The sequence below is a fragment of the Chiloscyllium punctatum genome, chromosome 34 (assembly GCF_047496795.1).
Source record: "Chiloscyllium punctatum isolate Juve2018m chromosome 34, sChiPun1.3, whole genome shotgun sequence".
In the NCBI taxonomy this organism is placed as follows: Eukaryota; Metazoa; Chordata; class Chondrichthyes; order Orectolobiformes; family Hemiscylliidae; genus Chiloscyllium; species Chiloscyllium punctatum.
This window is the reverse complement of record NC_092772.1, coordinates 14,781,942-14,854,030: the sequence shown is the minus strand read 5'-3', so window position 1 is coordinate 14,854,030 and position 72,089 is coordinate 14,781,942. Positions and strand designations below refer to the sequence as shown.

The 72,089-nt window shown below is 43.4% G+C and overlaps 1 long non-coding RNA gene across 4 annotated transcripts; it reads left to right on the top strand.

Annotated features, from left to right (window-relative positions):
- Nucleotides 1-29,895: 29,895 nt before the first annotated feature.
- On the top strand, nucleotides 29,896-59,999 carry LOC140458770 (uncharacterized). Of its 4 annotated transcripts, XR_011953675.1 has the most exons (7): nucleotides 29,896-30,003; nucleotides 36,348-36,436; nucleotides 38,864-38,971; nucleotides 39,238-39,417; nucleotides 54,379-54,504; nucleotides 55,246-55,363; nucleotides 59,340-59,999. It is a non-coding gene; the product is annotated as an uncharacterized lncRNA (long non-coding RNA). The 4 variants fall into 4 exon arrangements; XR_011953676.1 differs by lacking the exon at nucleotides 39,238-39,417; XR_011953674.1 differs by lacking the exon at nucleotides 54,379-54,504.
- Nucleotides 60,000-72,089: the final 12,090 nt, after the last annotated feature.

Here is a 72,089-nt window from a genome sequence, read left to right as displayed (position 1 = left end):
TATTTGATGTCCTTGCCTAAAGCAGCTAAGTTAACCATATGAGTTCTTCCAACTGATCAGCAATACTTTTATGGTGGCCTCACCAATGTCTTGTACAGATACAACATGACATCCCAACTCTTACTCTCAATGCTCTGCCCAATGAAGGTAAGCATCCCAAACACCAGCCTGTTTGCTTGTGACGCAACTTTCAAAGAACTGTGTACCTGCGTCCCCACGTCACTAATTGACAACACTACCAAGGGCCTGAACATTAACTGTATAAGTCCCACCCTGGTTTGTTTCACCAAAATGGAACACCTCACCTTTATCTAATTAAACTCCATCTACTATTCTTCAGCCCACTGTCCCAGCAGTACGGTTCATCCTGTTGTATCATAGATAACTTTCATCACTGTCCACTTTACCACCAATTTCAGTGTCACCCAAGAAGCTTACTTACCAGGAAACCAATATTCCCATCCAAACCATTTATCCAAATGACCAACAACAGGGGACCCACTCCACCGCTGGTCACATACCTCTTGTCAGAAAAACAACATGTCTCCCATCACCCTCTGTCTCCGACCATCAAGCCCAATTTTGTATCCAGTTGACTAGCTCCTCCTGAATGCTATATCCTTTTACATTGATCATAGCTTATTACCCACGTTACCATACGGAACGTAGAACACAGAATAGTACAGCACAGGACCCTTCGGCCATGAGGCCATGCCAACCTTTTTTCCAACTGTAAGATCAAACTAATCGACATAACAGTCATTTTACTATCATTCATGTGCCGACCCAAGAGTCTATTAAATTTTACTACCACCGTTGTCAATGCATTCCAACGACATACCATTCTTTCCTTTCTCTATCCTACCATTCTCTATCCTTTTATCCATCCTCCATTGACCTTAAAATTATACCCTCTTGTAATAGCCATTTATGCAACAGGAGAACAAGTCTCTCACTATTCACTTTCTGTGCCTCTCATCATCTTGTTCACCTCTACTAAGTCGCCCCCGCACCCGTCTTCACTCCAAAGAGCAATGCCTCACAAACCTTCCCTCAACCTTTCTTCATAAGAAATGCCCTCCATTCCAGACAGCATCCTGGTAAATCTCCTGTGTACGCTCTCTAAAACTTGCACAACCTTCCTGTAAAGTGGGGACCAGAACTGAACACAATAGTCCAAGTGTGGTCTCACCAGGCTGCTATAATGATGCAGTAAAACCTCACGGCTCTTAAAATCAATCCACTTGCTCAGGAAAGCCAACACAACATATGCCTTTTTAACAACTCTATCAATGTGCGTGGCAACTTTGAGGGATCTATGCACGTGGACCCCATGATCTCTCTGTTCTTCCACACTACCAAGTATTCTGCCTTTCACCTTGTATTCTGCATTCAAATGCAACCTTCCAGAATGAATCACTTCACACTTTTCCAGATTGAACGCCATGTGCCACTTCCAGCCCAGCTCTTCCTTCTGTCAATATTCCATTGCAACCTACAACAGCCCTCTACATTACCCACCACTTCACCAGCCTTCATTGACAAACTTACTAACCCACTCTCAAACATCCACATGCACGTCATTTATGAAAATCACAAAGAGCAGGGTCCCAGAGCCGATTGTTACAGAACACCACTGGTCACTGAACTTCAGGATCAATACTGTCCATCTGCTGCCATACTCTGTCTTCTCTGGGCCATCCAATCCTGTATCCAGACAGATAGATTTCCCTGTTTCCCATGCCTCCTCATTTTCTGAATGAGCCATCAACATATTCTGCCATATCCTCAAAGGATTCATTTTGAGGCATGACCTGCCCCTCACAAATCCATGCTGACTGTCTCTAATTTTTAACTATGGTTTTCCAAGTAGTCATATATCCTGTCTTTAGAGTCCTCTCCAATAATCTGCACATTACAAACACTGGACCAAATCTGTAATTCCCAGGATTCTACCTCCTTAACATGGCCAGGACTCCAAAAGTCTTCCCTCCTCTGCCATGCTCCCCAGAGATAGGGAGGAATATCAGAACAGGAGGATTTTGCAGACATTAGGAGGTTTGCAGGTTCAAAAGGAGGCTTCAGTAATTATGAGTTTTCATGATGATGAAGGCATTTGAGGATAGAGGGAGGGAGGATTGTAGGGAATTAAGAGGTTTCAGAGTTTAGGTGTTTTGTTAGGGCTGCAAGTGGTTACTGAGTTGGGGAGGGTGTAAGCACTGGTAGATATTACATAAACATGTGGTTTTGGTTGCAATGGCAGGAAGAGGATGCAGGAAGCGGGAGAGTATGGGGTCTGAACGAGGTTACACAAATGGGAAGAGTTTTCAGGAGTGGAGGTGTTTACAGAGATATCAATGGTCTGATCTGGAGCAGAGGACCCAGACTGGGCGGGATGTGGGTAGGGGAGGTAGTTTCACAGGGTGGGAGGACCTTTGAACCACAGGAGGTTACAGAAATGTGGAGGGCTACAGGGATGACAGGGGTTCATGAAGTTTGGAAATTTGGGAGGGATGGAGACGTTTACAGGGATAAGGATGTTTGTAGGACAGGGCTGGATCACAGACAGGGAGTGTTTTATGGAGCTGAGCCGATTACAGAGATAAAGATATTTGTATCGACTGGACGAACAAACAGAGATGTGCAGGGTATCGTGACTGAAGATGGTTATAGATATAGGAAGGCTTAGGTTCTGCAGGTTGTTTAGACATGGAGGATGTGGAATCTGGAATATTTTTCAGAGATTAGTGCAGGAAGTTTGGTTGGAGACAGTTTCACAGATAAGGGAGCACAGCACTAACAGGAGGAGGTTGTAGAGGAGGGTGATGTTTACACAGATGGGGGTATAAGAGTTGGACAAGGTTATGGAGATGGGTAGATGGTGGAGACAGTGGAGGAGCTAATATTGACGGGGGATGATAGTGACAGGAAAGTGTTAAATAGATACTGGATTTTGTAGAAACTTGATTGGGAGAGTCACAGGCATGGAGTGAGTTCGACAGATCAGGATTACTGCAGAGACTGGAGAGGATTACACTGATAGGGATACTGGTCGGGTCTCCCCAGACTGTTGGTGTTTAGGGACTGGAAGAGATTTGGTAGATAGGGAGGGATGTAAGAGCTGCAGGAGCTTATGGAGAGTTGAAGAGTTGGAGCAGTTCACAGAGGGAGGTTTCTCAGATAGGAGTAGGTCACAGATAGTGAGGGTTGTGTGGTCTGAGAAAGTGAAAGAGAGGGAGAGTTTTCAGGTCTGGAAGAGATTACACTGACAGGAACCGTTGAAGAGAGTGAAGCAAAAATGCATGGAGAAGGTTACACAGATAGGGAGGTGAGGAGGGACTGAAGGTGAATACACAGACATGGAGGGTTATATTGTTAGACAGAGCTGAGAGGGATAGGGACTGGTGTAGTGATTTACACAGATAGGGAAGGTTGTGTTTTGGTGAAGGTTACACTGATAAAGACAGTGTTAGGGAGTGTTTCATGGACTACAGAGGAGCTCAGAGAGAATGTATTATGGGGAGTGGAGGAGATTGCAGACACAGAGATGACTGTCCAGTTGAAAGGAGCTTCTACAGACCCTCAGTGTTGTAAGGCTGGAGGGAGGTTACAATAATGAGAGAGACCAAGACTTAATTACTTCACTGATATCGAGCAAGTCTCAGCACATAACTGTCAAAGGGAAGTTGAGACAATTCAAATGAGTTTCAGAGATCTGAATGTTCATGGGAGTTTCAGGAGGGAACAGTGATTGGGAGTGGTGTAACAAATGGCAATAGTTATAGGTAGGGTTCTAAGAACAGGAAGAGGTGACAGATATATCGATCTTTGTAAGGACTGGAGAAGCTTACATTGGAAAGGAGTGTCTTAGAGACTGGAGGAGGTTACAGTGTTAAGAAGAATACTGGGGATGAGGCAAGGTTCAAGAGACAGGGATGGTTGGCAGGACTGGACAAAAATCTGAACAGAATCTCCACAACCTGGAACCAGGCCATTCGGCCCAACCAGTCCATTCCAAACCCCTGAAGAGCATCTGACCCAGACCCACCCCGCTACCTATCCATTAAACCCTGCATTTCTCATGGTTAACTCATCTAAACCACACTTTACGATCATCAATCCGCCGATCGTGCAACGTTTGGATTGTGGGATGAAACCAGAGCGCCCAGGAAAACCCACACAGTCGGAGGGAGAACATGCAAAGTCCACACAGACAGTCGCCCAAGGCTGGAATCGAAGCCAGGTCCCAGGCGCAGTGAGGCTGCAGTGTTAACCACTGAGCCATCCCTGTGTCTGATTATACAGAGCACTGCAGACAGTAGACCAGGTTCCAAAGTTCACAAGGGTTTATTGGAAAAGGAGGAATATATAGTCAGGAATAGGACAAGGTTACATAGATGGTGTCCATGAGAGGGACTGGAGGAGGTTAACGCAATAGGGAGGGCTGTGGAATCTCCAGGCAATAAGAGGTAGGGACGGTTGGGGAGACTGAATGAAGTTAGTACTACTCAGAGATGTACACACTGGGTGAGGTTCCAGAGTTAGCAAAGATTCTATGGACTGGCTGAGGTTATAGACAGAGGCAGTTGTGTGAATGAAAGTTGTTACAACAATTGAGAGGAGGTTTCAGACACATGAATGGTTTTAGTGGCTGCAGGATGTTCGAGAGCTAGAAAGGCTAGTACTGACTGGAGGTGGTCAGAGGTAAGGAACATTGTAGAGAAGGGAGTTTGTTACAGAGACAGAGAGGTATGGAAAGAGAGGGCAAGGTTACAGATATTGGGACAGTTCAAGTGGCTTCAGAACGTTACACAAAGGGAGGGTTGGCAGGAAACGCTACAGAACTGAAGGAGTCTGTACATAAAGGGAGGTGAAATGGATGGTGGAAGGTTAGAAGTAATGGGATGCTGTAGGACAGGATAGAGGAGTGCTGTGGGGACTGGAGAAGGTTAGAGTGACATCATGTGCTGGAGAGGCTGGAGGAAGGTACACAGATGGGGAGGTCAGTAAGGGCTGGATGTTACAGACAGATTGGGCTGTAGGTGCTGGACAAGATGGCAAACATAAGGATTTTTGTAATGTTTTGGCGATGCTGGTCATAGCACTAGGTTTCAAAGTCATTTTGGAAAAAGAATAGTGCCAAAGTGAAGAGGCCAAATTTGGGGAAGCCCCGTAATCGTTCTAATCTGACTGTCACTGGGCATTCTCACTATCAGGAGACAGGGTCTGGCAAACACAGACACGGAGGAACTATTTGCAGTTACGTTCACATTCGGAAAGAGGAAGTATGTTAAAGTGATACAGTGAGAATTCAGGGCCGGTGTGATCCCTGAACAGCAAATACTGGTCAAGCAATACTGTCAGCTGGATAAAGGAGGTATGGAACGATGGAAACAGGCGAAGCTCTTCAGAAGTATCAAGTGTGCAAGGGGCTCCTTAAAAATGAGTAGCAAAGAATGGCCATGAAATATCCTCAGTAAAATACTGTTAAGGAAAGGTCACAAGGTATTTTATGAGTGTAGTTTGAGGAAGAGGATTCCCAGCTAAAGAGTGGGGCCTGTTAGAAACCAAAGGGACAAACTGTGCATGGAGCCAGAGGAAGTAGTTGAGGTCTTCAATGAATACTTCCCATCTGTATTCACACAGGAGAAAGACATTGTAGCCACGGACTTCATTTTGGATGGTGAGGTTCTATAACATGGTACGATCAATAACGAGGAGATATTAAATGTTTTCTTTGGCGTAAAGTTGGAGATAATTCCCAGTGCCCAATGAAATGTATCCAAGGCTGCTATGGGAGGTAAGGGAGGAGATTGCTGGGTCCCTAGTGGATATATTTAATACTTTGCTGGCCACAGGTGAAGTGCCGAATGACTGGAGGATCGCTAATGTGGTTCCTTTATTCAGGAAGGAGGAGAAAGTGAGGACTGCAGATTCTGGAAGAAGGGCTGATTCCCGAAACGTCGATTCTCCTGCTCCTTTGATGCTGCCTGACCCGCTGCGCTTTTCCAGCAACGCATTTTCATCTTTATTCAGGAAGGGCAACAGGGGTAGGCCAGGGAATGACAGAACAGGGAGTCTGACAGCAGGGGGAGGGACATTATTGGAATCAATTCTGAGGATGAATCAACACTTGAAAAGGCAGTGATCAACTCAGCTTAGTCATCACGGATTGAGTAGAGGAAGATACTGTCAGTGGAATTCAGATTTTGAAGTGGTGTCTAAGAATATTGATGAGGGCAGTGCAGATCATGTTGTTTACATGGACTTGAATAAGGCCTTTGACAAGGTCCGTCATGGAAGGCTGATCCAAAGGTAAAGAGCCATTGGGATCCAAGGCAGGTTGGCAAATTGGATGTAAAATTAGCGGATAGACGTCTTTGTGTTTGAAATTCTTTCACCAGCGGGTGTACCACAGGGATCTGTGCAGGAACCTCTGTTGTTTATGATGTACATTAATGACTTGGATGTGAAAGCGGAAGGTGTCATTAGTTGGTTTCCAGATGCCATGAAAGGGGAGGGTGTTGTCCACAGTGAGGGAGATGGTCTCAGGCTGCAGTCCGATGTCAATCAGATGATAATCTGAGCAGAGCTTATTTCTGATCAATGTGAGGTAATAACTTGTGGGAGGTATGATAAGCAACGGACAGACACAATGAATGGTCAGTCCTTGCGGCGTACTGAGGAACACAGGGACCTTGGTGGATAAGTCCATTGATCTCTGAAGGGGTCAGCACAGGTAGACAGGGTGGGCAAGACACCTGAACTGGGAGCGGGAGGGAGACCCATATCTTGATGGGGTAAATCACTAGAGCTGCTTGAGAGGATATAAACTAGTCTGGCAGGGTATTGGACCTTAAACAGTTGTAAGGTTAGATCGAAGATTGAGGCTGGCACACAAGTTAAAGAGAGTGATTTCAATAGACAAGGCAGGCAAGAACATAGCAGGGAATGGGGGGAAACTGATGATTAAACTGCATTTATTTCATTGCAAGGAGCCTGACAGCTAAGGAAGATGAACTCAGGACATGTATTGGAACATGGGACTGGGATATTATAGTTATTACAGAAACAAAGCTGAGGGAGGGGCAGAACTGGCAGCTCATTGTTTCAAGGTAGAGATGCTATAGGAAGCATCGAAGGGGAGGCAAGAGAGGACACGTGGTAGTGGGTTTTGATTGCATGAATCATCACAGCAGTACTTAGAGAGGATATTCCTGAAGCATCGCCCAATGAAACTATGTGGAACTCAGAATTAAGAACGTGTCATCACTTTGATACAATTGTCCTACTAACCCCGAATAACCAGTGGCAAATTGAGGAACAAGTATGTCGAGAGATCTCAAATATCAATCAGAATAATAGGTCTGTAATTTTAGGGATTTTTTTACACTTTCCAAACTTAGATTGGGACTGCCAGTGTTCAGCGTTTGCAAGGGATGAATTTGTTAATTGCGTTTCAAAAAACTCCCAGTCAATATATGAACGGCCTAAAAAGAGAAAGGGACAAATCCTGACCACTCCTTGGGAAACAAGATCAGGAAAGGGACAGAGGTGTCAGTGGGAAGGCATTTTGCGAAAGTGACCACAGTTCTACTAGTTTGCAAATAGCTCTGGAAAAGGACAGGCCTGATCCAGAAGTTCAGTTTATAAAACGGGGCCACCCCAATCTTGATAGTATTAGCGAGGTACTTTCAAAAGGTGACAGGGGAGTGTATTTGCAGGGAAAGGGAACTCTGGCAAGTGAGAATATTTTAAAAATGAGATAATTTGAGCGTTCAGCGCCAACATGTTCCTGTTTTTTGTGTAGGTCAATGCTGACAGCATTTGGAAATGCTGGCTGTCTATTGAGGGTCTGGTCACGGAAAAGGGGGCAAATGTCAGGTATAGCCAGCTGGATCAAGGGGATCCTTGAGAATCATAGGGACTGTAGGAATACACTTTGGGTAGAAATCAGTAATGCAGAAAAGATATATGAAAAAGCCTCGGCAGAGAAGGATAAGGAGAATCCAAAAGTGATTGTATAAAATATTAAAAGTAAACGAGTACCTCAGGCCAAAATTGGGGCCCTTAAATATCAATGAGGCAATTCATGTGTGGAACTGCAGGATATTTCCTAAGACCCTAAACACATTTTTCACTCCAGAACTTACTGTGGACAAAGACTGGGGAACTCAGGGAACAAGAGTAATAGGTTAGACCACAATTGGATTTCTCTGCAATTCCAGTCTCCCTGCTATAGGAATGATGTTGTGAAACTAAAAAGAGCTCATAAAAGATTTACAAAATGTTGCCCGGGTTTCTGCTGAATAAGCTGGGGTTATTTTCAGTGGAGCATCGGAGACTGAGGGGTGACCGGACAGAGGTTTATATAAACATGACGGACATGGATTGGGTAAACAGTCAAGGTCTTTTCCCAGGGGTTGGGGAGTCCAAAACTAGAGGGCATAGGTTTAAGGTTAGAGGGGAAAGGTTTAAAAGGGACTGAAGGGATAGCTTTTTCATGCACATGGTGATGTGTGTATGGAATGAGCTGAGAGAGAAAGTAACAGAGACTGATATTATGACAACATTTATAAGGTATCTGGATGGGAACATGAATAACAAGGGTTTTGAGGTACATGGGCCAAATGCTGATAAATGGGAGGGATGTGCTAGATCTTCTGGTCAGCATAGATACGTTGGACCGAAGGCTCTGCTTCCATGGTATCCATCTCTATGACTTGAAAAGAGTGTATGTTTTAGAAGAGGTGGTGCTGGAGGTTTTAAAACACAAAGGTATGGAAAGCCCTCGGACCTCATTAAGTGTATCACAGGACATTGTGGGATGCTAGGGAAGAAATGGTGGAGCCCCTAGCAAAGGTATTTGTACCATGGACAACCAAGTGTGAGGTGCTGGAAGGCTGGAGGGTGGCATAGTGGACAGTGAAGGAGGTTTACTCAGATTACAAATGGACCTTGATAATATGGGTGAATGGGCTGAAAAACCGTAGATGGTATTCAGTCTGAATAAATGCAACGAATACATTTCGTACAACAAACAAGGGGAGAACTTATACAATTAATGTTCGGGGCCTCAGTTCGTGTTTTAATGCAGAGGGACCTCCAGGTTCAGGGAAATAATTCTTGAAGTTTGTATCACAGGATGGATAAGACAGTGCTTGGTATGTTTGACTATTGCTGAGTCTATTGATTGGAGGTTTTGGGACGTCATGTTGAGATTGTATGGACATTGGTGAGGCCTCTTCTGCAATACTCCATGCAAGTTGTGGCCGCCCAGTTATAGGGAGGATATTATTAAGCTGCACGGGTTCAGACGAGATTAACCAGGATGTTGCTGGGTATGGAAGGCTCGAGATTGAAAAATGGCTGGATAGGCTGAGTCCTTTTTATGAAAAAAATTAGATATATAGACCAATTTAATGGTAGGTGCCTTTTCCTCAGGGTGTGGGATTCTCAAGAGGAGAGACCACATTTTTAAAGTTAGAAGAGAGAGATTTAAAAAAAAAAGGCATGGGGGCAAATTGTCACACAGAGGGTGGTTTGAGTGTAGAATGAACTTCCAGAGGAAGGGGTGCATGTGGGTAAAATTACAACGTTTAAAAGACATTTGCATGAGTATGTGAGCAGGAATGGTTTGGAGGGATTTGGGCCAGCAAGAGGCAGCTGGGATAAGTTTAGTTTGAGATTATGGTGGGTATCAAGTGAAGGGTCAGCTTCCATTCTTTATGGCTCTATGACAAGGATATGGGTTAATTCCATTATTTAAGAAAAGCTGCAATAGAAAACCAGGGAACTAAAGACCAATTAGCCTAATGGTGGGTAAGTTGTAGATGTGATCCTGCCAGACAGGAGTCACATTCATTTGGAAAAGGCAAGGATTGATGAAAGATAGTCAGCACGGCTTTGTGCAGACAAAGTCAGGTCTCATTAACTTGATACTTTTGTTGAAGTGGTGACCATACATTGTCTACACTAAAGTCAGCAGGGTCTTTGACAGGATTTAGCAAGATATACTGGTTCATAAGATTAGTTCACATGGGATCAGGGGGAACTAGCCAACTGGATGCAAAATTGGCTTGACAATAGGAGACAGAGGGCGGTGAGAAAGGGTTGCTGTTCAGACTGGAGTCCTGTGACCAGCGGTGTGCCAGAAGGTTCAGGGCTGGGTCCACTGATATGCATCACCTACACAAACGATTTGATTGAGAATATAGGAGTCATTGTTAATAAGTTTGTAGATGATCAAATTAATGGTGTAGTGGGCAGTGAGTACAGTTATCGAATACAGTGAATACACTGACCAACTGGGCAAGTGGACCAGGGAATGAAAGATGGAGTTTAATTCAGGTTTTGGATTTTGTTAAGACAAACCAGGGATGAATGACACAGTTAATGGGAGGGCCCCGGCCAGTGTTGTCGAACAGTGAGAGACCAAGGGGTACAGTTACAGATGGACAGGATGGCGAAAGTGGCATTTAGGACACTTGCCGTCATTGTCCAGCGCTTTGTTAGATACGTTGGAGATATTTGTAACATTGTCCTAAATAGTTCTCTTGGGCAGAGGAGGCTACGGAGTGACGTTATAAAGTTTTACAAAACCATACAGCTCCTAAGAATGGTGAATAGCCAAGGGGAAGTGAATCTAAAATTAGAGGCTATAAACGGGAGGTGAGAGAGCAAAGATTTAAAGAGGGAGCTGAGGGGCAACGTTATCCACAGAGGATGGTGCATAGACGGAATGGACTGCCTGAGGTACATGGGAGAAACAAGAATAATTACAACATGGAAAAGACATTTGGGCAGGAACATGGAGAGGTACATGGAGAGGAGAAGGTCAGAAGAGAAAAGAGCCAAATGCAGGCAAATGAGACTCGTTCGGTATAGGAAACCTGGGCAGCATTGAGGAGTTGGACCACAGATTCTGTTTCCGTGCTGTATGACTCTGTATGCAGTTAAAGAGGATTAGAGTACCGAAATAAAGCATGTTGTAGACACTGAAGCACTTTACAGCAATAGGGATGGTGATCTAGAATGCAGTACCTTTCAAATATGCAGGGGGAGTACAGGGAAGGGAGGAGGTTACAGGGACAGGAACTGTTCTAGGAGTTACAAATTATTGAAGACACTGGTGCACAAGCCATGCCACAGATACAGTGTTACAGGTACTGAGTCTTAGTGCAGTGTTGGAGGGAGAACACAGAAGAGAAAGATCCCATGCAGCATTCCAAACGTCTTGTGGGAGGCCTGCTTTAACCTCTGTTGTACTGATGCTCACTAAGACAGCAGAGGCCTGGATTGATAGCTCTGAACTCCCGATACTGTCTCACAACGTAAGTTAAAGTAGATGTGGTGATTGAGCCTGGGGTGTGTCTGTACAATGCTCCCCCTCCAGCACTGCATCTGTGTCATGTCTTGTTTGCCGGTGTTTGGAGCCCACTCATTGCTCCCTGCTCTGTGCACTGTGAGTGATCTCACCTCACTGCAGGATTTATTGAAGGCTCCAGATCTCTCTTCCCTTTGTCTCTTTGGCTGACCAAACATCTTCAATGTGGTGACAGACGAGACACCAAGCAGTTGGGAAGTCTATTGAGCCAGGAACTTCCCGAGTACCTACAGGAGACAGGGAAATAGACAGAATGGGACATTAGACAGAATGGGACATTAGACTGATGCAGTCAGGGTTACACAAGGAGAATGGTACTGAGTCCCACAGAGATCTGGAAAATCCCAAACTCCATCCCTGCTCTGTGTTGCTGTGTCTTTCTGGAGGTAGAAATCTGTTGACCCAGGATCTAGACTAACTGCAAGAGCAGGAAGCACTGACAGAGACTGCAATTAGACCCACACCGTGAGAGATACGACATAGAGAGATACCGAGTGATATCACTAGAGTGCTGGAAGGTATTGGGATCACAGAATCATGGGTTTAGCTTCATGATGCACTGGTTTCAGGGATGAGCAACCAGTGAGCAGGTGAAGTGATGCCCTAGTGGTATTATTGCTAGAGCATGTATCCCAAACCACAGCTAATGTTCAGGGGAGACAGATTTGAATCCCACCACAGAAATAGGGAATTTCAAATGAATAATTTCAAAAATAGTAAGTAAGAATCCATAAGTAAGTATGAAACCATTGCTGATGTACAAAAAACCCAAACACTTGTCCTTTAGATAAGGACATCTGCCCATCCTCACGTGGTCGGCACGACATACCCACAGCAAAGTGCTTGCCTCTCAATTACCCTCTGAAATGGCCGAGCAAGTTACTCAGCTCAAGAGCAGCTCGGGCTGGGCAAGAAAGGCTGGTCAGCCAGAGACACCCACATCCCATAACTGATTTAATAAATTGTCCATTAGGATGGTCCCACTGGAACTGGGTTGGGAGCAGTGTCCTGGCCAATCATGTCGGTAGGTTTATGGACAGGGCTTTAAACTGACAGAGAGGATGCAGGGTCAGGGTTCAGGTGAAAGGAGCTTTCCAAATCCAAAAAGAAAAGGTGAAGCACCGGAACAGCATGGGAATGTGGCTAAAGACAAGCAGAAAGGAACAGGATGGGACAAAGTTTAACTAAAACTGTACATCAGGGAATCGGTTTGTGACAGGAAATTGTGGGAAAGAGTAAAATATGACTTTTTTTTGGAATTGACGAATTCTCATCAATAAGGTAGATGGATTTGTGATGCAGTGATAAGAAGAGATTTCGTCACCAGGGAGACGTGGTTACAGGGCGAACAAAAGGTGAAACATAAATATTCAATGGTTCACAATCTTGTGGAAACTCAGGCAAAATCAGTAACGCTAACAATAATGGATAACAAAGGCATTACAGAGAAAGCATTTGGCCGCAGATCATGAAGTAGAGTCAGTCTGAATGTAAATTCTGGCTACTACTTGCCAAGGACACAAGCAGCAGAACAGTTTTTAGCCACCGAACAGTATTTCATTGCTCATCACTGCATTGAACAGGAACTCAATGGAATTTTTAACTAAGGCATTGTGATAATTTTGGGAAACTTCAATTTTCGCATAACCTGGGACAGTCAGATGGACAACTGTGATATTGGAAGAGGAGTTCCAAGAATTTTTTTTCAGTGTTGTTTTGAATAACACATTGGGCAACTGGCTAGGAATGTAACGATCTCAGATTGACCGTTGTGCGATGAAACTTAGTGAATGAGTCATATCACCTTAAGAGATCCTCTAGGAAATTGTGCTAAGTGCAGTTTTAAGAAATATAATGTAAAGAGACTCACAGAAAGGACAAGTTACAACTAGAAATGAAAATAGCCAATTACTTGTGTTTGAGCAGACAAGTGACCAAGGTAAACAGGCTAAACAGACTGAAATATGTGTCTGTAAATGAACAGTGGAAAACATTTGAAGGAACAGTGTAAAACACTCAACAAAAGGACATTCCATTGAAACAGACAAAACCTCAGCAAGAAATTCCCACTGGTCCCTCACTCAGGACAGAATGCATCATATTAGATTATCAGGCTGAGAGGATCACCAAATTCTGCAATAAGGGAGTGTTTAGGTGTAATTTTTAAAGGAATTACAAAGGGTCGTCTAGCAGGAGGAAGTCAGATGGAAGGGGTACAATTGTCAGGGCTTATTGTCACAAAAGGAACAGGGAGAGATGAAGGGGATGGAGGTGGTGAGTGTTACAGAGAGTGGTCAGGGCCTGAACGTTGTTACAAGGTCAGTACGGATTGCTGCAGCTGGAGGGGTTTGCAGAGGTAGGGAGCGCCATGGGTATTTTTAGTTATTTATTCATGGGATGTGCGTGTCACTGCCTGGACTAGCATTCTTTGCCCCCACTGGTAATTACCCAGACGGCAGTTCAGAGTCAGCCATATTGCTGTGGGTCTGGAGTCACATGTAGGCCAGACCAGGATAGAATGTCAGTGGTCTTCCCTAAAGCAGGTAAGTGAACCAGGTGAGTTCTTCCTACTGATCAACAATGTTTTTTATGGAGGCCTCACCGATGTTTTGTACAGAGTAAACATGACATCCCAACTCCGACTCTCAATGCTCTAACCAATGAGGGTAACCATCCCAAACACCTGCTTCACCAGCCTGTCTACCTGTGACACTACTTTCAAAGAACTGTGTACCTACATCCCTGGGTCTGATTGACCACACCACCCAGGGCCCAAGCATTAACTTTACAAGTCCCACCCTGACTTGTTTTACCAAAATGGCACACTTCACATTTATCAAATTAAACTCCATCTGCTATTCTTCAGCCCACTATCCCAGCTGTACTGTTCATCCTGTAGAATCACAGATAACCTTCTTCACTGTCCACTTTACCACAAATTTCACTATAACTCAAAAACAAAATCTTACTTTCCAGGATACCAATATTCCCATCCAAACCATTAGTCCAAATGACAAACAACAGGGGACCCACTGCACCGCTGGTCACATGCATCCAGTCAGAAAAACAATATGTCTCTCATCACCCTCTGTCTCCTATCATCAAGCCCAGTTTTGTATCCAGTTCCCTCACTCCTCCTGAATGCCATATCCTTTTACATTGATCTGAGCTCATTACCCACTTTACCATACGGAACAAAGAACACAGGACAGTGCAGCACCAGACCCTTCGGTCATGATGCCATGCCAATATTTTATCCAAACGTAAGATCAAACTAACCTACACACCCTTCATTTTATTATCCATGTGCCTATCCAGAAATATATTTAATGTCCCTAATGCGTCTAACTTTACTGCCACCTCTGGCAGTGCATTCCACTCGCCCACCACTCTGTATGTAACGAACCTACCTCTGAAATCTCCCCTTAAATACTCGCTAATCACCTTAAAATTACACCCCCTTGTAATAGCTATTTATGTCAGGGTAAAAAAAATGTCTCTCACTATTTACTCTTTCTGTGCCTCTCATCATCTGGTTCACTTCTGCCAAGTCATCCTCACACGTCTTCACTCCAATGAGAAAAGCCTTAGCTCCCTCAACCTTTCTTCATAAGACATGCCCTCCAGTACAGGCAGCATCCTGGTAAATCTCCTCTTTACCCTCTCTAAAGCTTCCACATCCATCCTGTAATGAAGAGACCAGAACTGAACACAATATTACCAGTGGGGTCCAGACAGGGCTCTATAGAGCTACAGCATAACCTCGCAGCTTTAAAACTCGATCCCCCAGCTAATGAAATCCAACACAATATATTCCTTCTTAACAAGCCTATCATCTTGGGTGGCAAACTTTGAGGGATCTCTGGACCGGTTACCCAAGATCCTTCTGTTCCTCCACAATGCCAAAGATCCTGCCTTTAACATTGCATTCTGTATTCAAATTCAATCTTTCAAAATGAATGACTTCACACTTTTCCAGATTGACTTCCATCTGCCACTTGTCAGCCCAGCTCTGCATCCTGTCATTGCCCCGTTGCAAACAACAACAGTCCTCCACACTATTCCCCACTCCACCAACGCTTGTGTCATTGGCAAACTTACTAACTCACTCTTCCACTCACACATCCAAGTCATTCATAAACTCACAAAGAGCAGAGGTCCTCGCACCTCTCCCTGCAGAACAACACTGGTCACTGAGCTCGAGGATGAATGCTTTTCATCTGTAATCACCCTCTGTCTTCTGGGGGCCATTAATTCCATGTCCAGAAAGAGAGGTTTCCCGGCAACCCATGTCTCTGTACTTTCTGAATTGAGCCTAAAAGGTATTTTGTCACATTCTCAAAAGTTTCAATAAGATTTATACGGCATGATCAGCCCCTTACAAAGCCATGCTGACTATCTGTAATCAAACTATGGTTTGCCAAGGAATTATAAATCCTGTCTCGGAGTCCTCTCCAATAATCTGCACACCACAGACATAAGACTGACAGGTCTGTAATTCCCAGGATTCCATTTCCTCAACAAGGGAATAAAATTTGCAACTCTCTAATCCGGTCCGACTCCAGTGAACAGTGAGGGTGCAAAGGTCATCGCCAAAGTGCAACAATCACTTCCCTCGCTTCGTGCAGTAACTTTGGGCACATCCAATCTGGTTCAGCGGACTTATCTATCCTTATCTTTTACAAAATTCTCAGCATATCCTCATTCTTAACATCAATCTGTTCACGTATATCAGCCTGTTTCAGGCTGTCCTCACAAATGTCCCTCTCAGCAGTGAATACTGAGGCATAGGATTCATTGAGGTCCTTCCCAACCTCCTCCGACTTCAGGCACTAGTTCCCTCCATTATCCCTGACAGGCCCTACTCTCACTCTGGCCATCCTCTTGTTCCTCACTTAAGTGGAGACTGCCTTACGGTTTTCCTTAATCCTTCCCAACAATGATTTTTCATGTCTCCTTCTAGCTGTCCTAAGTCCACTCCTAAGTTCCTTCCTGGTACTTTCGAGAATCCCTACAGAATAGAAACAGGCCATTTGGTCCAACACCTCCATATCAACCCTGCAAACAGTATCCCACCCAGACTCATTCCCCCACCCTATTACTCCCCAATTGCCCTGACTAATGCGCCACACCTACACATCCGTGAATACTATGGGTAATTTATCTTGGCTGAGTCACCTGACATGCACATCCTTGGGATGTGGGGGGAAACCGGAGCACCTGGAGGAAACCCACGCAGACACGTGAAGAATGTGCAAACTCCACACAGACAGTCGCCTGAGGCTGGAATCAAAATGGAGTCCGTGGTGCTATGAGGTAGCAGTGCTAACCACTGAGCCATCGTTCTGCTCTATGTTACCCTCGAAAAAGCTTTCTGACCCTTGCTTCCTCAACCTAAAATAAGCTTCCTTCTTCCTCTTGACAAGATGTTCGAAATCCCTTCGAACCATGTTAAATGCTTTGCTGTCCATGTGGACAATGTTCACTGGTCTGCCTTCATCGATCTCTTGGCTACCTCCTCAAAGAGTGAATCCGATTTGTGAAACACGGTTTTCCACTCACAAAGCCATGCTGACTATCTCTAATCAGCCCTTGCCTTTGTTAATATATGTGGTACCGTTTTCTCATAATCTCCTCCAACAACTTCCCTACCACTGGGCTCACTGGGCTGTAATTTCCTGGCTTTTCCCTGCAGCTCTTAAGTGATGGAACAGCATTATCCTCCCTCCAGTCTTCCGGCACCACACTGCATCTGTTGATAATATAAATATTTCTATTAGGGGCAGTGCAATTTCTTCCCTAGATTTCCACAATATTCTAGGATGCACCTAATGAGCTACTGAGGATTGATCTAACTTTATTTGTTTTAAGATTCCAGCACTTTCTCTTCTCTGTTGAGGATTCTTTCTAAGACATCACTATTTACTTCCCCATTTTCCCTAACTTCCATGTCTTTCGCCACAGTAAATACTGACAACACTATTTTGTCTAATATCTCACCCACCTCCTCTGGTTCCACACATAGGCGAACTTATTCATATTTCAGAGGCCCTATTCTCTACCAAGTTACTCATTAGCCCTTATTGAAATTTGTGTAAAGGCTTCTGATAATTCAAAGACACCATTTCCCCTGTACCACTACACCCCTTCTATACCCATTCAATTCAGCCATTTATATTCACACAAACCAATTAAATCCAACAGGCTCAAAAACAAAGTCTTTTTTATAAAATGTGTTTCTAAGTGGCCAGTTATTTTATTTTAAAATATCCTTTCGAACAATTTTAATATGCTCCCGACTTAATGTCAGGCTAACACTATTTGGTTTCAGACTGGCAGGAGAAAGGGTTATGGGAGTTCTTGTTCATCAATCTAAAAAGGTTAGCTTCCAAGGTCAGCAGGTAATAGAGAAGTCAAATCAAATGCTGGCATTTATTACAAAGGGAATGGAGTCTAAAAATAGGCAGATCTAGCTAAAATTAGGCATGGTTCAAGTCAGACAATACCTAGAATATTATGAACAGTTTGAGTGCCCGAAGGAAAGATACTGTCGCATTGGAGGCAGGTCAGAGAAGGGTCACTCGGCTGATCCTGGGAATGGAGGGATTTTCTAGTGAGAATAGGTGAAGTAGATTGAGGTTGAACCCATTGAAGTTTAGATAATGAGAGAGAAATGGAATGAACCATCCAAGATTCTGAGGGTCTCTGATCGGGCAGATGCTGTGAAGTTAGAAAATAGAACAGTAGAGCACAGCAACAGGCCCTTCGGCCTACCATGGCTGTGCTGTGCAAGATGCTATTCTAACACATGCCATCTGCCTGCACATGGTCCATATCCCGTATCCCTGTTCATGTTTCTGTCTAAATGCCACTTTGAAACTTTATTCACATTCTGTTGCTACGACATCCCTCGGTAACCTCCACTCTCTATATTAAAAAAAACTTGTCATACACATCTCGTTTAAACATCCTCTGTACCTGGTCTCCTGTCAGCCTCTGATACTCTCGCAAAACAATCCAACTTTGTTTAATTTCCTCTTACACCTAACACACCATGAAAAACCTAACACAGGCAACGTGCTGATAAACACCTTTTGTACCCTCTCCAAAGTCTCCCCATAATTCCTATTGCGTGGAGATGAGAACAGCACACAGTACTGCAAATGTGGCCAAGCAGAAGTTTAATACAATTACAACATCAGATGCCAACCACTATACCCAACGCTGTGACCGATGAAGGCCAGTGTTCTATTTGTTTTCTTTCCTGTCTGAAACACTTCTGTTGTCATTTTCAGGGAGTTAATGTCTTGCACCAAGATCTTTCTATTTATCAACTTCCCTCAGTGTCCTTAATTTCCGCTTGAATCTGACATCACCTCACACTTGTCCAGATTAAACTCAATTTGCCATTTCTCTGCACATCTTTCCAACTGATCTGTAAAGCTCTGCAACCTTGGACATTCTTGTTCGTTAACCCCATCTCCACCAATTTTCATTTCACCTCCAATAATTATCTTTGTCATTTCCCTTCGTTTCAGTTGTGTGAGAATCTGGAACCAGAGACCCTAAAATCCCATCAAGGGCTCACCTATTTAAGATGGAGATGAGGAGGAATGTCTTCACTCAGAGGGTAGTGACTCTGTGGGAATTCCTGACTGGAGGGGGCTGTCGAGGCTGGGTCATTAAGAATATTTACAGCAGAGATGGTCAGATGTTAATGAATCAGGGAAACAAGGGCTTGGGGAAAAGGCAGGAAAGTAGAGTTGAAGAGTATCAGGTCAGCCATGATCAGATTGAAAGGCAGAGCATCCTCAATGGGCCAAATGGTCTAATTTCACTCCTACTTCTCATGGTCCTAGCTCAAACTGAGCATCTACATTACAACATTGTGGGTCTCTGCTCAAAAAAAACACCTTTAGATTAGGATTTTTAGATATTTATTATTACACAGTATTTGATCTACAATAGACAATTTTGTTGATGGCTCCTTGATATGATGTTAGAGAAAACCATCTCGTAATCAATCCAGGATTCCATCCATTATAGCCCTGATATTCATTAGTTATCCAGTCGGGATGGAGACCACCGTCAGCCACAGTAACTATACTGCCCTTGCTCCAAGTATATTCAGTGTCCTGATCATAACCATCTTGACATTACCATCATTTTCTGGTGCCCATAAAATAATTCCTGCTAACGGTTGTTGCTGCTTGCTCCACCCAAACAGACTCCAACATTTGATCTTCAGATCCATATGACTGTCTCATTAATGCATTAACCTCATCCTTTCTTCACAACTTGTTGCCTTTTTGTATAGATCCCAACAACCCTTCAATATTCCCTTCCCAGCGATGGTGATTCTGCAGCTACATCTCCGGAATGACAGTTCCATCATATCTGTTCACTGTCTTTCCTTCTCCCTTATGGCGAATACAGGGAGTCATTCCTCAGTAGTGGGGGTTTGAACAGATGGATAAAGGTTACAGAGATAGGGAGGCTTACAGGGACACAAGGATGTTAGAGTTAAACAGAGTACATCTGATCAAGAATGTCAGCGGGACAAAGGTGTTTGGGGATTTGAGGAATTTACAGAGATAGAGGGAGCTGGATTTAATTCTGGAGATAGGGATTGGGATGGGTGTAGGGTGAGGCAGGCAGACTGAGAGGGACAGACAGGGGGTGTTTCCAAGAGAAGAGTCCTGAGAGAGGTATGGAAGGTTGTAGTGACGGAAGATGTTTACAGATATTCGAAGGCTTCTAGGTTCTGAAGGCTCATAGATAGGAAGGCAATGGAGAATGCCAGGTTACTGGGTTAGAGACAATGACACAGATGGGGAGGGTTGCTCAAACTGAAAGAGGTTCCTGTGGTTGGGAGGGTTGGGGGAGAACTAGGGTGAAATGTAAAGAGATTAATTTCTAAGAATTGGAGAAGAATAAGCAGATTATAGGTAGGTTTTGATACTAGATAAACTGGCATTGAAAGTGAGTCTGATCGGAATTGGAGAGTCATAAAGATTGGGGAAACTGCTAAAATTGGGAAATCACCTGGAACTTCAAGAGATTACCCAACAAGGGAAGATCAAATGGGCTCCATAGATTGGGGGTTTTGACAGGACTAGAAGAGGGAATACAAATAGAGATGGATTTAGGGGTAGCAGGTGTTTATGGAGATAGTGAGGGGTTGGAACAGTTTACATAGACATGCACGTTTTTAGGCAGTACTAAGATACACAGGCTTTAGTTAATGCAAGAATGGGAAGCTTAATGGGACTGGAAGACCGAAGAAAGTTACGGACAGTAGTGGTGGCTGCAGATATTAACAGATTACAGAGACACTTGCAGATTAGAGAGAGTGTGGGCATCAGATTCTGACAGACATTGTAGGAACTGGAGTAGCCTTGGCAAACGGGCAGTTTGCAGTTATAGAAGGTGCTGAAGGGACTGGAAGCAGGAAAAGGTGTGGGGAAGGTTGTGGAGGCAGCTTGTGGTTTGAGATACGGATGGCTACAGAGACTGCAGGGGATCATACAGAGAGAGAGTGTTCTAAGAGCAGGAGAAAGTAGCAGAAATAGAGAAAGTGCAGAGCCTGAAGAAGGTTCGGCAATCAGGAGGTTTCAAGGTGCAGGATAATGTTACAAAAACAGGGGCAATTGTAGGGATTGGAGGACCATACAAATATAGGGAGAGCTTTTGACACTGCAGGATATATTACAGACATGGGGAGAGTTTCACAACTAAAGGGAGTTAGAAACACCAGGAGGCTTTGAGGTTATTGGAGCAGCTTTGACTGCTCCAGGGAGAGATGTGGAGGCTGGAACAGGAGACAAATTTAGGGAGGGTTTTATGAATCAGGAGGACTTTTCAGAAAAACGGAGGGATATAGGGATGGGACATGGTGAGAGTCGGTGAGAATTACGGAAGCTCATGAAGGTAACGGAAATAAATAGTGTAGTCACATGGGGAGGACGTTAAAGATATAAAGATATGTAGTGACTGAAGCAGATTACATGCACAAGGAGGGGAGCAGGGACCAGCAGAGTTTACAGAGATTGAGTGCGCTTTAGAGAGGAAGAGTTTATCATCATCATTAGGATTATAGAGACAAAGTTCCATGATAGGGACGGTTGAACTGGAAGATTTCTACAGACGTGGAGAATGTTATCAGGTGGAGGGGTTCCTGAAGTCAGGGGTTCCTTGGGAGATTACACGGATAGTGAGATTCTCAGGTAGGAGCCTGACATAGTTTCAAAGACAGGGAGGTATTTAGATCTGGAAGGGATTACACAGATCGGGACAGCTCAATGGAGTGAATAATTTTTCACAGACAAGGAAGACTTGGAGGAGCTGGAGACGTTTACCCAGACAGGAAAGGATGGAGAGGTTAAAGGCAAATACATTTACATGGAGGGCAGTATTGGTAGGAGGGGCTTACAGGGATAAACAGGACTCTCGGGGTTAACCAGGATGAAGGAATTTAGTTTCTACTGGAGATGTATAGGGATTATGTTGTTAGGGATTGGAGAACCTGACAGAGATAGAGAGCATTGTGGGGACTAGAAGAGATTCCAAACAGAGGAAAGATGATCGGGAATGGAGGATATTACAGGGATCACTAATACAGCATGGGTCAAGATTGATACCTGGGACCACCTGGGTTGTCTCAGTGAGGACCATACATCAGAGGGGAAAGAAATGTCCTCACAAGATAGTGGGATTGAAGCCTCGAATATAGCTGTTCCTTGCCCAGCAGTGTCCCCACTCCCAGACCATACAGAACCTCATCACCTCAGGACATATCACACCCACAGCTTCCAACTTCATAGTCCGGGAACTCTGCACTGCCCGGTTCTACCTCCTTCCCAAGATCCACAAGCCTGACCACCCTGGCCGACTCATTGTCTCAGCATGCTCCTGCCCCACTGAACTCATCTCTACCTACCTCGACACTATCCTATCCCTCCAGTCCAGGAACTCCTCACATACGTTCGAGACACCACCCACGCCCTACACCATCTCAAAGACTTCCGTTTTCCTGGCCCCCAACGCCTTATCTTAACCATGGATATCCAATCCCTGTGCACCTCCATCCGCCATGACTTGGGCCTCCAAGCCCTCTGTTTGTTCCTCTCCAGACGTCCCCAACAGTAACCTTCAACCGATACTCTCATTCGTTTGGCTGAATTGGTCCTCATCCTTAACAATTTCTCCTTTGAATCCTCCCATTCCTCCAGACCAAAGAGGTAGCCATGGGCACACGTATGGGTTCCAACTATGCCTGTCTCTTTGTTGGCTACGTAGAGCAGTTGATCTTCCGTAATTACACCGGCACCACTCCCCACCTCTTCCTCCGCTACATTGATGACTGCATTGGCGCCACCTTGTGCTCCCGCGAGGAGGTTGAGCAATTCATCAACTTCACCAACACATTCCACCCTGAAATTAAAGTTACCTGGACCATCTCTGACACCTCTCTCCCCTTCCTGGACCTCTCCATCTCCATTAATGACGACCGACTTGACACTGACATTTTTTACAAACCCACCGACTCCCACAGCTACCTGGATTACACCTCTTCCCACCCTACCTCTTGCAAAAATGCCATCCCATATTCCCAATTCCTCCGCCTCCGCCGAATCTGTTCCCAGGAGGACCAGTTCCACCACAGAACACACCAGATGGCCTCCTTCTTTAGAGACCGCAATTTCCCTTCCCAAGTGGTTAAAGATGCCCTCCAATGCATCGCATCCACATCCCGCACCTCTGCCCTCAGACCCCACCCCTCCAACCGTAACAAGGACAGAACGCCCCTGGTGCTCACCTTCCACCCTAACAACCTTCGCATAAACCAAATCATCCACCGACATTTCTGCCACCTCCAAACAGACCCCACTACCAGGGATATATTTCCCTCCCCACTCCTTTCCGCAAAAACCGTTCCCTCTGCAACTACCTCATCAGGTCCACGCCCCCAATCAACCCAACCTCCAATCCTGGCACTTACCCCTGCTACCGCAGGAACTGTAAAACCTGCGCCCACACCTCCTCCCTCACCTCCATCCAAGGCCTTAAAGGAGCCTTCCACATCCATGAAAGTTTTACTTGCACATCCACTAATATCATTTATTGTATCCGTTGCTCCCGATGCGGTCTCCTCTACATTGGGGAGACTGGGCGCCTCCTAGCAGAGCAGTTTAGGGAACATCTCTGGGACACCCGCACCAATCAACCAAACCGCCCCGTGGCCCAACATTTCAACTCCCCCTCCCACTCTGCTGAGGACATGGAGGTCCTGGGCCTCCTTCACCGCCGCTCCCTCACCACCAGACGCCTGGAGGAAGAACGCCTCATCTTCCGCCTCGGAACACTTCAACCCCAGGGCATCAATGTGAACTTCAACAGTTTCCTCATTTCCCCTTCCCCCACCTCACCTTAGTTCTAAACTTCTAGCTCAGTAACTGTCCCCTTGACTTGCCCGGACTTGTCCTACCTGCCTATCTTCTTTTCCACCTAACCACTCCATCCCCTCCTCCTTGACCTATCACCTTCATCTCCTCTCCCACTCACCCATTGTACTCTGTGCTACTCTCTCCCCACCCCCACCCTCCTCTAGTTTATCTCTCCACGCTTCAGGTTCGCTGCCTTTATTCCCGATGAAGAGCATTTGTCCGAAATGTCGATTTCGCTGCTCGTTGGATGCTGCCTGAACTGCTGTGCTCTTCCAGCACCACTAATCTAGTATTTGGTTTTCAGCATCTGCAGTCAATGTTTTTACCTCGCAGTAATACCACTCGGCCATCAGCTCCCTCCTGTGATATTCATTATTTGTTGTTTTCAGTTCTCAAGAAATATGTTCTGCATTAATTTTGAACTCTGTAAAAGCATCCACAGTGAACACAAAAAGCCCACCTCCAGTCATGATGTTTGAGTCTGTATGACTCAGTCAGACTGGCTAATGAGGTGGAGTTACGCATTTTAATATCTGGCAGTTTCGGCTGGCGTTGGGCTGCTCTCATTCCTTCTGCGATGAAATGAAGAAATGACAGTCGATACTCCCCACTAAATCTCTAAATTCAATTGCACCGCAACCAAAGTAATTTATTTTAATTCAAAAATGTTTCAGTGAAAGACATTCCAGGAAGCTCACCACCACCTGTCTCAGTTTAATGGGAAATGGGATCAATTTTGTAGCGCCTACTGTCCCAGTGGAAAAGGCCACTGGTTTAAGCCCTTGAACAGGTTATCAGCTGATCTGAGTTTTCAATCTTATTCTTTGACAGATTGCAACATGTTTTGCACAAGGGGGCATGCAGACAGGGCAAACTTCAATTATATTCAACACAAGAAAAGGCAATTCCATTTAAATGAGGCAGATTAATTGAGATCAGGCCTCAGGTGAGGATACAAATCAGTCAAGTTTGGATTTTTCAGAGACCATCAAGATTGTCCATTCAATTACTGAAGTTTGTCTCAGTATTGCTTTCCCAATCAAACTATTTCAATGCATTATGACACCTCTGGAGGTGGGACAGTTCCAGGCCTTCTGGCTCAAAGTTGGAGACACTACCACAGAATCACAAGAGCACTGTGTTTTAGGCTGAGTGACTGGTGGGTTAATTTGCCCAATTATTTTACTAATCCGGAAGATGCTGTTACCATCCTAATGCTGGGAAATAAGCAAGGTATTAATGGGAGCAAAGATGTTACAACAGTCTCTCTGACAAGGGACAAAATATCTTCCATCTGTTGTTTTGTTCATCCTTCGATAGTTTGAAATTTTTAAACTTTCTTGTCTACCATCATCTTTGCAGTTTTGTACATCTTTTCTTTCAATTTGATGTCACTCATAATTCCCTCAGCTATGCACCGCTGTTCATCGTGCATTTCTTTGACAAGTTAATATATATTGTTGAGAATAATAAAATAACTGAATATATTCTTCTGCTTTGACATTCTAACTAGAGTCCCATTCCAGTTTAGCGAACTACTACCTTATCCCCTTGTCACTGCCTTTAAGTTTAGATACTAGTTGAAGAGTCAAATTCCTCACCCTAAAGCTAAATTCTATCATGCTGCATTGCATCTTACCAAAAGGGTCTTTTACTTTGAGCTCATTATTCAATCATATTATCAGGTCTAAAATAGCTGTTCCATGATTGGTTCCAGAGCATCTGTTCTGTAAAATTGCACAGAGCAGTCTACCTCAAACTGCTTCAGAAGGTAGCATAAGCTGAGTGCACAATACTATTTTAACTAACAGTGAACCCTCTGAATTCCAGGATTCTGTTAGATCCCCAAAATTACTCATAGCAAGGAATCCCTACGTTGTGGAAACACGCCCTTCAGCCCAACAAATCCACACCAACCCTGCAAAGAGTATCCCAACCAAACCTATTCCTCAATGTTTACCCCTGATTAATGCGCTGAAACTGTGCATCGCTGGACACTATGGCAATTTAGCATAACCAATTCACCTAACCTGCAGTTCTTTGAATTGTGGGTTTGCAGCCCTGGTTCGCAGTTGCTTCGTGAAGTCTGAATGTTGTTGCCTCTATTAGTCCAACAGCACTGTCACTGACACAGGAGCTGTTCCCCCAGATCGGTTTGTGGCAGTCAGAGATCCTGCTACAACCTGCGCACATGCCAACCCAGTCATCTCAATCAGAAAGAATTAGTACAGCACAGATTAGAAGACAACTTGGATCACATTGTGCTTTTGAAATCGGAGGCCCCTCTTCAAACCATCACAACTGTGCTACCTTTTTAAAATAGGTATTTGGCTAGATCCCTGCTCTCACAGTAATACAAACAATTTCTTTTTGCAAGTATTCAAATTAATTTTGGAAATTAACAGCGAATCAGCTGTCACTTCCTTTGCAGCTGATCTCAGATCTTCTTTTAAACAGCAAAACCCAATGAGAACATTAAGGCATCCAATGTTTAAAAATAATCACATGCTCAGTCACTGTAATATGATGAGTTTTGTTTTACATAATTCTTAGCAAAAGTTAATTTGAAGCAAAAAGGAGAACGCGAAGAGAAAGGTGAACCGCCCGTGGGTAACAAAGGCAGTCAAGAGCAGTACCCACAAGGAAAAGAATGACATAGCCGCGGATGACCAAAAAGGGAGAAAACTGACCATGTAATTAAATTGACAAGAAACAAAAATGAATGACAAGAGTTGTACAGGTATATAAAAATTGAGTATCTAACGTCAGCATCGAACCCTTGGAGGTTCTGACTGTGGAATTGATCATGGGTACAGGGAAACAGCAGATAATTTAAACCGATATTTTACATTGATCTTCATGAAGGAGGATACCGTTATCATCCTAAAGGTAGCAAATAAGCAAGTTAATCATGGGGAGAAAAATGTTATAACAGTTTTGTCACAGGGGACAAAGTATTGACCAACTAATAGGACTAATGGCAGACAGGACCTAGTGGCCTGGATCAAACACTTTTAGGGCAACTGACTGCAGAGATATTCAAGGCATCAATTGGAATATTCCAGAATCAGGGGATACAGGAAAAATCCAGTGGATTGATGCACCTGTTCAAGAAGGGAAGGGAGACAGAAATCAGGAAACTATAGTTAGTTTAATGTCTGTGTTTGTAATATGGCAGAGTCGAATATTAAAGTAATAAATAGCAGGACATTTAGAAAAGCTTATCATTTAACATTGTAGACTGGGTTTTGTGAAAGAGACACTATGACAAATTTGCAACAGTTCATTTAGGAGATAACAAGCAGGGCTGATAAAGGGCAATCCAATGATGTTCTGTATTTGGGTTTTAAAAAATGCATATGATAAGGTGCTATAGAAAAGTTAATTGCATAATACAGGAGCTCACTGTGTCAGGGGTAACCTATTTGCATGGAGTGAGGATTGGTTAACCACACTGGCTGTTGCTGAGACCTCACTTGGAGTACTGTACACAATGTTAGTTCCCATATTTAATAAGGGATAAACCAGTATTGGAGACAATTCAAAAAAAATTCAGCTAGCCGCTTCAAGGATGAAAAGGTTGACCTATCAAGAATAGCTAAACAGGTTAGGTCATTATTCAATAGAATCTCGACAAACAGATTACATACAGTGTGGAAACAGGCACTTTGGCCCAACAAGTCCACACCGATCTGACGAAGCACAACCCACCCAGATCCATTCCCCAACATTCACCCCTTCACCTAACACTACAGGCAATTTAGCATTGCCAATTCACCTAACCTGCACTTTTTTTGGATTGTGGGAGTATACCGGAGCACCCGGAGGAAACCCACGCAGACAACGTGCAAACTCCACACAGAGAGTGACCTGAGGCAGGAATTAAACCCAGGTCTTTGGCACTGTGAGATATCAGTGCTAACCACTGTGCCACCCACATAATATAAGGGGTGATCTTATGGAAACAAGGTTCTGAGGAGCTTGACAGGGTAGATGTTGACTCGATCTTCTAGCACCAATGAAGTCTCAAACTAAACATTACATAAGGGAACATTTATTTTGTAAAAAATGTAAAGAATTTTTTTCTCTCAGTGAATGGCTAGAATTTTCTAGCCCAAAAAATTAGATTACTTACAGTGTGGAAACAGGCCCTTCGGCCCAACAAGTCCACACCCGCCCCGCCGAAGCGTAACCCACCCATACCCCTACGTCTACATCTACCCCTTACCTAACACTACGGGCAATTTAGCATTGCCAATTCACCTGACCTGCACATCTTTGGACTGTGGGAGGAAACCGGAGCACCCGGAGGAAACCCACGCAGACACGGGGAGAATGTGCAAACTCCACACAGTCAGTCGCCTGAGGCGGGAATTGAACCCGGGTCCCTGGCGCTGTGAGGCAGCAGTGCTAACCACTGTGCCACCGTGCCGCCCAGAAAATTGTGAAAGTTAAATGTGGAAGGGGAATGGATCTGGTTGGGTTAGTCATCAGAGGGTCAGTGTGACTTGTTGGGCTGAAGGGCCTGTTTCCACACAGTAGGGAATTTATGATTCTGTCTCAAATTATTCTAAAAGAGGCCAGATAGATTTTTGAAATATTGAGCAGTTGAGGGATATGCGGATCAAGCATAAAAGAGGTGTTGAGGTCTGGGTTGGCCCAGCCATGATCTGATAGAATGGGGGAACAAGCCGAAGGGAATGAATTTTGGAAAAGCAAGTCAAGGCAGGACTTATACTCTAGGGGAAAGTGAAGACTGCAGATGCTGGAGATCAGAGCTCAAAAATGTGTTGCTGGAAAATCACAGCAGGTCAAGCAGCATCTAAAGATCAGGAGAATCGACATTGCGGGCATGAGCCCTTCTTCAGGATTCCTGAAGAAGGGCTCATGCCTGAAATGTCGATTATCCCGATCTTTGGATGCTACCTGACCTGCTGTGCTTTTCCAGCAATACGTTTTTCAGCCCAGGACTTATGCACTGAATGGAAAGGCCCTGGAGACGTTTGCAGAACAAAGAGACCTTGGACTGCAGGTTCACAGTACTTCCAAGTCAAGTTGCAGGTAGATAGGATGATGAAGAAGGTGTTCAGTGTATTTTCCTTTATTGGCTAGAGCATTGAATATAGGATGTGGGAGGTCATGTTGCTGTACAGGACATTCATTAGGCCACTTTTGGAATATTGTGTGCAATTCTGGCCTGCCTCCTATCAGAAGGGTGCTGGGAAACTTGAAAGGTTTCAAAAAAGACTTACAAGGATGTTGTTAGGGTTGGAGGATTTGAGCTACAGGATGAGGCATAAAAGGCTGGGGCTGTTTTCCCTGGAGTGCCATAGGCTGAGCGGTGATGTTATGGAGATTTATACAATCATGAGGAGCATGAACAGGGTAAATGAACAAGGTGTTTTCCCTGGAGTAGTGGTGTCCAAAAGTAGAGGACATTGCTTTAGGGTTAACGGGGCAAAAATTCAAAGGGGGCTAAAGAACAACTCTTTCATGCAGTGGGTGGAATGAGCTGCCAGAGGAAGTGGTGGAGGCTAGTACAATTAAAACTTGTTGAAGGCATCTATATAGACACATGATATGATTAGGAAGCGTTTACAGGGATATGGGCCAAGTGCTGGCAAATGGGAATAGACTAGGTTCGGATACCGGGTTGGCATGGATGAGTTAAACCGAAGGGTCTGTGTCGGTGCAATACGTCTCTATGACTGTGGGATCATAACAGCTTCTACAGCTCTACTTCATCTCTGGGCTCCCTTATGAGCACTTTGTCAATATCTAGCTTGCTCAGTATCAAACAATGGGTGTATTTTTGGTCTGTTTCGTATTTTACGATTACTTTTACAGACATTTTTGTAAGTTAATTTTTCTCTGCCGCCCAGCCCCTGACCATGTGCTGCTTATTAATTTTCTTTCTGGAAAATCTTTGACACTCAAGAATTCTTTTTTCCAATAAGCAAGTGTATTTTCCTTCCATTTCGGACTATCAAATTCTGCACCATTTTCATTCCCTGTAATCTGTTTTGCACTCCCTGAAACATCAATTGTGTTTCTCCTTCCACAGAAACCAGTGATTAATGCCAAAGCCCTGTTGCTTGTGGAGAGGGTGATGTTTGACTTTCTTGTACAGCTGCAGTTTGTGTGGTGAAGGTACTCCCACAATGTGGTTAGGTAAGAGATATTACAGAGTATTCATTACAGCAACAGTGATGATTTGAAGGTAATGTCCAAATCAAGAACAGTTTGTAGTTTTATCATCATGCTTATAATTTCACAAAAATATTATTGGGAACTTTAGACATAAGGTCAGAGACTGATGGTATTAGGTCAGGTGACCAAAAGCATTGCCAAATAAGCAGGCTTTGAGGAATGTCTTAAAGGAGGAAAGCAGACCTGTGAGGTTTTGGCTGCGAATTTCAGAAAATGATGCTTTGGCAACTGTAAAAGCAGCCACACAGGTGAAGTAATGAATTAATAGATCATTGGAAGTCTCGAACAGAATGGGTTGTCGAGGTCTTCACGTAGGTCTGATGCGGCAAGCTAGGGATGATCACAATCAGGAATTAAATCAAGGGTCAGAATTTTAAATTGAGGGATGTGGGCCGGATGCTGGCAGGTGGGACGGAATTGGGTTGGAATATCTGGTTGGCATGGACGGGTTGGATTGAAGGGTCTGATTCCATTCTGTACATCTCTGTGGCTCTATGTTGTTGATTATGAATAGGAGCCTTGTGATGGATCAACAAGTTTTGGTACGAGGGAGTACTTGGGCAGCAGAGATTTAGTTTTTCTTAAGATTACAGGGAGATTGAATGTGGGAAGCTGGCCAGGAGTGTGTTTGGATACTGACGTATGGAGATAACACAAGGTGGATGACAGTATATGAGCTGAGACAAGGGTAGAATCAGCTAGAAATAGTGATCTTGGAGTGGGACTGGGCTGTCACCCTCACCTCACCTCTGGGATTCAGCTGGTTGTCAGGTTGTGAATCAGGGCCGTAACACAATCGGGAGCTGAGTGACCCTGGTGGAGCCTAAAATGAGTGTCACTCAGCTGGCTATTGCTGTGCAGATGCTGCTTGATACCCCTGTTGATGACATCTTCCATCACTTTACTGCTGATCGAGTGTGGACTGATAGATGGAAATTGCTTGGGTTGCATTGCCCTGTGTTTTTGTGCTGAACATCCCTGGGCAAGGTTCCACATTGTCGCTAGATGCCAGGGCTGGAGCGGTCCTTAGCTTGGTGGGTGGCAAGTTCTGGAGCTCAAACCATCAGTATTATTGCCAGAATATTGGTAGGGCCCGTAGCCTTTGCACTACTTAACCATTTCTTGATGTTATTCACACTGAATCAAACTGGCTTAAAACTCACATCTGTGATGTTGGAAATCACTGGAGAAGGCTGAGATGGATCATCCCACTTTGCACTTCTGGCTGAAGATTGCTGCAAATGCTGTCATCTTATCTGGTGCGTTGGCGTGTGAGACCCCTTCACCGGTAAGGGTGGGGATATCTGTGATGTTTCCTCCAGTGAGTTATTTAATTGTCCATCACCGTTCACAACTGGGTGTGGCAGAACTGCAGAGCTCCGATCTGATCTATTGGTTGTGGGATCGTTTAGCTCTGTTGCTTGCTGCTGATGCTGTTTGACATGAAATAGCTTCAGGAAATGGTTTAAGTAGAATCCAAAGAGATCAAACAAATATATCACAGACAAAAGATTAACTGGACCAGAGAATAGGACCCCTTAAAGATTAACGAGGCTGTCTATGGAACCACCAGGGGTGGGAAAGATATGGAAATATTTCACGTCATTTTTACTGGAGAAAGATATGGAAGCTCGAGAGTTTGGAGAAATAAACAGAGAGAACTTGAAAAGTATCCATGTTACAGTGGAGGTGTTACTGGATGTCTTGAATTGCATCAAGGTGGATAAAGCCCTGGGACCTGATCAGATGTATCCCGGAACTTTCTGGAAATCTAGGGAAGTGATTGTTGGGCCTCTCCTGAGGTATTTGTATCATTGATAGCGACAGATGAGGTGCCATTATTTTAAAAAGGTGGTAAGGAGAGGCCATGGAACAAGAAAATAGTGAGCCTGAAGTCAGTGGCAGGCAAGTTGTTGGAAAGGATTCTGAGGGACAGGATATCCATCTATTTGGAAAAGTAAGGAATAATTATTGACTGTTCTCAATGTGGCTTTGTACGTGCACAATAGTGTCTCACTAACTTGACTGAATGTTTTGAAGTGACAAAGAAAATTGATTAAACCAGGCTGTGAACGTTGTTTATATGGACATTTGACAAGATTCCACAAAGCAGACTGGTTAGCAGGGTTACATAACATGGAATGAAGGGGAACAAGCCATTTGGGTACGAAACTGGCTTGATGGTAGGAGACAGAGGGTGATGATGGAGATTTGCTTTGTGGACTGGAGGACTGTGAGCAGCAGTGTGCTACAAGGATCAATTATTGGGTCCTTATATAAATGACTTGGATGTGAATATATGAGATATGGTTAGTAGCTTTACACAAGACACCAAAATTGGAGGTGTAGTGGACAGCGAAGAAGGTTAGTTCAGAATACAACAGGATCTTGATCAGATGGGCCAGTGGAGCAAGGAATGGCAGATAGAGTTCAATTGAGATAAATGTTAGCTGTTGGATTTTGGAAAGACAAATCAGGGCAGGACTTATACACTTACTGGTAAGGTCCTGGGAAGTGTTGCTGAACAAAGAGACCTTGGAGTGCAGGTTCATAGTTCCTTGAAAGTAGAGTCACAGGTAGGTAAGGGAGTGAATGCAGCGTTTGTTATGCTCTCCGTCATGTTGTTGCTGTACAGGACATTGATTAAGGCTCTTCTGGAATTCTGTTTTCAGTTCCAATCTCCCTGTTCCAGGAATGATGTTGTGAAACTTGAAACATTTCAGAAAATGTTTGCAAGGACTTTGCCAGAGTTGGACAGTTTGAGGGCAGTGCGTGTTTGGAGTGAGCTGCCAAGGGAAGGGGTGAAGGAGAGTACAATTACAACATTTAAAATACATTGATTAAGCCACTTCTCGAATTCTGTTTTCAGTCTGATTTTCCCTGTTCTGGGAAGGATGTTGTGAAACGTGAAAAGGTTCGGACAAGATTTACAAAAACGTTGCCAGGTTTGGAGGATTTGGGCTACAGGGAGAGGCTGAATAGGTTGGGGTTAATTTCCCTGGAGAGTCCAAGACTGAGAGGTGACTTCATGGAGATTTATAAAATCATGAGGGGCATGGATAAGGTGAGCAGACGGGGTTCTTTTTCCTGAGGTGAGATGGGTCCAAAACTGGAGCACATGGTTGAGAGGGCAACGATTAAAAGGAATCTAAGGGCAACGTTTGCAAGCTGAGTGTGGTGTGTGTATGGAATGAGCTGCCAGATGAAGTAGTGGAGGCTGATAAAATCACAACATTTAAAAGGCATCTGATTGGGTACGTGAACAGGAAGGGTTTTGATGGATACAGGCCAATAGCTGGCAAATGGGACTCCAGTAGTTTAGGATTCCTAGTTGGCATGGATGAATTGGACCGAAGTTCTGTTTCTGTGCTGTATATGTCTATGACATTAATAAACTAAGATGCATTCCTCTTTTGTGGAGAGCAAGCTGAAGCACAGATAATTGTCCTTGGAGCTGAGAAGGTGAAGCAGTGATTTTGACCTGGTGCAGATTTGGTTCCAAGGTCTTGAATTTGAGGAGAGAGAGGAATTGTTAACACTGTCATAACTTTTAGTAACTACTTTCAAGTAATTGTCAAATAATACAAAGTGAAAATGTGAACATTATTGTACTCAGTAAGTTCTGAGCATCTGGAACAGTCTGAATGACACAGATTCAGCAGGTATTCTGAAAGAGACTTGGAATTTTAATTTTTAAGGAAAGATTTGGGGGGCTGTGGGCAAATAGGAGGGGATTTGGGACAGATTTGCAGCATCTCCAGAGGGAGAGAGTACAGCCCCAATGGGCTGAATAGCCCCCAGGCCCTGTGCTCTGTGGTACTGCCCCATTCACTGTGAATGATGAAGCTCATCCCAGGGCAGAGAGAGGGATTAGCCCTCCACTCTCATCACAATGGGGCCCGGCTGATTGACGGCAGCTCCAGACCAATGGGAGGAGAGTCTGTGTGGTCCTGCAGCCAATGGGAGTGAATGAGGGGTGTGGCCAGCAAGATGACACAGGTCCATGAGCTGTGCAGGTGCCGTGTCACTGGGTGGGGTTGGGAGAGACAGCAGAGACTGGGACAGAGGCTGTGGGACCATAATTACAAACTCCCGGGAAATTAGAACCAAAAAATAGTGGAAGATGTAAATCAGAAAAAACAACCAGGAGGTTCTGGAAAAGCTCAGCAGGTCTGGCAGTATCTGTGATGAGAAATCAGAGTTAACATTTCAGATCCGGTGTCCCTTCCTCAGAACTGATACTGAGAGAAAAAAATGTTGGTTTATATGCAGAGGGAAGGGTTTAGGGGAGGATGTAAGGTTTAAAGGATAGGTGGGAATAGAGCGAGAAGAAGGGTTGGATAAAGGAGTGGATAACGATCTAGCTGGGGGAGGGCTACTAGCTGTTAGTGGAAACTGTTAGTGGCTAACCATAGGTAGTGTGTAATGACAGGCTGTGAGAACAAGTACTGGTGTGTGGGGTAGGGGGGCTAGGACATGGGGTTGCTAAACTACGGTTAGCCACTAACTGTCTCCGTCGTAAGCTGTTCTCCACAGACATCACTCCATGATTGGAGCTGCAGAGGACAGAGTTGCAGATGGGCGGCACGGTGGCATTGTGGTTAGCACTGCTGCCTCACAGCGCCAGAGACCCGGGTTCTATTCCCACCTCAGGCAACTGTCTGTGTCGAGTTTGCACATTCTCCCAGTGTCTGCGTGGGTTTCCTCCGGGTGCTCCGGTTTCCTCCCACAGTCCAAAAATGTACAGGTTAGGTGAATTGGCCATGCTAAATTGCCCTTCGTGTTAGATGTAGGGGAATTGGTCTGGGTGGGTTGCTCTTTAGACGGTTTGTCTGATCTAAAAATCTCTTAAATATCCTTCCCAACCCCCTCTATACTCCTCAAAGATGTATCTTAAAGTTGTTCTCTTTAATCAACATTTCCAGCATTCGTGAAGCACTTTAGGAGATTTGTCAGTGTGAAAGGCTCCATACAATGCAGGTCGTTGTTGTTAATGTCTGACATTAGGAGAAACAGGAATGAACACTCTCTCTCTTATACCTGATAAACAGCAGCAAAAGCAGGAAGCACTGAGCATGCTCCAGCTCACAAAGGGCCTCTGGTGATTGATCTCAGTGCAGGACCAATAAAAGGATGGGGACGGGGCTGAAAGACAAGGTAGTGCCGGTTGGTCTGAGTGAATGAGGGGCGTGGCTACACTCAACCACGTGATAAGCCTCTCGATTAGTGGTGCTGGAAGAGCACAGCAGTTCAGGCAGCATCCAAGGGGCAGCATCCAAGGAGCAGCAAAATCGACGTTTCGGGCAAAAGCCCTTCATCAGGAATAAAGTGATACCACGTGATAAGCTTCACTGGCAGCACTGTGATGTTGTGATCAAGGCATTGGAAATGTGTGAAGGTGCAGGGCATGGTTAAGGAAAGACATATTGATCAGGAAGAGAAGGAAATTTTAATGGAACGGGCTGAGACGTTTTACAGAACTTAGTGCACATCGGAAAACACAAATTTGAAAATCCCAGGCCTGTGTTTGTGGCAAACGGGAAAATGCTTCAAATGGTGAAAGGTGTGAGTGATCGCCGCCATCTTTATTGGGGGCAGTGATCCACGGGACATGTGTGTGGCTGCCAACTTTGAGAGGGGCAAGCTGTAGGGGGACGCATGCACAGCCTTCCTTGGCAGGGAGTGATAGGGCAGGATTTACACAGTGTCAGAGTCAGGATGTTTTCAATGTCAAAGAGTGTGATGCTAGAAAAGCACAGCAGGTCAGGCAGCAGCTGATTGGTGGGAAGGAAGATGGAAACGTAGGACAGGTCAAAAGGGCAGTGCCGAGTTGGAAGGCTGGATCTGGGATAAGGTGGGTGGAGTGGAAATGAGGAAACTGGTGAAATCCACATTGATCCCATGTGATTGGAGGATCTGAACACAGATGATGAGGCGTTCTTCATCCAGGCATCAGATGCCTGGGATTTGGCGGTGGAGATGGCCCAGGACCTGCATATCTTTGGTGGAGCGGGAAGGGGAGTTAAAGTCTTTGGGCACAGGCTGTTTGGCTTGTTTAGTGTTTTACTGTTACTTTCACAGACCTTTTGTAAGTTAATTTTCCTCTGCTGCCCAACCCCTGACAATGTGCTGCTCTCTCAACGGACTAAATTTTCCACAGTATCTTTGCCAGTGAATAAATCTTTTTTTCAACAAAAGAGTGCATTTTCCTTCCATTTCTGACCATCAAATTCTGCAACATTCTCACTTCCTGTAATGCATTTAGCACTCCCTGAAATATCAACTATGTGTTTCTCTCTCCACAGACACCAGTGATTAATGCCAAAGCCCCATTGCCTGTGGAGAGGATGATGTTTGACTTCCTTGTACAGCTGCAGTTGGTGTGGTGACTTGGGTAAGAGATGTTACAGATTATTCACTCAGTGACAGTGAAGAGTTGACAATGTGTGTGCAAATCAACAACGGTTTGTATTTTTATCATTTTTATAATTTCACAGAAATTGAGAATTTCTGACATAAGGCCACAGATGGGGATATTAGGTCAGGTGATCAAAAGTATTGCCAAATAAGCAGGTTTTCAGGAATACATTAAAGGAGGAAAGCAAGTCTGAGAGGGTCAGGGTGCGAATTCCAGACTTTGTTCCCTTGACCGTGTCGAAACAGCCAGACTGGTGAAGCAATACATAAATGCATCTTTGGGAGTCTGAAAGAAAATGAGTTGTCGAGGTCTCTCAGGTTGTGTGGTTCAGGGAGACAGGGATGTTCACAGCCAGGAATTACATCAAGGGAGAGAATTTTAAATTGTTGCTTGGAAGGAGCCTTTTGATGAATCAACAAGTTTTGGTACAAGTGAGCACTCGGGCAGGAGGGTTTTCGATACTCTTGAGATTATATGTAAGTTGAATGTGGGAGGCTGGCCAGGACTGTGTTTGGATAACGTAGTCTGGAGATAACACAAGGATGGACGAGTATTTCAGTAAATGAGCTGAGACTAGGGTGGAGTTGGGTGATGTCACTGATGTAGAAATAGCAGTTTTGGAGTCGGGCCCCTCCTCATCACTCCCCCTCCCCAATTCACAAATATTGTTCGTTGTCCTGTCTGTCTTTTCTGGTTATGTCCTTCTCCCCAATTCTGCTAAGAACTAATACTTGACCTCAAGGTTGTTGGAAAATCCTGCTCCATCTCCACTCTCCCTTTCCTTTCTGAATTCCTCATATGTGATGTTCATCCAGGATCTATCTTTGTCCCCTCCTGTATCTCACCTACACACACTGCCAGGAGGTGACATCGTATTGGTTTCACATGTACACTGACGATGCCCAGCTCTCTCTCCCTATCATCCCTCTCTATTGCTCCACTGTTACTCATTCATCAAACTGCTTACCACTCGATTGGCTGCAATTTCCTCCACTGAAACACTGCAATGGTTAAACCCATTGCCTTCAGTTGCTATTACAAATTACTTTCCCTTACTGCTCAGCCCCTCCCTCTTACTGGGAAATGCCTGAGGCAGAACTTAACAATATTGCTCTCATGTTCTGACCCCAAGGTAACCTTCTGATCAGACATCTACACAATTGCAAACACCTGGAATTCCGATCTCTAAAATGTTGCTTTTCTCCACCTCACCCCAGCTCCATTGCTACTGAAACCCCTTACCCATGTCTGTGTTGCATTAAAGTTGACAAATCTAAAACAGAACCCTTGATTCTGCAACTGACCCAGAATCTGGTTCTAGGTTCCCTCATGATGGGACACATCCTCTCAGTATTTACCCTGTCATACCCCTTAATAAGCCAATGTGTTTCAATAAGATCGCCTCTCATTCTCCCCCAAATCCAATGAGTCCAGTCCCAACTTCTTCAGCCTTTTCTTAAAAGATAGTCCCTGCAAACCAGGGATCATCCCAGTAAATCTTCTCTGAATGCTTCCGATGAAGTGATGTATTTCCTTAAATAAAGGGACCAAAATTTCTCTCATTACTCCATATGTGGTCTCACTCGCACTATATAAAGTGGCTCTCAGGTATATACTCCAAACTCTTATACTGCAAATCCCCTGAAATCAGGAATAATATTCCATTCCCCTTCCTGATGACCTGTTGTAACTGTGTGCTAGCTTTCTGTGTTTCCTGCACAGTTACCCCCTGGGTCCCTTTTGTGTTGCAGCTTTCTACAGTTTCCACCATTTAAATAGTCCTCTGTTCTTTTATTACCTCCTCCAAAATGAACAACTTCACATTATCCCAAGTTATGCTCCATTTACCAACTTGTCCACTTCTCCGAATCCATCTCTGTAAACTGTTTATAATCCTTTTGGAATTTTACTGTTCTACATTTTCTAGGAGACTCCCCCCTCATTCTTCTAAACCTTTCCAGGGAGCACCGGGCAGTGTGAAGCATGCTGAGTTGCTGTCTTTTCAGAGAGACTCTTTGGAATGACTGGGAGGATCTTGCTGCCCTTTGGTCAGAATGGAGACAACTTGCCATCGAGCTGCATGAGCCTTTCACCCCCCCCCCCCCCCATGTCTTATTGATGAGGCACAGCGGCAGAACGGAAGGAAAGAAAAGGAAGGAAATCCTACTCTCCAAATCTCACTGACTCTTGGAACATTCTGTCCCATGTGTCAAAGATCTGCCCTGTTCAGTCACATGAAGTCCCAAGTTGGAAAATCATAGAAACCCACACAGATTTCCCCCTGAACTGACTACTGACCTCCACAAGGGGTAATATGTACAGTCATCCTGGACCAGGAGGAGGGGATGGTGTGAGTTTCTAACCTGAACTGACAGTGACAGATTTTATAAATTTGTATTACAGGATACTACAGGTGGATATTCAGATGGCAATCTCAGTAACTGTAATGCCAAACTCTGATTGAATTACTCCATTCATCAGGACCTCAGGACCTGGATATTTGCACTGTGTGTGAGTATTTTGTTCCAGCTCAATTCCATTTTCTGCATAAAAATTCTCCTTTGAATCAAACCGTCCCTCAATAGATCTCCCCAAAATCTTCAATATGTGTCCAGTAATCCTTTTATGATGAGTTGATGAGTGCAAGGTTTAACATCCTGTTGTATATGTTTTGTAAGCACTTGTCTCTCAGCTCCCCTCAATTTCCTTTGCTACAATGAGAACACCTCAGTTTCCCCAAACCCCTGATTCCCCAGTGTCTGTTTGCTCTCTATAAGGTACACATCAGGATCGTGTTGGAACATTCTCCACTTGCCTTCATCAGTGCAGCCCTCAACAGTATTAAAGAAAGCGAACATCCTCCAGGACAAAGCACTGTGCCTGAGTGGTGTCCCATCCACCACCTTCAGCATTCCCTCTCTCCACCTCCGATGCACAGTGGCATCACTGTGTAAAAGGTAAAGTCAGCATTGTCCTACCAGACCATAGGGCTGCTCTCTCATTAGGGAGAGATGTCTGGTGGTGGTTTAACCTGAAGGTTACCACAGCCCAGGCAAGGGGAGAGGTTGAGAACAAGAGTCCATCTATTGTAGATGGATATTCTTGATATGTATTAACAACACCCATGTCCCTGCAACTAAAATCCCCCATTCCTTGAACCATCCTGGTAACTCTCCTGTGCCCCCTCTCAGGGACCCTGCCATCCTTCCCAATGTGTGGGCAAACTCTGGTTTGCACAGACCCAGCTGCTCTGTGTTCCTGTGGGTGATGTCATCATCGAGCAACACTTGCACTAAACCTCACTGTCTGTGAGGGTGGGAGACACAAATCCCGAAATCATTTGAGATGTATTTAGTGTGCACTTGCTATGCCATGATAGATGACACTTTTCCACATGTACTGGAAAATAGAGGAGGATAATAGTATGGTGGTAGTTTTCAGTCGTAGTTTTCTTTCTCTCAGATTCGATGGACCACCAGAGCGTTTTTCTGTTCTGTAGACCGCTGAGATGTTTATTATAGGAATATGACAGGCTCCATTGGACATCAGGTCAGAAACGGTGATACTAGAATAGATGACACATGATTGGTCGATTTTCTTGGGAGGAAAGTGAGACGCAGAGATTTAAGAGGAAATTCAGAAGCTCAGCGCAGGAATTGTAAAGGGCAATCATCAAGTGAGAAATAAACATTGGGCATCCTGAAAGCTGGAAATAAAGAAAGGCACATATAGCAGAGCTTTGAGAGACTGGAGGGGATTAGACATGGGGAGGATAATGAAGCTGGAGGAGATGCAAGTTGGAAAGGATTGTGAGGATGGAGGATGTTACAGAGATAGAGATATTTGTGATAGAGGTTTTTGAATTTTGAGGCTGGAATGGAATTATAGAGATGAGGAATATTTGTAAGGCTGGATGAGATGGCACTGATAGGGAGAGTTCCAAACATAGAGGAATTTACAGAGGTAACGAGTCATAAAGTTACACAGCATCGACACAGAACATGTGGTCCAACCAGTCCGTGTCGACCATAAATTCGAACTGAACTAATCGCACCTGCCTCCACTTGGTCCAAGTCCATCCTAGCATTCCCTGTTGATATACGGGTCCAAATGTTGTTTTCCTATTAGAATCCCATTCCCCTACCCTTTTGCTCTACATTTACCCCGACTAATTCACTCAACCCAATCATTCCTGAACACTATGGGCAATTGAGCACGGTCAGGTCACCTACCCTGTACATCTGTGGATTGTGGGAGGATATGGGAGTTCGTGGAGGAGCCCACGCTGTCATGGGGAAGAATATGCAAACTCCACATGGACAGTCACCCAATACAGGAATTGAGCCTGTGTCCCTGGTGTTGAGAGGTCGCAGTGCTAACCGTTGAGCCACTGTGCCACCCTGAAATTGTAATTGCATTCACATCTACCACGTCCTCTGCAAGTTTATTCCACATGTGAACCACTCTTGTGCAAAAACAAAAAATAACATCGGAACTTCTTTTTAAAGCCTTACTTTTTAATTTGAGAAAAGGATGTCCCCAATCTTGAATCGCGCCCCCTCCTGGAAAGGGCACCTGCTGTTCACATTACCAAAACTCTTCAGGATTTTATAAACCTCTAATAAGTTCACCCCTCACCCTCCTGTGCTCCAGTGAAAAAGGACCCAACCTATCCAGACTCTGCTTATAATTCAATCCCTCCGTTCCCATCACCATCCTGGTAAATCTCTTCTGAACCTGCTCCGATTTAATAATATCCTTCCTATAACAGCACAAGCAGAACTGGGCACAGTATTCCAGAAGAGGCCTCACCAACATCCTGTAATACCTCAACATAACGTCCCAACGCCTATATTCAAAGATCTGAGCAATGAAGGCAAATGTGCTAAACCCCTTCTGAACCACCCTGTCTGCATGTGACACATAGTTCAAAGATCTGAACCCCTCGGTCTCTTTGTTCCATATCACTATCCGAGGCCCAAGTTTTAATCAGTGTAAGTCCAGCCTTCGTTTGTTTTACCAAGATGTAATATTTTGCATTTATTCCAATCCAAAAATCACAAACATCCTTCGAGTATAGAGGCAAGAGGAGTACACTTAAGAGTAAAATCAGTAAGGCAAAAAGGGGACAGGACACCGCTTTGGCGAATAGGGAAAGGGTTTTTAGAAATACATTAAGAGCAAATGGGTCACTAGAGAGAGAATAGGCCACCTCAAAGATCAACAAGGCAGCCTATGTGTGAAGACACAGGAGATGGGGTTGTTGGGGGGATACTAAACGAGTGGCATCAGTGTTTACTGTGGAGAAGGACAGATTTGTGGGGGTTGTCAAGATTAGAGATCGTGAGGGTGGGTGATGAGATGGGAGGCAATTGGAGGATGTTACAGAGATGCTTGTGATACCAGAGATAGTGATGGTTCTGAGGCGAGAGAGGATTTCTAGAGATAAGGAAGAGTTTAGTCTGGATGAGGTGACAGTGATCTGGGGAGTTGTGAGCATGGAGGAATTCAGAGATAGCGAGAGTTTGAGTCCTAAAATGATACAGAACAGAGACAGACCCTGTGGTTAAACCAGTCCGTGTTGACCATAATTCCCAACTAATCTAATCGCACCTGCCTCCGCTTGGTCCACATTCATCCAAATATTTCCTATTTATGGACTTGTCTAAATGTCTTTTAAACATTGTAATTGTATTCACAGCTGCTTCTTTTTCTGGGAGTTCACTTCACACATGTAAAGGTAAAAATAAATCCCCAATTTATTTTTTAAACCTTTCTCCTCTATTTTCAAATTGTATGCACCCAGGTCTTGAATCTCCCCCTCCCCCTTATCTACACGCTTCATGGTTTTATAATCCTTTAAGGTCATCCCTCAACCTCCTACGCTGTAGTGAAAAAGCATCCCAGCCTATCCAGCTTCTCCTTGTGACACAATCCCTCCATTCATGGCAACATCCCGGTTAGTCTCTTCCGAATCCGCTCCAATTTAATAATATCCTTCCTATCACAGCACAACCAGAACTGGAAACAGTATTCTAGAAGAGGCCTCCCCAGCATCCTGTACAGCCTCAACCTAAATTCCCAACTCTGGTACTCAGAGGTCTGAGCAATGAAGATAAGTGTGCTAACCACCTTCTTAATCACCCTGTCTACATGTGACACAGACTAAGAAGACCTGTACCTCTCAGTCTCTTTGTTCCATATCACTACTCAAAGCCTTACTTTTAATTAGTGTAAGTCCTGCCCTCGTTTGTTTTATCAAGATGCAATATTTTGCATCAGTATTTACTGTGGAGAAGTACACGGGAGATGTAGAATGTGGGGAAATAAATGGTGACATCTTGAAAAATGTCCATACTACAGAGTACGGGATGTCTGGAAACGCATAAAGGTGGATCAATCCCCAGGCTTTGATCAGTTGTACCCTAAAATTCTGTGGGAAGCAAGGGAAGTGATTTCTGGGCCTCTTGCTGAGATTTTTGTATTATTGATAGTCACAGCTGAGGTGCCAGAAGACTGCGGGTTGGTTAATACGGCGCTACTATTTAACGAAGGCAGTTTGGACAAGCCCAGGAACTACAGATGCTGTGCTAGACTAGGTGTTGGAGGGAGCCCTGAGCGACAGGATTTGCGTGTATTTGGAAAAGCACAGACTGATTAGGGATAGTCAGCATAACTTTCTGCATGGGAAATCATGTGTCACATACTCGATCTGGTTTTTAAGAAGTAACAAAGAGGATTGATGAGAGAAGAGTAGTAGATGTGATCTATATGGACTTCAGTAAGGTGTTCGACAAGGTTCCCCATGGGAGACTGGTTATCAAGGTTAGATCTCATGGAAGTAGCCATTTGGATATAGAACTGGCTCAAAGGCAGAAGACAGAGGGTGGTGGTGATGGATGATTATTTTTCAGACTGGAGGCCTGTGACTAGTGGAGTGCCACAAGGATCGTGCTGGGTCCACTACTTCTCATCATTTATATAAATGAATTAGATGTGAACACGGGAGGTATAGTTAGTAAGTTTGTAGATGGCACCAAACTTGGAGGTGTAGAGGACAGTGAAGAAGGTTACCTCAGATTTCAATGGGATTTTGATCAAATAGGCAAATGGGCTGAGGAGTGGCAGATGGAGTTCAATTCAGATCAGTGCGAGGTGCTGTATTTTGGAAAAGCAAAGCTTAGTAGGACTGATACACATCATGGTCAGGTCCTGGGGAGTGTTGCTGCACAAAGAGACCTTGTTGTGCAGGTTCATAGCTCCTTGAAAGTAGAGGTGCAGGTAGATAGGATAGTGAAGGTGTTTGGTATGATTTTGTTGATTAGTCAGAGTATTGAGTAAGAGAGTTGGGAGGTCATGTTGCGGCTGTTCAGGACATTGGTTTGGCCACTCTTGCAATATTGTGCGCAATTCTGTTCTCCACCTATCACAAAGATGTTGTGTAACTTGAAAGGTTCACAAAAGATTTATAAGGATGTTGCTAGGGTTGGAGAATTTGAGATATAGGGATAGGCTGTACAGGCTGGGGCTGTTTTCCCTGGAGCGTCAGAGGCTGAGGAGTGATCTCAAAGGTTTATAAAATCATGAGCATGGATCAGATAGATAGACAAGGGATTTTCACTGGAGTGGGGGAGTCTAGAACTAGAGGGTATAGATTTAGCGTGAGGGAAAAGATATAAAAGGGACCTAAGGGGCAACTTTTTCATGCGACGGTGTTGTGTTTATGGAATGAGCTGCCAGAGGGAGTTGTGAAGGCTGGTACAATTGCAACATTTATTCGGCATCTGGATGAGTATATGAATAGGAAGGGTTTAGAGGGATATTGACCAAGTGCTGGCAAATGGGACGAGATTAGGTTCGGAAAACTGGTCGGTATGGACGAGTTTGACTGAAGGGTCTGTTTCCGTGCTGTATGTCTGTGACTCACAGCCGGGGATCAGCTCAGTGGGTTTCGGTCTCTTCAAAGGTAAATCTTACTCTGTTTTACTTTTTCAAATCTGCAACATTCAGTAGGGTGAGTGTTTACTAGTTTAAGTGCCTCTGTTATGATCTTTTGGTTGAATGTTTTAAATGTAAAATACAGGCACTAATGTATTCGAGAGTAGTCTTTTGTAAAGCTGTAAGACTCTGCCTTTTTCTGGGTCTACAGATTAAGGTGCAGAGATGGCCATTCGTACAGTGATGTGCACTTCCTGGAGGAGAGTAGGGGGAGTTTGAATGATCCTGAGGATAGCCTACAGGAAGTGATGCAAATCCTCTTGGATCACATGGATCAGATGGAGCGGTGCTTAATGGTAATGAAGAATTTACAAAAGTCAGGATGTGTGATAGGTGGCAGTTTCAGGCCGAAAAACTGCCGATACAGTCAGGTAGATGGGTTACCTCTCGGAAAGGTAGGAGAGGGAGGTAGGTAGAGAAGGAGTCTCCTGTGGCTATCCCCATCTGAAACAAGTATACTATTATGGATAATGTAGGTGGTCATGGACTCTCAGGTGAATTTTGCACTGACAGCCAAGTTACTGCTACTGAGACTGGCTCAACTATAATGAGAGGTATATCAGATTCCAAACGCTCAAGGATGATAAGGGACTCTGTAGTTGGGCACAGACTGCCCTTTCTGTAGCTGACAGACATCAGAATGGGGTGGTACCTCCCTGGTGCCAGGATCAAGGATGTTTCGGACAGGTAGCAGAATATTCTCAAAGGGAAGAATGACCAGTGAGAGGTCATTGTACATTGGTACCAATGACATAGGAAGGGGAAGAGATGAAGTCCTGATGAGAGAATATAGCAAATTAGCCTGGAATATAAAAAAGTAGGTCCTCGACCATAATATCTGCATTACTTCTGGTGCTACATGCTAGTGAGAGTAGGAATAGCAGGATGGAGGAGATGAATGATTGGCTAAGGAGCTGGTGTAGGGCAGAAGGATTCACATCTTTTGATCATTGTAAGCTCCTCTGGAGTAGAGTTGACCTGCATAAGAAGGATGGATTGTACCTGAATTGGAAGGTGTCTAATATCCAGGCAGGGAGATTTGCTAGTGTTACTCAGGTGGCATTAAACCAGTGAGGGTAAACCCAAAGAGATAGTGAGAAAAGAGGTAAGTCTGAGGCTGGTACAGTTCAGAAGTCAGACAGTCAAGGCAGGCAAGGGCAAGGCACAGAACCAGGTGGAACTGACAAGTTACACTGCATTTACTTCAATGCAAGAGGCCGGACAGGGAAGGCAGATGGGCTCAGGGTATGGTTTTGAACGTGGCACTGGGATATCATGAGTATTACAGAAACGTTACTCAGAGATGGGTAGGACGGGCAGCGTAATGTTCCCGGGTATTGATGCAAGAGGAAGGATAGGAAGGGAGACATGAGAGGGGGCGGAGTGGCCTTTTTGTTTAGAGGTAGCATTACAGTTGTGCTGAGGGAGGATATTCCTGGGAGTACGTCCAGTGAAGTTATTTTGGTGGAACTGGGAAATAAGAAAGGGATCATCACCTTGTTGTTACTATCTGCGTGGGTTTCGTCTATTTGCTCTGGTTTCCTCCCATTATCTAAAGATATGCAGGTTGTGTGGATATTCCAGGCTAAATTGCCCATATTGTTCAGGGATGTGCACGCTAGGTGGATTAGCCATGGGGAATGCAGTGGTAAGGTAGGAGTCTCTGAGGGTCCGTGTGGTTGTGATGAGCTGAATGGCCTACTTCCACGCTGTCAGGGTTCTTTGATAATTCTACTAGTTTTAAAATAGTTACAGAAAATAATAGACCAGATCTAAATGGTGTTCTAAATTGGACAAAGGCGAATTTTGACAGTACAAGGTATTCCTTTGCTATTCCCAGGCTGGAAAGTGGGAACATAAGAACATAAGAAAGAGGAGCAGGAGTAGGCTACATGGCCCCTCAAGCCTGCTCTTCCATTTAATAAGATCAGGGCTGATCTTTTCTTGGCCTCTGCTCCACTTTCCTGTTCTCTCACCATAACCCTTAATTCCTTTCCTGTTCACAAATCTACCTTTTGACCTAACGATAGTCAAGTCGATAACCTAAACTGCTGCACTCAGCAGCAAATTCCACAGATTCACAGATTTACCTAAAGAAGTCCATCCTGAACTCAGTCCTAAATCTGATACCCCCTTATTTTGATGCTCTGCTCCCTAGTTTAAGCGACCCCTAGCGGAAATCACCTCCCTGCTTCTATCTTATCTACTCCGTTCATAATTTTATTTTTTTTCCCATCCAACCTCCCATATTTCGAAATTCCAATGAGCATACTACCAGTTTCCTCAATCTCTCTGCATACGCCAACCCTCTGAAATCCTGACTGAAACTAGTGACCCTCCTCTACACTCCCTCCTGTGTCAGTACATCTTTGCTAATGTAAGGGGACCAAACCTGTACACAGTACTCCAGGTGTAGCCTCCCCAGCACCCTGTACAGCTGCAGCATAACCATCCCTCTAGCAATGAAGGACAATATTCCCTTCACTGTCTTAATTACCTGCTGTACCTGAAAACCAACTTGCTGTGATTCGTGCATAAGGACACCCAGCTCCCTCTGCACAGCAGCATGCTGCAAGTTTTCACCATTTCATCATCAGTTTGCTGTTAGTCTGACCAAAATGGATGACTTCACGTTTCCCAATCTTGTCCTTCATCTGCCAGATCCTTACCCACTCACATAGCCTATCTGTATCCCTGTGCAGACTTACAGTGGCCTCGGCACACATTGCTCTACCACTCATCTTAGTGAAGTCTACCTTTCATGAATCGATGCTGTGTCTGCTCAATGAGATAATTTCTATCCACATAGCTCACTATTTCTTCCTTAAGAGATCGGGCATTTTCCCCACCAAAGAAGTTATGCTAACAGGTCCATTTTAAAATATTCGCATCACATTTGTAGCTTGCCAATCTGTCAGAGCTGTCCCAGAGTCCAGCAAATTTTAGTGAATTATCACGAGTGCATTTGCTATTTACCCACTGCCATCTGTTAACGTCCCCTTGGATGCACTCCATCACGGCCAGGAGACCCATCTACCTTTCGGCTGTTATCTTTCCCAACACCACCTCTTTACTGAGAATGATTGCTTCTTTGTCCTCATCTGCCATTGCGTCCATAGGCCTGCAACAACGAGAGTACACAGACAGTATGTTCCTGTTAAGGCCTTAATAGGTAGTGTAGGGAATGCTGCCTGTCGAGAGAAATTGAGAGTCTCGTCAAGAAAATGAAGGAGCGATACGGCAGGTGCAGACAGCTGGGTTTGTGTAAATTCCTGGAGGAGTATAGGGGCAGTCGGAGTCTCCTTGAGGGAAACCAGGAGAGCAAAAACGGGACATGAGAGAGCTTTGGGAAATAGGTTCCCAGAGAATCCAGAGATTCCAGAAATACACTAAGGATAAACGAGTAAGCAGGCAGAGAATAGGGACCCTCAAAGATCAAGAAAAAGGTCCTATTTGTCCGAGATAAGTATATACCTGTCAGGCAGGGCGGAAGCTGTAGAGTGCAGGAGCTGTGGTTTACAAAGGAAATGGAATCTCTCTTCAAAAGGAAGAAGGCGGCTTATGTTAGGATGAGATGTGAAGCGTCTGTTAGGGCGCTTGAGGGTTACAAAATAGCCAGCAAAGTCCTAAAGAAAGAGCTCAGAAGTGCCAGGAGGACACATGAGAAATTGTTGACGGATAGAAACAGGGTAAACCCTAAGGCTTTCTATAGGTATTTAAAGAATGACGAATAAGATTAGGGCCAATCAAGGATAGTAGTGGGGAGTTGTGTGTAGAGTCAGAGGAGATAGGGGAAGCACTAAATGAATATTTTTCAACAGTATTCCCTTTAGAAAATGACAATGTTGTTGAGATTACTGAGATACAGGCTACTAGACTAGGTGGGATTAAGGCTCATGAGGAAGAGGTATTAGAAATCTTGCAGAGTGTGAAAATAGATAAAACCCATTTGGCCCAGTGAACTTATCCCAGGATCCTCTGGGAAGCCAAGGTAGAGATTGCCGAGCCTTGGCATTGATCTTTAAATCATCATTGTCTACAGGAATAGTGCCAGAAGACTGGAGGATAGCACATGTGGTTCCCCTGTTCAAGAAGGGGAGTAGAGACAACCCTGGTAATTATAGACTAGTGAGCCTTACATCAGTTGTTGGTAAAGTGTTGGAAAAGGTTATAAGAGATATGATCCAGAAAAGAATAATTTGATTAGGGATAGTCAGCACGGTTTTGTGAAGGGTAGGTCGTGCCTCACAAACCTTATTGAGTTCTTTGAGAAGGTGACCAAACAGATAGATGAGAGTAAACCGGTTGATGTGGTGTATATGGATTTCAGCAACGCGTTCGATAAGGTTCCCCACAGTAGACTATTGTACAAAATGCGGAAGGATGGGATTGTGGGAGATAAAGCAGTTTGGATCAGTAATTGGCTCGCTGAAAGCAGACAGTGGTGATTGATGGGAAACGTTCATCCTGGAGTCCAGTTGCCAGTAGTGTACCGCAAGGGTCGGCGTTGGGTCCACTGTTGTTCGTCATTTTCATAAACTACCTGGATGAGGGCGTAGAAGGATGGATTAGTAAATTTGCAGACAACACGAAGGTTGGTGGAGTTGTGGATAGTGACGAAGGATGTTGTACGTTACAGAGAGACTTAGATAAGCTGCAGAACTGGGCTGAGAGGTGGCAAATGGAGTTTAATGCGGACAAGTGTGAGGTGATTCACTTTGGTCAGAGTAACTGGAATGCAAAGTACTGGGCTAATGGTATGATTCTTGGTAGTGTAGATGAGCAGAGAGATCTCAGTGTCCAGGTACACATTTCCTTGAAAGTTGCCACCAGGTTGACGGGGTTGTTTAGAAGGCATACAGGGTTTTAGCTTTTATTAACAGGGGGATCGAAATCCGGAACCATGATGTTATGCTACAGCTGTACAAAACTCTAGTGAGGCTGCACTTAGAGTATTGTGTACAGTTCTGTTCCCCACATTATAAGGAGGATGTGGAAGCTTTGAAAGGGTGCAGAGGAGATTTACTAGGATGTTGCCTGGTATGGTGGGAAGGTCTTACAAGGAAAGGCTGAGGGACTTGAGGCTGTTTTCGTTAGAGAAGAAGGTTGATACGTTACTTAATAGAGACATACAAGATAATCAGATGGTTAGATAGGGTGGACAGGGAGAGCCTTTTTCCAAGAATGGTGATGGCGAGCACGAGGAGATATAGCTTTAAATTGAGGGGTGATAGATATAGGACAGATGTCAGAGGTAATTTCTTTACTCAGAGAGTAGTCCGTGTATGGAATGCTTTGCCTGCAACGGTAGTAGATTCACCAACTTTAAGTACATTTAAGTCGTTATTGGACAAGCAAATGGACGTACATGGAATAGTGTTGGTTAAATGGGCTTCAGATTGGTATGACAGGTCGGCGCGACATTGAGGGCCGAAGAGCCTGTACTGTGTTTTAATGTTCTATGTTCTATGAGCAATATGCTGTAAGGATCGTTTCTGGGTCCACTGCTTTTCTTCATTTATGTAAATGTTTTCTATGTGAATATAGGAGGCATGGTCAGTGACTTTACATAGATACCAAAATTGGAGGTGCAGTGGACAGGGAAGAAGGTTACCTCAGATTACAATGGGACTTCAAACAAATGGGCTAAGGAGTGGCAGATGGAGTTTAATTCAGAAAAATGTGAGGTGCTCCATTTTGGAAAATCAAATCAGGGCAGGACTAATACACTTAATGGAAAGGTCCTGAGGAGCGTTGCTGAACAAAGATCTTGGAGTGCAGGTTCATAGTTCCTGAAAGTGGAGTCATAGATAGGCAGGGTAGTGAAGAAGGCGTTTAGTATCCTTGCCTTTACTGGTTAGTGGATTGAGTACACGAGTTGTGACGGCATTTTGTGGCTGTTCAGCACATTGATTCAGCCACTTCTTTAATTTTGCTTTCAGTCCTGGTTTCCCCGCTATCGGAATGATATTGTGAAACTTGAAAGGGTTCAGAAAAGATGTGCAAAGATGTTACTAGGGTTGAGGGTTTCAGCTATATAGGGATGGGCTGAACAGGCTGGGGCTGTTTTCCCTGGAGCATCGGATGCTGACAGATGACCTCAGTGGTTGATACAATTGTGAGGGACATGGATAGGGTGATCAACCAGGATCTTATTCACAGGTTAGGTGTGTCCAAATCTATGGGGCACAGGCTTAAGGAGTGAGGAAAACAATTTATAAGGGATCTGAGGGGCATTGTTTTCAAGCTGAACGTGCTATGTGTATGGAATGAGCTGCCAGAGAAAGTGTGGTGGCTGGAACAATTGCAACATTTAAAAGGCAACATTTAAAAGATTGGGTAAGTGATTAGGAAAGGTTTAGAAGGTTATGGGCCAAGTGTTGTCAAATGGGACGAGATTAATTTAGAATATCTGATCGGCATGGACAAGTTGGACCAAACGGTTGGTTTCTGTGCTGTACATCTCGATAACACTGAAACATTAAAATAAGATACGTTTCTCTATGTGGAGAGTTAGCAGAAGGTCGGATAATTCTCCTTGGAACTCAGAAAGTTAAGCAGTGATTTCAACTAGGAGCAGATTTCTTACAGGCAAATGGGAGGTGAGTTGGGACAGACTGGCACCATCTCCAGAGAGAGAGAGTACAGCCCCAATGGGCTGAATAGCCCCCAGTCCCTCTACTCTGTGATACTGCCCCCTTTCACTGAATGTTGAAGCTCATGCCAGTGCAGAGCCATAGAGATATACAGCATGAAAACAGCCCTTTTGGTCAAACTAGTCCATGCTGACCAGATATCCGAACTTAATCTCGTCCCATTTGCCAACACTTGGCACACATCCCACTACACCCTTCCAATACATACACCCATCCAGATGCCAAATGGTCTAGTTTTACCAACTTCCACCACTTCCCCTGACAGAAGATTCCATACACACACCACCTGCTGTGAAAAAAGTTGACCCTCTGATCCCTTTTATATATTTCCCCTCGCACATTGAACCTATGCCCGCTAGTTCTGGACACCCCCACCCCAGGGCAAGGACCTTGTCTATTTATCCTATCCATGCCCCTCATGATTTGATAAACCTCTATAAGGTCACCCTTCAGCCTCCAATACTCCTAGGAGGAGCGCACAACTCGTGTCACAATGGGGCCGGTGAGATTGATGGCAGCTTCAGACCAATAGGAGAGTTGATGTGATCCTCCAGACAATGGGAGTGAATGAGGGGTGGGTCCAGTGGGCCAACATGTGACCATAAACTGTGCAGGTGCACTGTCACTATGGTGCGGGTGTACTCCGTGAGTGTGAAGGGAATGAGAGAGACAGCAGAGATTGGGAGAGAAATTGAGTTTGTATGGACTGGGAGTGTTGATAAACACACGGTTTTAGGTGGCTAGACCTGAATTAGAAATTCCTGGTAAATTAGAACCAAAAGAGCTGCGGATGCTGTAAATCTCACAATAACCAAAAGGTACTGGAAAAGCTCAGCAGGTCTGGCAGCATCTGAGAAGAGAAATCAGAATTAACATTTTGGATTCGCTGAGCCTTCCTCAGAGCCGATGTGACTGAAAAGAAATGTCACTTTTTATGCAGAAGGTAGGGGTTAAGGAGTACATGATAGGTGGGGATAGAGTCCAAAGAAAGAGATGGGAGCAGTTGGACAACGGAGTGGATAACGAACTGGCTGGGGGAGGGTGAATAGCTGTTTATGAGGACTGTTAGTGGCGAACCATAGGTAGTGTGTAATGGCATGCTCTATGATAACAAGGACTGGTGTGTGGGTTAAGAGGCTAGGGCGCTAGGACATTGGAGAGTTCAGGGCCTAAAATTATTGAATTTGATAGAGGTGTTCAGGATGTCCAAGTAGAAAATGAGGTGTTGTTCTTCCAGCTTGTGTTAAAGTGTGGCGCTGGAAAAGCACAGCAGGTCAGGTAGCTGACCTTCAGCACTTGATCACCCTGAAGCTCTACTTTCCAGGGACTGTACACTTGTTCTGAGCCTTTCATAGGGATTGAAGGGGATAGGGAGAGAACAGGAACAGGGTTGTGTTGTAATCTACAAAATAATGGTCACCCTCCCCCTCTCGGTGTCTCCCCTCTGTCTCCCATCCCCCATCATGCCTCCTCCCCACCGCAGGGAAAAGATCTTGTGTATTTTCCCTATCCATGCCCCTACTGATTTGATAAACCTCTATAAGGTCACCCATCAGCATCTGACGCTCCAGGGAAAACAGTGTATTCATCCGCTCCCTTTGGTTCAAATCCTCCAACCCTAGCAACATGCTTGTAATACTTTGCTGATCCCTTTCAAGTTTCACAATATTGTTTTGATAGGAAAGAGATCAGAATTGCATGCAATATTCCAAGCATGACCTAACCAAGGCCCTGTACAGCCGCAATATGACTTCCCACCTCCTATACTCAGTGCTCTGACCAATAAAGGAAAATATACTAAACACCTTCTTAACTATCCTATCTACCTGTGATTCTGCATTTCAAGTAGCTATGAACCTGTACTCCAAAGTCTCTTTCTCAGCAGCAATCCCGAGGACCTTATCATTAAGTGTATTCACCCTGCTAATATTTGCTTTTCCAAAATGCAGCACCTCACATTTATCTAAATTAAACTCCATCTGCCAGTCCTCAGCACATTCAACCATCTGATCAAGATCCCATTATAATCTGAGGTAATCCTGTTCACTGTCCACTACACCTCCAATTTTGGGGTCATCTTACGAACATTACTTCCTATATTCACATCCAAATCATTTATATAAATTATGAACATTTCAGGATCCAGCACCGATACATTGTGACATCCCACTGGTCACAGGTCTCCAATCTGAAAAGCAACCTTCCACCACCACCCTCTGTCTTCTCCCTTTGAACAAGTTTTGTATCCAAATGGCTAGTTGTCTCTGTATTCCATGAGATCTAACCGTGCTAACCAGTCTCCCATGGGGAACCTTGTTGAATGCCTTACTGAAGTCCATGTAGATTATTTCTACCGCTTTGCCGTCATCAATCCTCTTTGTTGTTACTTCAAAAAAATTGAATCAAGTTCATGAGACGTGATTTCTCACACACAAAGCCGTTATTAATATCCCGGACTTAACTCTGTACATTGGGGTCTGCGTCACCCAGTTATGGGTGTTAATATTCTGGATAAATTTCACATACACCAGCTTTGTGTTGGTGACTGTGTACTGAGTCTTGTTAATAACACCAACACAGATGAGTTCCTTTTGAAAGGCAGTCCCTATATCCCTAACCCCCTTCCAGTTGCTCTGTCTCCTCCATTCCCACCGTAGACAGTAAGTGGGAGGAGCTCATGGAGTTTCCATGTGAGTGAGATTGAGAAAATCTTCCCTTCTTTCCACTAGCCCACCAAGAAATGGCGGTAGTGTCCTTACCTCTGGACCAAGAGAATCGGGTTCAGAGTTTGGTAATAGCGGCTTTGAAGAGGCTGATTGGAAATCATGCCCAAGCCACCAGGCCATACTGTCTCCCAGCTGTCCCTGCCTGAGTCTCCAAACAGAACCATCCTGTCGTTTCTCTCCTGTCAGGCTCTCCCATTGCTCAGTTTGTCCAGTATTCCCTCCTGCTGCTGCACTGCTCCTGTCCCTCACTGACCTGTCCATCCCCAAGTGTCCTCCACATTCATTCGTTGTTTACAATCCCATTGTTCCAGTCCTGCAGCCCCTCCCCCTCCACTCTATTGGGCACAGCTGCTGTCAATCACCCAGGCACCTGTGTGATCTGGAGCATGCTCTGTAGGAGGGGAGACCTGTGCACGGGCGCAGTGCTGGCCAATTGTTGGCGTATGTGCAGTATGGGTCAGTGCCAGCGAGGGAGGCTTTGGATGTGTGGGATTAATCTGTCATTGGCTGCTCCCTCCCTTCCTCCCTCTGAGAACAGGACCCAGGGGACTGGTCCCTGCCCTGGTATCGTGACAAGTGGTCGGCGTATCGGTGGGGGGAGCATTTTGCAGAAAGTTATCAGAACTCAGGTGAAGATTCAGGAATGTTATGGAAAGGAACAAAGGTAGGCCTGCAATTAAAGTTCTAATTTGGTTCATTTTAGTTCAACCAGATGTGATTTGTCCAGTGTGTGCAGGATGGTTCTTATCAGAGGGTTGGTGTGGAGGAAATAAATAAGAGGTTCCAGATTGGAAAAAAAAAATCAATGTTGGTCTGACTAGGAAACCTTGGGAGGTGGGGGGAGGATTCACCAACACCCAGGAGACTCCGAGTCAGATTCATTGATTTGATTAGATTAGACTTCCTGCAGTGTGGAAACATGCCCTTCGGCCCAGCCAGTCCACACCGACCCTCGGAAGTGTAGCCCACCCAGACCCATTTCCCTCTGACTAATGCACATAACACTATTGGCAATTTAGCCTAGCCGATTCACCTGACTAATGCATCTTTGGATTGTGGGAGAAAACCGGCGCACCCGGAGAAAACCCACGCAGACACGGAGAGAACATGCAAATTCCACACGGACGCTGTGGGGCAGCAGTGCCATCGTGCCACACCTTTGTTTTGGTCCTTAGTCTGCAGGCAGGAGCTAAGAAGCTGAATTCAACGAGAGGAGAGAGCATTAGAACTGGGTGTGGAGGAAAGGGGTGAGGAGATTGGTTTGGATTTCAGTTCACAGAAGGGAGAAATTGTGAGACTGAGAATTAAAGCTTTGGGGGAACAAAGAAACTACAATTTAATACTATAATTGTCTTATGAATTTCCATCCTGTGTTAATGGTGGTGACTTGTTTTCTCTGTTGTAGGGTACTGAAAGGGCAGATTTGTGAATGAGAAATTCAGATTGAACTTCATGTTCAGTTTTGACAGTTACTTAATCCGTGCCGATCTGAATATCATTGGCCTTTTCATGTGGAAAGAAAGGTGTGTATTCTGTCCGTGGGCGAATATTTCAAGTGTCAATGTGACTGGAAAAATTACTGAGACACAGCCAAGTCCATGTCAGCGTGGTGAATGTGGAGAGAGCTTTCATTTGTTTTTAAAAGTCTGAAAATACATGTCACATTTCCCAGGAATAATGAAGTTACAGATTTGTTTTGTATGAGGACAAGTTTTTAATTAACCATGCAACCAGAAAGACAGAAGGATACCTGCACCATGGAAAATACAATGAAAACGGGATTGTTGTAATGGGGTTAATTTTCGATCATGGCTTGTAATCCGTTGGCGATGTCACGTCTGTTCCAGCGCCGTGGGGAGACACTGGAAATGTGATGAATGCAGTGAAGATTTCGGTTATTCAACTGGATAAGGTGCAGAAGAAATGGGCTCAGGGGTCTGAGTTAGAGGGAGAGGTTGGACAAGCGAGGATTCTTTTTTGTTTAGAGCAGAGGAAACAGAGGGGAGATCTATTTCTGGCAGTGTATAATATTGTGACAGGCTTGGGTAAGGTGAATGCACTCAGTCTTTTTCCCAGGAAATCAAGGAGTAGAGGGCATCAGTTTAAGGTGAGAGGAGAAATTATGAAAGGGAACCTGAGGGGCAACTGTTTTACATAGAAGGTGGTATGTATATGGACTGAGCTGCCAGTGGAAGTGGTTGAGGTGGGTACATTAACAACATGTAAAAGACATTTGGACAAATACATGGATAGCAAAGGGTCAGATGCAGATGGGCCAAGTGCAGGGAAATGGGTTCGCGTGGATGGACATATTGGCCGGCATGGGCCAGATTGGGCCAAAGGGCCTGTCTCTGCTGTAGGACTCTGACTCCAAATATATTTTCTATTTCTCCCGCCACCTCTGGTAGTACCCTGGGATGTATTCCATCCTGGCAAAGAGACATGTCTACCTTTAGCTCCATTAGCTTGCCCAGCTCTAACACTTTCGTGATAATGGTTGTTCCTTGGTCTTCACCTTCCTCAGTCTCCTTATCAATTACTGGCATGTTCTTCGTATCCTCCACTGTGAAGACTGACTGCTGTGTACTCATATTCCTGAACCCTGCTGGATAGGAATAACTGGGCACAGAACTCTGAGAGGCCTTCTTTGAGTCTTTATTGATGAGACATGGCAGTTACCTGGATAGTGTACATGCAGAACACCTCCAGGCAGCATCAGGTAACTCCCCGCCTGTCCGATGTGCCGCTCCCATTCTTATACCTTTGTGGTTTGTGTTTTGAATGGACGCTGTCTCTCAATATTATCTCCATGGCAATGGCAGTTAAAAAAGTCGAGTTCAGCTCAGCACTTTGTGGTTAAACCACATACCCCTCCCTCACGGCCCTGTGGCTCAGTCAGGTATCTGACAGGCACTTCAGTTTCCGTGGGGCTGTCTATCAGGATTCTGATGTGGAAGAACTGGTGTTGGAGTGGGGTGGGCAAAGTTAAAAGCCACACATCACCAAGTTATAGTCCAACAGGTTTATTTGGAAGTACAAGCTTTTGGAGTGTGCTGAGATTTTGCACTTGATCAGGATTATCTCTATGGTAACAGTTAAGTGCTTCAACAATTACAGAGGCCATATGTTCCCCAAATAATAGGTTCCCCTCTAGCAGTGTAAACTGCTATTCCAGCCCTGGGGATAGCTACTCATCACTTTTCTCCCCCAATCCCATCCAGCTTTCTGTTGATCTTTAAAGTTTTTCTAATCTCCTAGTTTCTTCTTGGTCTTTGCCAATTTGAATGCTTTCTATTTCAGTTTGATAGACTCCCTTATTTCCTTATCCACCCACGGCAGATTATTCCATTTCCTACAGTCCTCCCTTTTCACTGATATATAATTTTGCTGAGCAGTTTGAAAGATTATTTGATATTCCCGCACTGTCCGTCAACTGTCCCACCCTAAAGTCTTTGCTTCCAGTCTACATTAGCCAACTCCTGCCTCATCCTATTGTAGTCTCCTTTGTTTAAACACAGGATCTTGGGATTGGATTTAATCTTCCCGCTTTCCAACTGTATTCTAAATTCAACCAGATTTATCACAAGTCTTTTATCAGATTACGAGGTGAGGCCATGTTACCTGGATGTTTTGGTTTTCATTGTCAGAGACCTTGGCTTTGTAATAAAGTACAGGATAGATGTTCAAAACAGAGTATTCTGGACGGTGTGAATGTACTGAACAGTCTAAAACCATAAATCACTGTCTCCCCTCAGTTTACATGATCTGGAGATGCCGGTGTTGGACTGGGGTGTACAAAGTTAAAAATCTCACAACACCAGGTTATAGTCCCTCAGGTTTAATTGGAAGCACACTGGATTTCGGAGCGTTGCTCCTTCATCATGATCCAATTAAATAAGTTGGACTATAACCGGTCTAACTCACCTCAGTTTAAAATTGAAAAATCATTTTCTCCCACATGCTTCCTTACTTTCGAAGTTTGAAACGCTAATCCACCTGACTATCCTGCTTTTTCCAAAAATCTCCTTTGGTGAAGGTGGTGAGTTTTGGTTTCAGCTTTTCCGTTATTACCGCAAGAAGATAAGCACTGGGCACAGGAGAGGCAATGCAGCTCCACCATTTAATACCATGCTGATTGAGCTCACCTCGGTCTCAGCTGGATTTTCCTGCCTGCTCTCTCTTACCCTTCAATTCATTGCAAATTCAACATCTGTATTTCTTCAGTAAATTTGCTCATTGTCCTAGCATCTACCGCATTTTGAATAGGGAATTCCACAGATACACAGCACATTGAGATAGGTACATTCTTCTATATGAGAATGGAATAGGAGCCCTACCGTGCAGAAATAGGGTAATCGTCCATGGAGTCCACACCAACCCTATCATGAGCATCCCATTCACACTCACCCATTCCCTGTATTTCCCATGGTTAATGGCTTAACCTGCACACGTATGGGCACTGGGAATTTCGCATAGCCAATCCACTTTACCTGCACATCTTTGGACTGTGGGATGAAACTCGAGCACCCAGAGGAAACCCGCAGTGACGCAGGGAGCACGTGTAAACTCCACACAGTTGCCTAAGGCTGTAACCAAATCCAGGTCTCTGACGCTGTGAGTCAGCAATGCTAACCATTGAGTCACCTCTGCTTAAAATCTCCTGCTCCTATTATTCTCGCCACACCCCAGTTGGCTGAATCTATATTCCTTACATCAGAAAATCAGGTTGTGGAAGCAGATGTTTCAATAAAACCCAGTGACAATCCAAATGTTATGTGTGTCTGAATGGGGATCAGATACACAACACCCTCCAGTCTACACTTTTCGTTGACTTTCCAGAGACAGGGCTCCAATGGCGTCATGGGGACTACAACTCCCACAATCCCTGAGGCAGGGACCACACGTGTGTGGGGAAACACGGCACTGTACATGTACAAAATGTGTGCGGGTTTTGGAGCATGTGCTTTGGGTAAATATGCTTTGCGGAAAGTTTTTCACTCTGTGATTGGCTGGAGGAGGAACGTATTTACTCATAGTATTGATCTGTTGGGGGAGGGGGTCAAAGTATCACTACATCCATGTAGGACCACTCTCCATCCCCAATTCATTGTAATGGTCGGAATCAACTAATGGGGAACGAAGAAGGATCTGATCCATTCTCCCAGATTGAAGGTTCCTCTTCTGTCCAGGATCTGCCACCTCCCTTTCTTTCCTTTTGTTTCATTCTGCTGTTACATTATTCACTTGCAGCAACTGAAGGGAAAGGAAGTGAACTCAGAAAGGGTGCAGAGTCTAACCAGGGACGGGAAGTGGTGGCATGGATCTGTTTATCAGTAACACCATGGGAATGGGGAGGGTGTACATTAGGGGGTAGCAGAGTCAGAATGGTGGGAGAGAGTAAGTGGGCTGGAGGGTTACAGCTTTGAGGGAAGAAAGGGAAAAAGAGTAAGTAGAATTGTCTGCTCTGAATTTCTAACATGTACATATTCCTTTATACAGGGTGCTAGATGGTGAAGATTTGCAGACTGAAATCTCAAAGTCATGTGCAGATCATGATTAAGTTAACCAGCATTTGAAGAAGCAAAGACAGAGAATCACTCAGCCAAAATCCTGCAACACTCTCATCGCAGCATTTTCGATCTCTCTGCACCAAATGGACTGTGAATTGTACAAGACAGCAGCTCCCTACCATCTTCTCAAGGGTAACTAGAGAAGGGGAATAAATGCTGGCTGAGCCAGTGATGCCCATATCCTGGAAATGGTTTCTATCTCTAGTTGCTGAACCCCAGTTGATGTTCCTGCAGGATGATGAGGGACGCTGAGTGCATCCTCCAGGAGGTAGCACCATCACATTACCCCTGCCTACACCCACACAGTAACACAGCAACATCACTGGAACAAAAGGCAGTGAAGCCAAAGGAGGACTTAGATATAGTTCTTCAAGGTAAAGTCATGAAAAGGGATTGGAACACAGCAGGAGACTGAGCTGGATGGTCAGCTGTTTCCCATTGAATGGTGGAGCAGGATTGAAAGGCTGAATGGTCTCCTCCTGCTGCTATCCCCCAGGTCTGTATATAGTCATGGAGCCTGGGCAGGAAGGAGTTCGCAGGGATTCTCCAGGAGATTGCACTTCCACAACAGTTTTCAGTGTGGGATGGTTTGATGGATTTTATTTAACATTTATCTTTAACAAAAGGTTTGTAAATTTTGGTTTTAAAATGTTGTAAAAGTTATTTTGCACAGCAAATAAAATTAAAGAAAATAACGTAAACTGTCTGAATATAACAGTTTTAAAACTTTCAACCCTTGTAAAACAAAATCCTGTCTATTCCTGGACACAATCACTTTCCAGCTACTCAAACTCCAGGGAAATATTCCCTCCCTGTCTGAACCTTTGGTTTGATTTAACTGCTTTTCAGTTCTCGTTCTGTTAGCTGTGAAGCATTCTTTTTCCCCATTTCTCCGACCCAGAAATGTGAGCACAGCAATCTACCCACCATCAAAATCATCAGTACGCCATTTTGCTTTTGGTTAACATATAATCACCAGCAGTGCAAATGTGAGGACTGCAGATGCTGGAAACAAGAGCCTAGATTAGAGGGATGCTGGAAAAGGCCTTTTGCTGAAATGTTGATTTTCCGGCTCCTCAGATCCTGCCTGACCTGCTGTGCTTTTCCAACACCACTCTAATCTAGACATATAATCACCAGCAGTCAACCATTTGTGTAACCAATTGAATATTTCCAAACAAAGCCCATTTCGGGCCAAGCAAACCATTACAAGTGTCAGAATGAGAAGGGACTAAATCACAGTAGAGTTGTGGGGAGGGGGCAGCGATGGAGATAAAGCACTATATCCCCTGCGGTGCCCACTTCTATCTAAAGGCATCGAGAGCATTGATCCACACCACATGCTCCTTTTCCAAGGACACCCTTCTGTGTAGCATTTATCCTCAATCATAGAATAAAATCCCTACAGTGTGGGAGGAGAGCATTGGCCCATCAAACCCCACCGACCATCCGAAGAACATCACGCCCAGAGCACTCCATCACTGTAACACTGCATTTCCCATGGCTGATCCACCTAGTCTGTACAATTCTGGATCCTGTGGACAATTTAGCACGACTGATCCACCTAACCTGCACATCTTTGGACTGTGGGAGGAAACCAGAACACCTGGAGGGGACCCACACTATCATGGAGAGAATGTGGGAACTCCACACAGGCCGTTGGACAAGGCTGGACTCCAACTTTGAACCTGATGCTGTGAAGCAGCTGTGCTACAATCACAATTTAAATCAAAACAGATGATCCCTGCTCATTGTCACATTGCTGTTTGTGGGGACTTACTGCCCAGAGAGACATCCTGAGGTTCAGAAAGTGGCAATGTAAGTTCAGTCACCTCCAGCCCAGTTAATGTGGTTAACAACAACATCAATACTCCAACAGTGTCATCATGTACAAGGTCCACTCCTGACTCTGATGGACAGTAACATCAGAATCAGAGTCCTGCAATCCACATGGAGCAGGGGGATGACCACTTCCCTGTGAGCACTCACTGGGCTCTCAATCGTGTTGAAGACGCAGCAATTCTCTTCTCACACAGAGGGGTGAACAGCTCCTACCCAGTGTGAACACGCTGGAGTCTCAGGGGGTGGGATGAATAACTGAATCCCTTCTCTTCACTGAGCATCTGAATGAGATCTGCCTCAGTAGATTGTGAGGTCGAGTAAATCCCTTCTCATACGTGGGGCAGGTGAAATGCCTCTCTGCAGTGTGACTGTGTCGGTGAGTGTCCCACTGTTCGGGTGAAGTGAATTCCTTATTCTGATTGAGCCCGTCCTCCTGTTTCTCTCAGTTATCATTGACAATCTCACACCAGAACTTGTTCCAGAGAGTGTTCCAGAACAGGCAGAATGGTCAGCTGCGGCTGGTCACCTGACTTGTCACTGGTCCTGAAAGGTTCACTCCTCACAAATGCTGCCAGATCTGCTGAATTTCTCCAGCAATTTCTTTTATTTTTTTCAGTTTTTCCCAGCATGTGCAGATGTTTAGTTTTCCAATTCTCATCTTGTCTGTTGCAGAGGAGTTTATTGATGAAATTAGAGGGTTTTGAAAATTGTACGTTATGTCACACATCAGCTATGATCATCATGAATGGCAGAGCAAAGTCGAGGGGCTGAATGGCCGCCTCCTGTTCCAAGGAAAGTTTTCCATTGTCAGCTTGTGGTAACATTTCCCGTCACTGCTCAATTCACCTCCATATCGAACACACTGTTACTGACTGAACAAACCTCCTGTGTTTGAAATAAACTTACTAATGTTCAGTGACTCCCTCTCCTGCCACCCGGGTTTAACTCTCACCATGGAATACTGTCGTGTATTACTGCAGGAATGCCCACAAAGACTAATCCTGGAGTCTGTATCCCCTAGGATCCACAATCACCTTTTATTGACTTCTTCCTATTTCATTCTGGCTATTGAACTCTTGGTTTCAATCCAATCTCCTGTCATGCTCTTCAACATGTCCACATGGGTGGACTAGAGGTAGCTGGGATTTAATGAAGGGAAGTGGGGATTAGGTGGAAGCATGAGGAGCGGTGACAGCAAAGACAGTTCTCATTGTAACAGCAGAGTTTCTCCATGACCTAGTGAGTGGTGAGGCAGCTGAGTTTGTGGGCGGAGACAGTTTCAATCAGGGATTTGGTAAGACACTCAGACATTGACCTGTCCAACTGATTGTTAACTCAGACAGATAGAAAGAAAGATGCACATTTAGATATCACCTTTGATGATCTGGGGCAATGAAACATGCTTCCAACCCAAAGATTTCAACCTCAAAACTCTGAAAACACAGACACAATGCTTTCTGTTTGTACCAGGCTGTCTCTGAGGCTCCTCTTTTCTTGTGAAAAGCGTTTCGACCTGTTCAGCCTTTCCTGGTGATTATAATCGCTATGTTCCTGTGAGATTTGTGACTGAACCTTTATTTTCCTCTTCCTTGTGAGTGATGAAAGTAGCAGAAACAGTTCCTGACCTGTGAGGGGTTTTGATTGGAGTATTTATATTTACAAATCCATTCCCACCCTCACATACAGTGTGAAATTGATGTAAAACTGAAGGAAATGAGTGAGTGAGCACCCACAGAATCATAAAGGAATCAGATGTATCTGAGTTGAATGAACAACAATCAAAACTAGTTAGAATCACAGAATCCCGTGGGTGCAGAAAGAGTTTATTCTGCCCATCGAGTCTGCAATGACCTGCTCACCTACCCTACCCGCATAACCCCACATTAACCATGGCTAGCTCAACCCACCTAAATTGCACACTGCGACCATGTTAGCATGGCCAATCCAGTGACGTTACACATCTGTGGGAAGGTCACAAATTACATACAAATGCTGAGAATTGTGGAAGATGGCTCACAAATACTAGACTCTGACACAAATGCTCTGCTTTTCAAAATAAAATCTGGGGGACACTGCAACCGGAAAAAGTTCTGATTTTCTTAGGAGGAAGAGAATTCAAAACTCACGCCACTGACCCAGGGGGCGCAGTGAAAGTTACAGAGGTCTCGGAACCATCAGAAATGTAAGAGGTTGTGAGCAAGGTGGGGGTGAGACAAGGACACAAAGACAGTCTGTCACACGGGGGAAGGCAGGAGAGGTTCAACAGCAGAAATGGTCGTCCCTCAAGGCCATGGAGAATGGAGTTAGAGCTGGGAAAGAAACAAGGAAATAAGGTGTGCAGCTGCCAAAGGAATATGTTAAAAAACAGATTATAAAAGCATAGAGGGCAGAGTTCAGTCTGAAATCTTTGCTCTCAATGATGAGTAAAAAAGCTGTAACGCCTGGGGAGTTGTATTTCAGCCAACACTTACCCAGGATTGGCCAAGTGTGCTGTCATTTTCTGATAATTTTTTTTCTGGCATTTGTAGTTAAAGTCTGATGACGCTAGTAACTTTTCAATTTGGACTGGAGTTTAAATTTCTGGAGAAATGTCAAATAAATCACATTGATCACATTCTGCACATCTTAGTCCATTACCCTGCATGTTCCAGTATTTCAGTGACATCCATGTCCTGCCGGTGGGACAGGACATACAGGGATGGTGACGATGGTGTCTAGGACATTGTAAGCTATGATTCTGTGCGTATGACTGTGTCGGCTTGTTGCTTGACTTGTCTGCGTTCCAGCTCACCCAAGAAGATGTTGGCAGGGTGAGACAGTACAGTTGGAGATCCTCTGCTCGCCAATTCCTTTCCTTTTTGTTTTTTTAGAATTTCATTCTCTCTCACTCTCCCCTTTGCAGACTCTGACAATCATGACAATTTTTTTTAAAAAAAAACATGTCTCTATTAGAAAACCAATCGAGGAAAATATATTATTCTTGCATCAACTGCATTTTTAAACAAAATCCATTGTGTTCAATAAACACTGTCTCATTTTTTCCTTCAATTCTATCAAGTGAGCTATTATATTTTGTCCCTCAGTTTACCGATCTTAATAAATATCCAATCAATTTCAGAGCAACATGCTGACAAAGTATTGAAACAATTTATCTGTTTAGGTTTTAGCATTAGTTATAACGTCATTACAATTACAACAATTGCAGAATAATTGGTCTGGGTAACAAGTATACTGAGGTTTACAATTTAATTTATTGATTGTTTGAAAATTGGTACAATATATCCTTTTTTCAGGATTCTAACAGTAATTGTTAAGGCATTTGTACGACAATAATTATAGTATGCTTTAGTTTAGTTTTGCTAACAACTACAGTGATGTTTATATTTGAATTTAATCCAATCTTCCATAGTACCTATATAGTAATATAAAACTCCATTTTATTTCCAATCAACACACCTACAAAAGAATCCATTATTTCTGATGCAATGCGCACTGTTCAAAATATGACTTTTGCTCATTTGAATGATCTGTGTAATCCCAGCCTTATAAATTTAGAAAATCCTATTTACTTTTCCCTGCAACAATTCCTGTTCATTTTTTTGCAGATAGCACAGTCAAATAGCAAGATGAAATTTATCATTATTCTTAAGTATGCCAGTAGAATTTTGAAAATCTCTATGTTGCTAATATATAATAATTGTTCATTTCAATCCATAGACTATAGAACAGTACAGCACAGCCCTTTGGCCACGATGTAGTTCAGACCTTTTATCATACTCTAATATCAAACTAACCAACATGCCCTTCATTTACTATCATCCATGTGCCTATCCAAGAGTCGCTTAGATGTCCCTGATGAATCTGAACGTACTACCACCACTGGCAGTGCATTCCACACACTCACCACTATCTATAAAGAAACTATCTCTGACATCTCCCCACAACTTCCCCCATTCATCTTAAAATTATGCCACTTTGTGGGGAAACGTCTTTCATTATCCACTCTATCTATGCCTCTCATCATCTTACACAAAGCTATCAAGTAAACTATCATCCTCTTTCATTGCAATGACCAAAGCCCCAGCTCTGTCAATCTTTATTCATGAGACATGCCTTCCAGTCCAGGCAACATCTTGATAAATATCATCTGCACCTTCTCTAAAGCTTCCGCATCCTATGTCTTATGAGGTGATCAGAACAGAACACAATATTCCAAGTGTAGTCTCATCAGGGATCCACGGAGCTGCAGCATAACCTCGTGGCTATTAAACTCAATCTCGCCACTAATGAAAGCCAACACCCTATGCACCGTCATAATAACCCTATCACCTTGGATGTCAGCTATGAGGGATGTATGGACGTGCACCCCACGATCCCTCTGTTCCTCCACATTGTCAAAAATCCTGCAAATAATCTGAAAATTTGCATTCAAATTTGAAATTCGAAAATGAATAACTTCACATTTTCCCAGGTTGAACTCCATCTGCCACTTCTCAGCCCAGTTCTGCATAGTCAATGTCCTCCAGCAACGTACAAAAGCCTTCCACACTATCCACAACTCCACCAACCCTCGTGTCATTGGCAAACTTCCGAACACACCCTTCCACTTCCTCATCCAAGTCATTTGTAAAAATCACGAAGAGCAGAGATCCCAGAACTAATTCCTTCAGAACACCATTGGTCACCGTGCTCCAAGCTGAAAACTATCTATGCAATCTCACCCTGTCTTCTATGGGTCAGCCAATTTATTATCTAACCAGGCAGGTTTCCCTATATCCCATGCCTCATTACTTTCTAAATGAGCCTACCATGGGGTACCTTATCAAACACCTTGCTAAAATCCTTATACACCACACCCACTACTCTGTCCTCACCAATGTGTTTGCCACAACATCAAATAATTCAATGAGCCTTGTGAGGCATAACCTGCCACTCACAAAGCCATGCTGACTATCTCTAATCAATCTAAGCTTTTCCAAAGAATCATAATCCTGTCTCTCTGAATTCTCTCCATATATTTGCCCACAACTGATGTAAGACTGACTCATCAATCATTCCCAGGATTATCTCAATTTCCTTTCTTGAATAAGGGAATAACTTTTCCCACCCTCCAATCATCTGTTATGACTCCAGTGGACAGTGAGGATGCAAAGATCATTGCCAAAACACAGCAATCACTTGCCTCCCTTCTCATAACAAACTATGGCCCAGGGGACGTATCTATCCCCATTATTTTTAAATGTTTTCAGCACATTCTCTGTCTTTACATCAACCTGTTCGACCATATCAGCCTGTTTCATGTTGTCCTCACAAGGAAAAAGGTCCCACTCACTCGTGAATACAGAAGCAAAGTACTCATTAAAGACCTCACCAACCTGCTCAGACTCCTGGCACAAGTTTGCTTCACTATGATGCGTATAAATGTGGAATTATGTCTCAGCATTGAATTACTGTAAAGATATTGCAGTGTACAATCACTCGACTACTTTGAATATTGAACGGTATTTTAACTGAGAAAACACAGTTGAATTCATTTGATTATATTTCACTTCATGCTAACATTTATTGCATTTAGGACAACAATAAGAGTTTCCTTTTTACATATATGAAACTTACTTAAATTAATCACACGTTTATGTGAAGAAAATAGAATTAACATCTCCTTGTTCCTTCCTTTATCAATGACTGTTCATTTTGAAATTGTGGAAGTTGTACATTGTTGAAAGGAAGGGAACTTGTCGTCAGCTGAATATTCACATTGAATGACTGATGTATATTTAAAATTAAAGTACAATGATCATGCAGTTTTGTCAATTTGTCTTTCAAAGAATTGCCATGAGATTCCTCTTTATTTAAGACTATCATTCATTTATTCTATTGTTATTGTAAAATATTGTTTAATTTCCAGTCCATTACACACAGAAACCAACGAATTAATTCCCAATCGAATTACTACAATAAACAGCTGATTAGTTTTCATTTGTGTAACCACATTAAACATAATATTGCAGTTCTGACCGTCCTGAGTGGGAACATTATGAAAGGAGCCTGTGGAGCTGTGGCAGTGTCTCTATTACTAGACCCGAGGGAAGGTTTCAAATCACACCTTCACCACAAATATACCAAGAGCTATCTGAATGTTGATGAGAGAGTACCTGAGCACAGACTGAACTGCTTTTCAATCCACCATTAGATCTGCTTTTATCTATTATATCAATAATCACAAAATCTGATACTTATCAGATTACCAGGTTACCAAGAAATATGTGTTGGAAAATTCGTTTTAGCCACTTTGCTTTTACAAAAGACTTACATCTGTCCCTGTTTTCTCTAACTGAAATAAATCTGAAGAGGATTTTCACCTTTACGATAAAAGGGGAGGTGTTTCCCATATAAATTAATGCTTCTTCGATTTACCCCTTTTCAGTTTGTGTAAGGTTTCATAATAACGCTCTACTTTCGGATAGTGGGGAGACCTGTATCTAATTCTGTCGCTTATAAGTTCCTGGAGAGTATTTGAAAATGCTGCAGAATTAAAGATTACAATGTCTAAGTAATGAGATTGATCTTTTTTTGTTGCAAAGGGGCAAGTCCAAACAATTGAAACACTTTAAACATTATTCTCTTGTGCTATAAATTTGAAATAAAGTTGATATCTTCTTCAGTAAACTAACGAATGCTACCACCTATTACTTGTCAGTCAGCTGATTATCTACTTTGTAACTAAATGTTGTGATTCATCTAAATATTACTCTGTCCTTTGATCAAAGTGAATTTGTAATTGTTGTTCAGTTTATGAATTGTCAGAAACTTGTTTTTATTTTCCCATTCACCTGTTCATTTTGACCGTAAGATTGAAATGCTTTGAAAATATTGGAGTTTGTTCATTTAAAAATAAGGTTTGCACATCTCTCACATATCTCACTTCTTTTATTATGATTCAAGAATGTTTTCTGGTGGAATTCTAGTAAAGACCAAACATTTGTTGGCTTCAAATAAGGTCTTTAACATCCAGTTATCCATCTGTTGTTAATGTTTCAGCTGTTACATTGACATTGATTAGGTACTCATTCAGAGAGATCAACTGACAATTATAAACTACTTGCAGGATTATTGAATTGAGAAAAAGATACAGACGTGGAAACATTTTTTAGAAGGAATTGCTTTTTCATTCAAATATGTAGGCTGTTCAAGCATTCTTTCACGCCTTCCATTGGTTTTGTTGTCGAGAATGTAAATTTATAATTCATGTGAATTTTAATGTGTTCTGTATTTTAAAATTTGTATCAGATTTAAGAAGAAAAAGAGGTGCAATTAACATGAAAACTTCAGTGAATAGAAAGCACAGTAAATTAAATTGACAGAGGTAACTTTTAGTATTGTCTCTGAATATTCAGTCAAATATTTCTAATGGCACGAGCATTGTGCCGGTAAAGCACAGCAGGTCAGGCAGCATTCAAGGAGAAGCAGAATCGACGTTTTGGGCATAAGTCCTTCATCAGGAATCTTTTCGATACTCCTGCTCTTTGAATGTGCCTGCACTTTTCCAACACCACAGCTTTCCTCACTTTCTCCAAATATGCTTAATGAACATGAACTGAAAATGTTAGCATCAGCAGTTGAACAAGACCAAATAAATGCAAATTTTTTTATAATATTTATCGTGAAAACTTGTTTGAGAACATGCAACAAATCAGGTCGAACAACATCTCTTGCCGTTAGAACCCTTGGCCATTCATAATAAAGAATAACCATGCTTTGAACAACCAGTATAGTGTATAACGACTGAACTGAAATACCAGAGGACAACTATTACATTTATTGAAGGGAATGATAACCAGATCCTTACTGTGATAGTGGGGATTGATCTCAGTAACAATAAAATTTTACTGTGATTATTCCACTGAACAGTAATTAGATGGTCGTGAAGATCTTTGTGTGGCTTTATGTGCAGTGTTTTGTTTGAACATTGATTTCAGTAACATTGAGATATTTTACAAGATTGACAAGTGACAGTTAAAGATAAGTTTTAAATGCAACATTTCAAAAAATTGTCAGTTTTGTTTAGCAAAACACAATTCTAATTATATGGAATCCCTACTGTGTGGAAACAGGCCATTTGGCCCAACAAGTCTACACTGACGTTCCAAAGAATAATCCACTCAGCACCATTCTGCTCTCAGATTACTGGACATTTACCCCTGACTAATGTACCTAACCTACACATCCCTGAACAGAACGTGCAGCTTAGCATGGCCAATGTACCTAACCTGCATATCTTTGGATTGTGGGAGAAAACCAGAACATGCAAACTCCACGCAAACATGTGGCCGAGGATGGAATCAAACCCAAGTGCATAACACTGTAAGACAGGCGTACTAACCACTGATCCTCTGTTCTCAATGCCCAACCCCATGCAAGAAGTGAGTTAAGTGAGAGACGTGCAAAGTCAAATTTCAAATGAACACTCTCTGATGTTGCCAAAGCATATCAATCTTGCATTCAATATGAATAGGTGAATGGAAAACAAAAAATAAAAACCCCTGACAAAGCATTAATGTACAATAATGAGAAAATTAATGTGATCAACGGGCACAACAATATTTACGTGAATTGCATTGTTTAATTAAAAATTTGGGAATTAGCTAACTTAGAATAATGGAAATTGACATTTGTTTATTTCACTGATGAAGAAATTTACTTGCTTTTCATCTTTGTAACACTGCACAATAGAAATTGATGTGCCTGAAATGTTTGAATTAGCTTTTTCCAATTAAAAAAATCAATAAAATTAGATTGACTTCTTCAGCTTTAAGACTGCAACAATATCAAATACTTTCCAGGAATTTAGAACCAGCAGAATTAATTAATTTGGTTGCTTGGGAACTCGAAGAGAATAAACAGCAGATTCTGTGAATTAGTCATTCAATGTTATTATTCAGCTGAAGGCAATATCCATTCTTTGCAAAAATGCTCAACTTCGAAAAATGCAAAATGCATTGTCATTGCGAATGAAACAAAATAGAAATGTTAATTCTTTTTCATTTGACTTAACAAAACGCAGGAATTTTACATGATATTGTGTCATGAAAAATACTTAAATCTTATTATGGTTAGAAATATAGTAAATGTTCGCATCAAAGTGAAATATATTTAAATGAATTCAGCTATGTTTCCGCAGGTAAAATAAGAATTACTATTAACAATGATTGAGAGATTGCACCTTACAATAGTTATTCATGTAAAGAACCATAATTCCACATTCATAGCATGTACTGGATTGAATAATTTTTAGGTTTGAGCAACAACTGAATTATAAAATTCGACAAATGAATTTAGAAACAATGAGAAATCTCGTTTTGCTATGTGACTGAGGAATATGTGCAAACAAACCGGAATTATTGCAATGAAAAGTAATTGCAGGTTTGTGAATTTAAAGTCTGTGGTTACGGAGATCATTCAAATAAGCAAACATTAGGCATTCACAATTAATGTTGGATGAGAAGTCATTGGATCCATTGTGGGAAACTTGACCTGAAAATAAAGTTTCATATTGCAGTGTTGGTACTTAGAAACAATTGGTCAAATTAAAATGTGAATCTCACTTTACTTGTTCAAAAGATTTTCTCAAACAATTGTGCAATTATTATTATGACAATGACTTGATAATGTTGTTATATGAGCAATTAAAATGATTCATTATATCAAAAACACTTTGCTGTTATGTTGATAGGATATTTATTAAAATTGGTAAATTGTGGAATTAAATATAGTAACTAGCTTTATGAATTGAAGAAAAAATGAGCCATTCAGTGATTATGGAAACTTTTTTTCTTTCATTGCTAAAAAATGAAGGTAACACAAGAAATATGAATTTCTATCAAATGGTTTCATCATACAGACATATTATTTTAATTTAGATGATTAATGTTATGATCAGAGTTCAGACATTTGTGTTAGAATTTGGAAGCAAGTTAATAGATAATGAAAGTGAGCATGAAAGTGAACAAATGATGCAGTCAATGACATTTGGTACATAAAGGAATTATCATAATTGTTCATTATTGTACAGTGATGAATAGTGTTGGTATAGAAAAGACAAAAAGAATCGACATGTTCAAAACAGTTATTTTCTTACAATTAAATGAAACCAATAATCATTTTGCAGAGCGCGTTATTTGGAAAAAAAAACTGTTATTTAATGTGTTATATAAACTGAAAACTACTTCCGTTTTGCAAAAATGAAGACTTTCCCAAATTCAAATTTAGGATTGCTGAATTATGCAACAACAATGGTTGTAATTTGAAATATCTCTTGCAAACAAATTTAAAATAAGTAAACTTAAAGATTTTTAGAATGACAAACGTTTGTTGTTTGCATGATTGTATTACAGTCAATATCCGTAATAAAGTAGAAGCATTGTTTTAAGCAACATAAATCATCTTTAACTACTGAACTGAAATAGAAGATATCAATTGCACTTGTTGCATGGAATAGTAAACAAATGTTTACTGTTGTCATTGGTTTCAGGAGCAATAAGGTACTTACTCAGGTTATTCTACTGAAAAATAATCAGATGGCGATGGAAGTCTTTGTGTTGCTTTGTGTGTATTGTATAGTGTTAACATTGGGTTCGATAAAATTGAGGTATTTGTATGAATTAAGAACAAAGTGATAATTGGGTGCAAATGATCTGATTTAAAATCAGACAGTTTTTGATTTTTTCGAGGATTGCTGAGTGAAACGTTCTTAAACCATCATGCAATCAACGGGATAAGTGAGAGATATGCAAATTGAACTTTCAAATGAACAAACCCTGATATTTTCTCACCATTT